We start from the raw sequence: 72,089 nt of genomic DNA on the forward strand, positions 1-72,089 counted from the left end.
CCATAGCCATGTACGGAGAAAACGGATGCCCCCATAGTCCTGTAAAAACAAGATGGCTGCTCACATAGCCATATACAGATGAGATGGCCATCCCAATAGTCATGAACCGAAAAGATGGCTGCCTTCATATACATGTACAGACAAGATGGCTGCCCCCATAGTCATGTACAGACAGGATGGCCAGCCCCATAGTCATGTACAGACAGGATAGCCACCCCCATAGTCATGTACAGACAGGATGACCTTCCCCATAGTCATGTACAGACAGGATGACCTTCCCCATAGTCATGTACAGACAGGATGACCTTCCCCATAGTCATGTACAGACAGGATGGCCGCCCCCATAGTCATGTACAGACAGGATGGCCGCCCCCATAGTCATGTACAGACAGGATGGCCGCCCCCATAGTCATGTACAGACAGGATGGCCGCCCCCATAGTCATGTACAGACAGGATGGCCGCCCCCATAGTCATGTACAGACAGGATGGCCGCCCCCATAGTCATGTACAGACAGGATGGCCGCCCCCATAGTCATGTACAGACAGGATGACCTTCCCCATAGTCATGTACAGACAGGATGGCCGCCCCCATAGTCATGTACAGACAGGATGGCCGCCCCCATAGTCATGTACAGACAGGATGGCCGCCCCCATAGTCATGTACAGACAGGATGGCCGCCCCCATAGTCATGTACAGACAGGATGGCCACCCCCATAGTCATGTACAGACAGGATGGCCGCCCCCATAGTCATGTACAGACAGGATGGCCGCCCCCATAGTCATGTACATACAGGATGGCTGCCCCCATAGTCATGTACAGACAGGATGACAGTCTTTGTAGCCATGCACAGACAGGATGGCCGCCCCCATAGTCATGTACAGACAAGATGGCCATCACCACAGTCATGCACAGACAGGATGGCCTACCTTAATAGTCATGGACAGAAAGGATAACGATCTTGGTAGTCATGTACAGACAAGTTGGATCACCTTTAGGGCAGGAGACATACAGCCTCTTAATGGCAGGAAATGTGGAACCTCTTCATGGCAAGAGATGTGTAGCTTCTTTATGTTAGGAGACATGAAGCCTTTTCAATACAGGAAATGTGCATCCACTCCAGGGCAGGAGATGTAGAGCCTCTTTAGGGCAGCAGACACAGAGCCTCTTCATGGCAGGAAACGTGGAGCCTCTTCATGGCAAGAGATGTGGAGCTTCTTCAGGACAGCAGACATGCAGCTCCTTCAGGGCAGGAGACATAGAGTCTCTTCATTTCAGAAAGCGTGGAGCCTCTTTATGGCAAGAGAAGTGGAGTTTTTTCAAGGCAGGAGACATGCAGCTCTTTCAAGGTAGGGGAAGTGAAGACTCTTCACGGCAGGAGATGTGGAGCCCCTTCACGGCAGGAGACATGGAGCCCCTTCACGGCAGGAGACGTGGAGCCCCTTCACGGCAGGAGACGTGGAGCCCCTTCAGGGCAAGAGACGTGGAGCCTCTTCAGGGCAAGAGACGTGGAGCCTCTTCAGGGCAAGAGACGTGGAGCCTCTTCAGGGCAAGAGACGTGGAGCCTCTTCAGGGCAAGAGACGTGGAGCCTCTTCAGGGCAAGAGACGTGGAGCCTCTTCAGGGCAAGAGACGTGGAGCCTCTTCAGGGCAAGAGACGTGGAGCCTCTTCAGGGCAAGAGACGTGGAGCCTCTTCAGGGCAAGAGACGTGGAGCCTCTTCAGGGCAGGAGACATGGAGCCTCTTCAGGGCAGGAGACATGGAGCCCTTTCAGGGCTAGAGATGTAGAGGCTTTTCAGGGCGGTAAATGTGAAGGAGCATCTTCAGGGCAGGAGACATGCAGTACCTTCAGGGCAGGAAACGTGAAGCCTCATCTTGGCAGGAGATGTGGAGCCTCTTCAGGACTGGAGATGTGCATCCCCTTCAGACCAGGAGACACAGAGTCTCTTTATGGCAGGAAACAAAGAACCTCTTCATGGCAAGAGATGTCGAACTTTATCAAGACCGAAGATGTGTAGGAGACAGGGTAGGAGACATAGAGGCTTTTCAGGGCAATAAATATGGAGGAGTCCCTTCAGGGCAGGAGACGTGAAGCCCCTTCACGGCAGGAGACGTGGAGCCCCTTCACAGAAGGAGACGTGGAGCCCTTTCACGGCAAGAGACGTGGAGCCCCTTCACAGCAAGAGACGTGGAGCCCCTTCACGGCAGGAGACGTGCAGCCCCTTCAGGGCAGGAGACGTGCAGCCCCTTCAGGGCAGGAGACGTGCAACCCCTTCAGGGCAGGAGACGTGCAACCCCTTCAGGGCAGGAGACGTGGAGCCCCTTCACGGCAGGAGACGTGGAGCCCCTTCACGGCAGGAGACGTGGAGCCCCTTCACGGCAGGAGACGTGGAGCCCCTTCACGGCAGGAGACGTGGAGCCCCTTCACGGCAGGAGACGTGGAGCCCCTTCAGGGCAGGAGACGTGGAGCCCCTTCAGGGCAGGAGACGTGAAGCCCCTTCAGGGCAGGAGACGTGGAACCCCTTCAGGGCAGGAGACGTGGAACCCCTTCAGGGCAGGAGACGTGGAACCCCTTCAGGGCAGGAGACGTGGAACCCCTTCAGGGCAGGAGACGTGGAACCCCTTCAGGGCAGGAGACGTGGAACCCCTTCAGGGCAGGGGACGTGGAACCCCTTCAGGGCAGGGGACGTGGAACCCCTTCAGGGCAGGAGATGTGGAGCCTCTTCATGGCAGGAGACGTGGAGCCCCTTCAGGGCAAGAGACGTGGAGCTCCTTCAGGGCAAGAGACGTGGAGCTCCTTCAGGGCAGGAGACGTGGAGCCCCTTCAGGGCAAGAGACATGAAGCCTCTTCAGGGCAAGAGACATAGAGCCTCTTCAAGGCAAGAGACGTGGAGCCTCTTCAGGGCAAGATACGTGGAACCCCTTCAGGGCAGGAGATGTGGAACCCCTTCAGGGAAGGGGACGTGGAACCCCTTCAGGGCAGGAGACGTGGAACCCCTTCAGGGCAGGAGACGTGGAACCCCTTCAGGGCAGGGGATGTGGAACCCCTTCAGGGCAGGAGATGTGGAGCCTCTTCATGGCAGGAGATGTGGAGCCCCTTCAGGGCAGGAGATGTGGAGCCTCTTCAGGGCAAGAGACGTGGAGCTCCTTCAGGGCAAGAGACGTGGAGCTCCTTCAGGGCAGGAGACGTGGAGCCCCTTCAGGGCAAGAGACATGAAGCCTCTTCAGGGCAAGAGACGTAGAGCCTCTTCAAGGCAAGAGACGTGGAGCCTCTTCAAGGCAAGAGACGTGGAGCCTCTTCAGGGCAAGATACGTGGAACCCCTTCAGGGCAGGAGATGTGGAACCCCTTCAGGGCAGGGGACGTGGAACCCCTTCAGGGCAGGGGACGTGGAACCCCTTCAGGGCAGGGGACGTGGAACTTCTTCAGGGCAGGGGACGTGGAACTTCTTCAGGGCAGGGGACGTGGAACCCCTTCAGGGCAGGGGACGTGGAACCCCTTCAGGGCAGGGGACGTGGAACCCCTTCAGGGCAGGGGACGTGGAACTTCTTCAGGGCAGGGGACGTGGAACCCCTTCAGGACAGGGGACGTGGAACCCCTTCTGGGCAGGAGATGTGGAACCCCTTCTGGGCAAAAGACGCGAAGCCCCTTCAGGGCAGGAGATGTTGAGCCTCCTCAGGACAGGAGATGTGCATTCCCTTCAGGGCAGGAGACATAGAGTCTCTTTATGGTAGGAAACATGGAGCCTCTTCCGGGAAAGAGATGTGGAGTTTTTCAGTGCAGGGGATGTGTATCTTCATCAGTGCAGGAGACATAGAGCCTCTACATGGCAGAAAACCTGGAGCCTCTTCAAGGCAGATGACCTGGAGCTCCTTTAGAGCAGGAGATGTGCATACTCTTTTGGACAGGAGATGTGGACCAACTTCAGGGCAGAAGACATAGAGCCCCTTCAGGGAAGGAGACATGAAGCTTCTTCATAGCAGGAGATGCAAAGCCTCTTCAGGACAGGAGATGTGCATCCCCTTCAGGGCAGAAGACATAGAGCCTCTTTATAGCAGGAAACATGGATACTCTTCCAGGCAGGTGATGTGGAGCTTTTTAAGGGGAGGAGTTGTGCATCCCCTTCAGGACAGGAGACTTAGAGCCTCTTCAGGACAGGAAATGTGGAGCCTCTTCAGAGCAGGAATTGTAGAGCCTCCTCGGGCAGGAGTCGTAGAGCCTCTTCGGGCAGGAGTCGTAGAGCCTCTTCGGGCAGGAGTCATAGAGCCTCTTCGGGCAGGAGTCGTAGAGCCTCTTAGGGCAGGAGTCGTAGAGCCTCTTAGGGCAGGAAATGTGGAACCTTTCATGGCAAGAAATGTGGAGCTTCTTTAGTGCAGGAGATTATATCCTCTTCAGGGCAGGAGAGCTGGAGTCTTTTCAGGGCAGGAGATGTGCATACCCTTCAGAACAGGAAATGGGGATTACCTTCAGAGCGGGAGACGTGAAGCCCCTTCATGGCAGGACACATGGTACCTCTTCAGGACAAGAGATGTGCATCCCTTTCAGAGCAGGAGATGTAGAAGCTCTTCAGAGCAGGAGGCGTGAAGCTCCTTCAGGGTAGTAAATGTGCAGACTTTTCCAGTGCAGGAGATATAGACCCTCTTTATGGCTGGAGACGTGCATCCCTTTCAGGGTGGGAGTCATTGAGGCCCCTTCAGGAAAGAAGGTGAGGACCACCTTCAGGGCAAGAGATGGAGCCTCTTCAGGACAGAAGACACCGGAGCCCTTTTATGGCAGGACATATGGACCCCCTTTAGGGCAGGAGACGTAGAGTCCCTTTGCAACAGGACAAGTTAAGACCCTACAAGATAGGAGACAAGGTCTCACAGGTCATGTGACCAATGAACGGGACATCATGGAACAGAGAGGAGGTTGTGGCGCTGACGTGAGTGCTGCAGCTTCTTTAAACAGCTGAGGTCATAGGTGGCGGACCCACAACAATCATTTTTTGATTACCTATCCTGAGCACAGATCATCAGTATTCAATTCCCAGAAAGCGCCTTAAAGGGGTTGTCCCGAGGCAGCAAGTGGGTCTATACACTTCTGTATGGCCATAATAATGCACTTTGTAATATACATTGTGCATTAATTATGAGCCATACAGAAGTTATAAAAAGTTTTTTACTTACCTGCTCCGTTGTTAGCGTCCTCGTCTCCATGGAGCCGACTAATTTTTGGCCTCCGATGGCCAAATTAGCCGCGCTTGCGCAGTCCGGGTCTTCTGTGTTCTTCTATGGAGCCGCTCGTGACAGAGAGCGGCTCCGTGTAGCTCCGCCCCGTCACGTGCCGATTCCAGCCAATCAGGAGGCTGGAATCGGCAGTGGACCGCACAGAAGAGCTGCGGTCCACGAAGCAAGAGGTTCCCGGCGGCCATCTTCACAGGTAAGTATAGAAGTCACCGGAGCGCGGGGATCAAGGTAAGCGCTCCGGTAAGCTGTCTGTACGTCCCTGCATCGGGGTTGTCTCGCGCCGAACGGGGGGGGGGTTGAAAAAAAAAAAAACCCGTTTCGGCGCGGGACAACCCCTTTAATGAATAAAAAACTAAAAAAACTTTTTCTTCTTCTTGACACTTCGTGTTCATTCCCAGAAGGGGGAGCCACTGGCAGGTTCTGCTAAACAGTTTAGCTCCAGCCTGATGATGACCCCCACCAGTTCACACCTATTATTTATGACCCGCTTCCCTCCACTCCAGGCTGTCGCTCCTCCATCATAAACATTTAAAGGTCCAGGTGCTGAAATCTGACACGTAAAGATGGGATTTCCAGACAATCCGGGGGTGTCAGCAGGTTCCTTCTGGTCCTGGATGTGGAATTACTTTTCTTTGACTTGACAGGTGGAAGCCTGGAGTGTGTTATATTGTGGGGTCTGACCTGAAAGCCCCCCCGAACATCATTCACTCAGATCTCCATTTGCTTTCCCACACAGATAACAGATGCTGGGTGACAATCACAAGAAACAGACTTTACAGAACACATTGGGGTTGTTGCCCAAACCAAGAAACCCTGAATAATCTTTAAATCAGTTACAGCCTGCACTGACTCTCTTATACAGCTCTGCATGTGTCAGTCCTCACTGCAGTTCTTGCATTTTATTCGTAAATCAGGATGAGTAGAGCTATGAGCCTCTAGCTGGGGGGTAAAATTAATCCATGACATACACTATGCTTATAGAAGGGGATGAAATTGGATGTAATTCCTATTTTTTTCACCCGATGTTGGCCACCTTTGCCCTCAATGACTGCAATAACCCTCTGTGGCCGCTTCCCACCAAATTCCCATAGATGTGTGGCGGGATTTGCCACCATTCCTTGTGGACAGCTTCAGATAGCGATGCGGGGATGGCGGGTGTGTTGGGCACATGGATACAGCATTCTAGTTCATCCCGCTCAATGGGATTGAGGTTCGGACTTTGGGCCGATGAAGTCTGCAGACGTTCTGCTTCCCACCCTGCGTGCCGTATGACATGGCGCTCGTCATGGTGGTAGAGACACGGAGCTGTACCAGAGTATTACCACAGGGGAGGTGATGCCACATTGTCCGGGATGTCTCTGCTCCCATTGGTGGTGAGGATGGACTTCACTATAACCAATGGCCCTGGTCCTTCCCAGCAGAGACACCCCCAAACACCATAACAGAAGCTCCTCCAAACCTCACTGTTGGATGTGGCAGTTGCCTGAAGAGAGGTTTCTACATGACTGCATCGTCCCAAGTGCCGCCATCCGATAGGAATATGATGTCCTGTGATTCATCCACAACACTTGCTTCTACTCACTTACAGTCCGTCACTCCAAGCCCCATCGCAGGCGCCGCTCTGCATTCACTGTGATGTTGTGCGGTACTTTTTTTAAACTCCTGCTTTCCCCTTGGTATCCGTGGTCCATCCACAATTGAATTGCAGACGGGTTGCGGATTGGACGGCTTCCATTGACTTCAATGGAAGCCGTATGCGCAGAATTTGCAGCAAAATGGAGCATGCTGCGATTTCTTTTCTGGACCGCAAAACAAATCCGCATGCTTTAATGTATTTGCGGACACCCACGTATCCCTATGAGCGGCTTGATTTGTGGATCTTCTGCGTGGGTGACCCGCCTGGATTCTGCAAATCAAATCGGCCTGTGGACATGAGGCCTACTGCTCACACATCACCTGACCGCACAGGACTGATAGGGGGCCAATAGTTTTCTCAACATAGTGTATAAATAAACATTTCTGGAGGAATCGCAACATTGTATGAAATGATGGAAACTAATGATGCCCCCCCCATACCCTCCCGAAGCCATGACGCCTTATTGTATGTGCCTAAAATAATAGAGGGGCTGCAGAGGCTGTGGGGGAGCAGGGTGCGACTTTCTGAAATACCCCCCACCACAATTATGTTTGTGGGGGGAGGGGTGTGAGGACATGATCTCCTGCAGGAGCGGTCTGTGTGCAGACAGATTCAGGGCCCTTTTACACGGCCGATAATTCTTTGGATTCCCGCGATGCAATGAATGATTCGCTCAGACTCAACGATGAATGAGAATTCATTCGCTTCTCACGTGCGGTTTAGTTTCTGCAGCCGACCGACGGACCGGCAGGTATGATTCATCTATGATTGCCAGCCTGCTTACTGTGAATGGAGGCGGCGCTCCCGAATCCCCGTGGCTCCGCCTCTATTTACTTGCGCTGATTGCTCATCACTGGGAAGACTGCCGGGCTTCTGCACCCAGCAGGCCGTGTAGACGGGCCCTTCCATTATAGAGGAGACGTCCCTGCAGGATCTGGACCCAGTGCCAGCGGGGCCCCTTTAATTCCAGAACAGTAGTAGTATAGAACGCAGCGAGGATCCTCCGTGTACCACAGCGCCGGCGGACATTCGTGTGTCATCCCATATTTCTTGAACACAAAAAGCTATCAGCGGGCGGCCCAACTTCTTTCTAGAATTGTGTAGCGGTCATCAGCGAAAAACGGGTATCATCCCTGCGCTCCGATTTTTTTGCGCACCCATTGACTTGCTGACTGGAACAGGACACTGTGCGACGGAACAGAACACATCGTTGTGTTCAGACTACGGAACCTCCATGCATTCCGACACAGCTCTCTGTCGCCGCTCTGCAGGTGAAGGGCCGCAGAGCCACATGAGATTTTAGTACTTTTCAATATGCAAATCCACATGTGGAATTCCTAACGAAGAATCAGCGCAAGAGGTCACAGGTCACAGGTCATAGGTCACTCCTTGTTGTTTCTACACACACAAAAAAATCTTCAGTGCCAAGACTGCGGCGCGGATTCCCATTGAAGTTAATGCAGATTTGATGGAGAATCAGCGCACAACCGCCATTAATATCATAAGTAAAAATCCTCCGTGTGAACATACCCTGAGGGCTCATTCACTCCGGCGGATGTGATACGAACAGCAGAAACCCCGTTGACGTGTATTGGGGCGTTCTTCACACGCATGTTGTATGCACAGTATGCCCTATCTTGGTTGGTATCACGGACGACAGTCGGTCAGGCAAGTCTATGGGAGAGTGAAAACTGCGTAGTGAATACGCACAAAGTATATGGATCACGCAGGAAGGCAGGAGAAATCCACGGGTCCTCCCTGCGCTTTTCTTGCGTGGGCGACAAAACATAAAGAATAAAATAGGAGAAGCGCCAAATATGCCCAAATACATGCAGTGAAGGGGCTGTATACGCCTACGCCCGTGTGAATGAGCCCTAACGGGTCAGTGTGCTCTCTGGGCGGCCAGTTGCAAATACGGAGAGAACCCGGGTGTGAATATCACTCATGTGAATAAGCCCTTAGGGTCTGACCCCGCATCACAGAGTCAGTCTGCAACAAGTCAATGTGCGCATTTTGGACCCCTCCCCCCCCTCATCGCCACGAATGAAAACCGCAGAGAAAATCAGTTGCTTTTCCACGACAGACAGAACGCGCTTTTTCCGCTGTGAGTGGGATTGGTTAAAGCCTCATTCACCTACGTTGTACTGTACGAATTTCAGCTCACATTCCGCAGGGTAAATTCTGCGGTGTGAACGGCCCCCGAGGGTCAGTGTGAGCCCTTCGCCTTCTGCACGTGCGAGGCGCTTACATTCCATTGTCACAAACAAAGAGAAATAAAGGAGCCCCCCAAGGAGCCGCCACTAATGCTGATAACTTGTATCTGTCACCCAGAGGGCTAGTCACAAAAACCGTGAAGCAAGGGCGCCGCTCAGTGGGCAGTCTGGGTACTGCACGTTTCTGATGCTTCTTTCAGATCAGTTGTCCTTCTCCACTTCCATTCAGTTGGCTGAGCTGGTTGGGTTTGATAAGACGCGTGTGTAGAGGTATCTAAGCCAAGTATCCGAGGGGGTTATTTGCTTTTAGGTCTAAGGGAGCAGCTGCATTCTGTATTATAACCCTGACAATCAGGATCGGAGTGCCGCAGCCTCATCGTATCTATGTTTTCTTCCATCGCGCCATTGTCTGTATACTCTCCACACCGTTACATGCCACCACTTCTTGTGGTCGGGCTGTTCTTACCTCATTCTTCTATGAGCAATTGAAAAGGAATAAGTGATATGGCTCCTTCCACTGTTTGCGGACCCCTCGGATAAATAAATAAATCTTGGTATTTGTATAGCGCCAACTTATTCCGCAGCACTTTCAGGCAATTATTACTTAATACCCCCCACCAAGCTGGGCTCTCATTTTACTGACCTCAGAAGGATGAGTCACCCAACTTGATTCAGCTACCTGAATCACGCAGGGATTGAACTTGCAACCTTCAGGTTGTAGGCAAGAGCTTACACTCTGCACCACACAAGGCTCAGATAGGAGAGCTCTTTCCACTATTAATGGGTTTATTTAATTGGGAATTCTCTATATTGGACACAATTGTAACAAACCCTCAGCTGTGTACAGGACGGGTTCCCACCCTCAGGATGTAACCAGAAGTGTTCCTATTCTCTGACAGCAAGCAGAGGCATTGTACAAGATGAAGGGGACGCTGGGGCTCGGGGTCAATAATCACGGTGGTTGTGCAACGTTATACATTTGTGCTCTTCCTTGTGGCGGAGGAGATGACCCCGAGGATACAGCGGCTGATCAGGCTTGTCGCGGTGCCGTGTACTCCTGTGGCGCCTCCTAGTGGTCACAGCTGACATTAGCGGATGTTACTAATGAGGGCTCATTCACCGCGGCGCACGCAATATCAGTCCCGGAAATACGCAGCATTTCACAGACCAAAGCGTACGGAATCTCTGCTCATTGCGGGGATTTTGCGCACAAATTCATTGCGATTTTCACGTGCACGAAAAAAAAAAAACACGCAAGGAGCCTCATTGACTTCATGCGTATTCACTCCGAATTTATGCAAATCCATTGACTTTAATGGGCTATTTGGGTCGTAACGCACAACAACGGGACTTGTGCATAAAAACAGGACTGAATACCTGGATGTAAATCAATGGGGCTCCAGCCTCCGTATCACATGCGTAATATCAGCGTCATGTGGGATACAGCCTCAAGGCGAGGACTACATGGGGATTTTTGGCCACGACAGGGGTTGCGTTACCAAAACTCAACCACGCTCGCCGCCACTACGCTTACCGCTACCGCATGAACAGGTGTTTTTTCCTTATCGTGTAGATAGTGGCCGCCCGATCTTGTACGCACGTCGTTAATACTCTATACAGGGCAGGTCCGGCTTTTCCCGCCCGCACTACTAACAGTAGTGATAGTTTTGTCCCATTATGGTGCCGCGATTACCTGTTCAGCCGGACTCTGACCTCACACGCAGGCTCCCACAGGTCGCATCTTGCAAAAAATTCAACCTCGGCAGATTTTTTTCAGCAGCCTGTCGTCACACCACAAGCCCATCGGTCGGAGAGTGAGTGCAAGCTCACAGGGCTACAGCCATTGTTTGGTTGCACAGCCCCTGTCATGGCCACGATTGTCCGTGTAGCCCTGGCCTAGTGGGAGATTACGTTCACGTTGGCGCCTGCAGCGCAGTTCTGTCCATAAATACCAGCCGACAGTGCAGCGTGCCGAGCCGACCGCTGAAATGTTGGCCGGTATGACGGAAGCCGGTGGAAACCATTCTAGTCGTTGGGGTTCCTCAGGCGCCGTTCGATTCTGTCACTGGACGGATTAGAGCAGACGAACCGAATGCCTGACGGCGGTGTCAATCCAGCCTTAGGCGGAAATCTCGCGGTTTGGCCGCAATAAAAAAACACGATATTTCCTGCGGCGGTTTTGAAGAGGCCCGGCCACTCGCTCTTCCGCTGTGGCCGGCGCTCCCATAGAGAAAAGCGCAGCCGCAGCGAAAAAAAAAATAAAATGAACATGCTGCGGTCCGCTTCGGCTTTTGCCGGCTTAGCCGCAGCGGATTTGCCGTCCCGTGTGGACGAGATTTCCACGGCAAATCCGCCCTGTGTGAACCCAGCCTTATACTGCGGGTTTTCTGCGCTGGTCTCCCCTCTTCCCCGAGTGTTACATGTAGATTCCGGTGTCCATCCGCACCAAAATAACAGATTTTCTGCAGCAGGAAATCTGTTATGTGTGAACATAGTCTGAAGAACGTTCCACCAAGCGCGATGCCTTCCTGACGGATTGGACATTCCCAATTCTCATGACTGGGATTGGTGGAGATTCCAGTTACTGGACTCCTCCCCAATGACTAAAGTCACATTTCTGATTGATTTAAGCATTACGCCTTATAGGGGTATTCTGGGCTTTTTAGTAGTTGCTGTTTGGGGGTCTACCGCTTGGGAGCCCCGTCCATCAGCTGATCCTGGGTGGTCTTGGCTGGGGTTTTAGGGTCATTGTCTTGTTGGTAGGAGATCCTTCTGCCCAGTCTGAGGTCCCTGGTGCTCTGGATCAGGTCATTATCTCTGTACTTCAGTCCATTCAGCTTTACATCCACCCTGACCAATCTCCCCTCCTCCACATGATGCTCCACCACCAGGCTTCCCTGTAGGGATTGTATTGGGCAGGTGATGCGTTGCGCATGGTTTCTATCCACCCGGACCGGTCTCCCCTCCCCCTGGATGATGCTCCACTACCAGGCTTCACTGTTGGGATGTATTGCGCCGGTGGTGAGCGGTGCCTGGTTTCCATCCACCCTGACCGGTCTCCTGCTCCACCACCAGGCTTCACTGTAGGGATGGTATTGGGCCAGCGATGAGCGGCGCCTGGTTTCCTCCAGATGGAACCCTTAGAGGCCTAAAACTTCCATCTTGGTGTGATCAGAACAGATAATCTTGTTTCTCTCAGTCTGAGGGTCTTTATGTCCTTTTTGGTAACTCCAGGCATCTTCCGTGTGTCTTACTGAGGTTTGTTTCTGGCTGCTCCGCCATAAAGCCCAGATTGGTGGAGGCTGCTGTGATGGTTGACCTTCTGGAAGTTTTTCCTATCTGCACACAGGATCTTTGAAGCTCAGCCAGTGACCGTTGGGTTCTTGGTCACCTCTCTTACAAGACCCTTCTCCCCTAGTTTGGGGTCGGCGGCTCTAGGAAGAGTCCTGGTGGTTCTTCCATGTAAGTATTATGGGGGCTGGTGGGCTCTTGGGAACTTTCAGGGCAGTTGAAATGTTTTTGTAACTTCCCCAGATCTGTGCCTCCACTCAATCCTGTATCTGAGCTCTGCAGGCAGTTCTTTCCCCATTGTTTTTGGCTCTGATCTGCATTGTGAGCTGTGAGGCTTTATATAGACGGTGGGTCTGTTATGTCCAAGCAGCTAAATTCCCCACAGGTGACTCCAATCAAGGTGTAAACACATCTCAGAGATGATCAAGACCAATAGGAGACCCCAGAGCTACAAGTGTCACCGGAGGGGGTGAATACTTCTGTCAATGCAAACTGGTAATTTTTCATTTTTTTTTTTAAATTACAAAGATTTCTCCGTTTCTGTTGTCACTTTGTCATTATGGGGTCCTGAGTGCAGAATGAGGGGACACAAGGCCACAATGTAACATCATGTAAAGAAGGGTCTGGAGTGCCTTAATGCGGTGTATAAGGACAGCAGCTTATTCTGCTCCTGTTAGCTGAATATGTATAAAGGTTATCATTAACACCTTCCAGTGCTGATCTGCACATTTGGTGGTAGTGCAGCGCTACCTGGTGGTCACAGTGATTATAGCAGCAAATTCATGCAGGACAGAGTCTTTGCAGGGTTTATGCAGCTTTTGCCTCTTGTTGTTGTTAGCCATTCACGACCCTCGACGACCTTAAAGGTGAGCTCCCCCCATGTTTTTAGGTTATGACACATATATATATATATATATATATCACACACACACGCTCATTGTCAGTAACTTCCCTCCCCTAGGAGTATTTTTTTCCCCTGCAGCACAGATTTTAAAATCCTTGCTGTATGAACTTTGGCGCGGATTGACATAGCGGTCAGGTTGGATTTCGGTGAAGAATCCACGGAAAAATTAAGCCGAAGGAATGGGAGTTTAAAGGGGTCTTCCGGGCACGGACCGTGATGGTGAAGCTAACGTCCATTTTTTGAGTGGACTTCTTCACGAGTGACTTTGAGGATAAAACTCGCAGCACATTTCATCTTCTGGCGTCCCGCAGAACGTCTCGCCCATTGTTTTCAATGGGACCTTTAAAGACATTACATGGCGCTGGCATCCGGTGTGACGTGCACGCGGGTTCGATGTTAATCATTAAAATCAATGAGACGCACTTGCGCTCTTCTGATGCGCGTGAAACTGACCGGAACGTCGCAACTTCATAGAAGTGATTTGGTTTGTGAATGAAAAACACCTCACATCCACGTGTAACACGCATGTTGGCAAGTGCGATATCAAGCAGACTTTCTCGGCCCAATATCGCGCTCGCCTGTGTGAATTCAGCCTGAGTGGGAGGTTAGTGCTAGTAAGATGCAGGACCTGTGCGCTGTGGGCGGAGCTACAGGGAGACGAGCTCGAAGCATGCTGGGAGGTGTTGGGTTACTGCAGATCGGTGGCTGTACGGGACGAAGAAGAGGGTCCGGAGCGGCAGATAAAGGTGCAGGTTGCCACTACCCAGCTGGACCGCCTAGATTTCAGCATTTTCAGCATTTTCATTTTGCGCCCGTTCGACCCCTTTCCAGGTACGTTCCCATGTGGCATGAATGCTGCAGACGTCCCACTGACAGTAACAACATGGAATAAACCTCATTCACATCCTGCAGAAGTCACCATGTGCTGCGGAGGTTAAAGCTGCATCATGCCAACCGTTTGCTGCAGATGAACCTTTACTAAGGCTGCCAACACACGGGCGAGCGCGATAGCGGGACACAAACCTCAGGCGCATATCGCGCTCGGACATTTTACCTGCAGATGCGAGGCGATTTTCATGCTAAACCACCTTTCATCGCATCTTTGTTGAGTTTTACACGGAAGTGTTTCCCATTAATTTCTATGGGAGCCTCACGTCGCACGTCATGTGACGCATTAAAGGTCCACTGAAATCAATGGGCGGTGCAATCAGAGGAACGCCGAAAGCTAAGTGCCACAACAAACATGAACCCATGAAAGTTATTGTAGGTCGTTCAGTGGTTCACGACCCTAGGCTCCCTCCATGTTTTTCGGTTTTGCTTCTTTCAGTTGTGTGATATCCATGCCAGTATCCGCTCTGACAGTATCGGCCATCATGTCCTTTGGTTCCAGGTTTTCTTTTGCCGCTGATCTGTCCAGGCATTCTAGATTTTTTTAGCGACTCTGCTCACATTACATGACCAAAATCCGCGAGTCCGAGTCCGGTCATCTTGTCCCTCGCGAGTCCGAGTCCGGTCATCTTGTCCCTCGCGAGTCCGAGTCCGGTCATCTTGTCCCCCGCGAGTCCGAGTCCGGTCATCTTGTCCCCCGCGAGTTCGAGTCCGGTCGTCTTGTCTCCTGTGAGTCCGAGTCCGGTCGTCTTGTCTCCTGTGAGTTCGAGTCCGGTCATCTTGTCCCCCGCGAGTTCGAGTCCGGTCGTCTTGTCTCCTGTGAGTCCGAGTCCGGTCGCCTTGTCTCCTGTGAGTCCGAGTCCGGTCGTCTTGTCTCCTGTGAGTCCGAGACTGGTTATCTTGTCCCCCGCGAGTCCGAGTCCGGTCATCTTGTCTCCTGTGAGTCAGAGTCTGGTTATCTTGTCCCCCGCGAGTCTGAGTCCGGTCATCTTGTCCCCTGTGAGTCCGAGTCCGGTCATCTTGTCTCCTGTGAGTCCGAGTCTGGTTATCTTGTCCCCCGCGAATCCGAGTCCGGTCATCTTGTCTCCTGTGAGTCCGAGTCTGGTCATCTTGTCTCCTGTGAGTCCGAGTCTGGTCATCTTGTCCCCTGTGAGTCCGAGTCCGGTCATCTTGTCCCCTGTGAGTCCGAGTCCGGTCATCTTGTCCCCTGTGAGTCCGAGTCCGGTCATCTTGTACTCCAGTGATATTTTGTGTCTTATACGGTCCAGGGTATACACAGCAGCTTTCGGCAGCAGCTCCAACACATTAATCCTCCTTCTATCAGCTTCCCTCGCAGTCGCGCTCTCACATCACACATGGCTCTGGTGTAAATGGTGGTTTGCACTATTCTGGGTTTAGTTGCTATAACTGATATCCCTATTCTTCCAGATTTTGTCCATGTTTAGCATCGCACTTCGCCCCAATGCTATCATACGTTTTATCTCTGCCGCAGATTCTCCATACTGGTCAGTTTTTGAGCCAAGTAAGATGAGATCTCGCACGCATTCTATGTCCTCATTGTCGAGTTTGATTTGAATTTGGCCATTTTTTGCTGTGGTCATCATTTTAGTCTTCTTCACATTCAGGTAGAGGCCCATTTTATCACTTTTAATCTTCCATATCAGCTGCTTCAGAGAGGCTTCTGTTTCTGCAGGCAGAGTTGAGTCATCCACATAATGGAGATTGTTGATGTTTCTGCCACCTATTTTCACCCCGATTTCCAATTCGTCTCGGTCCATTTTCCACATGATCGCTTCTGCATATAGGTTAAACAAGAAGGATGACAGGATGCAGCCCTGTTGATCGCCTTTGCCGATCCCAAACCAATCTGTGCCCCCATACTGTGTTCTCACAGCGGCTTCTTGGTTGGTATAAAGTCATTTCATCAGCTTGACTAGATGTGCCGATACACCCAGCGCTTGTAGGGGGCGCCATAGCTTAACCCCTTAGTAACCAAGCGTTTTTTCCTCCCTCTTTTAAAAAAAAATATTCATTTGACGTCGCTGTATGAGGGCTTGTTTTTTTTGCGGGTCAGGTTGTATTTCTCAGTGTTACTATTTAATGTACTGAAAAACTGTTAAGCTCTAAGTAGAGTGAAATGGAGAAAAAAAAAAAAAAAGGAAATTCCAACATCTTTCGGTGCGTCTCATTTCTATGGTGCACACACTACAACAAAAATGACCCGATAACTTTATTCTCTGGGTCAGTACGATTACTGCGATACCAAACTTACATAGTTTTGTTTTGTTTTTTTTTTAGTTGTAGGACTTGTATTTTTTTTTTCAAAGATATTTAATTTTTTTACATTTTTTTCTGCCGCCATCCTCTGCACGCTGTAGCTTTTCATTCTTCCATCGACATAGTTGTGTGGGGGCTCATTTTTTGCAGGACGTCCTGCAGTTTGCGTTGGAACCATTTTGGAATACATACGACTTTTAATCACTTATTACATTTTTTTTTCTTGGAGACAGGATGACCAAATCTTTATTTTATCTTTCTGACGACGTTCACCGTGCGGAGTAAATAAGGCGCTACTTTGATAGATTAGACTATAACAGACGCAGCAATTAACAAATCTGTATTTTTGTTTAATTCTTTTATTAGAAATATGGCAAAAGGTTTGTTTTTTTTTAAATTAGTTAAAAAAAAAACTTTGTTCTTATTTTTCCTCTTTTTAGTCCCCAGAGGGGACAACAACTTGCAATTCTTTGATCGCTCCTGCCGTATGATGTAATGCCATAGCACGGCCGATATATGCTGCCCATCTGATGCATTGGTTTACGATGCATCAGTTCACAAGGGGCGTATTCCCACAGTGTAAAAGCACTTTTACATTGGCCAGGAAAAATAGTTTAGGAACCATCTTCCTGACCAAATTACAGCGGCTCCATAGACTCCTATGGTAGCTGCCGGAGAATGGAGGTGGGAGGGAGTTTTAGCAGTGTGTCTTGTAAACTCCCACCCCTTCCCTTTGCCTGTTTGCAATGAGAGGAGGCGGGGCTAGTTAAGCTCCCACCCCCTTCCATTGCTGGCAGCTGACAAGGGGCGGAGGGAGCATAGCACACTAGCTCCCGGCCCCCTTCCCTTGCCAGGAGCTGGCAAGGGAGCAGAACGAGGGAGGCAGTTTAGCAGAGCTAAACCCATGTGTGCCAGACCCGGGCCATCTGAATGGGCACACTAACGGCAGATTTGTGCGCCCAGTAACACAATTTTCGGCCACACTGTAGCTGTGACAAAGCCGATCGAAAACTTGCTACGCTTGTGTGAATAAGCCCTTAGGGTGTATTTACACGGGCACTTTTATTGCATGAGTTTCGTGCGTTGTTAGGCTGGTTTCACACGGGCGAGAAAATCAAGTGATTGTGGCCTGATGTATAGCGCAGCACTTTCTACAATGTGCGATTTTTTTTTTTATCTCCCATGTTTCCCTTTGGAGCCTCCTTTATCGCAACAAACTTGCGTTGTGATTAACTTTTGCGATAACAAAATTGCGCATTATTACAGGCGGCAGCAATGCGATGCGAGATTATTCTAAAAATAAAGTGTTGCTCTTAGCCAGAAATCGCAGGAACAAAGACATGATTTTCTAGCGGCAAAAATCGCGATTGCCTGTAGAACTAGCCTTAAGAAACACAAAACTCCTACGAAAATAGACGCCATTGTTTACAATGGGCCTGTTTACAGACAGTTCCTGCTGGGGGACTGGAGGATCACAGCAGCTCCTATTTTTTTTGGGTAATAGACACTTTTTTAAAAAATAAATCCAACAGAAAACCCCCCACCAGATGGCGCTCACCTGCAGATGGGATTCTCATGCGAGGCATCTCTTAGTTTTCTTATTAAGTATGTGATAGTCATGTCTGAGCACAGAGGTGATGTTTTTCTCCCAGAGCGCATCTCCGTTGCAGGTTCACAAGTGCGCCAGGTATCCGCGTTCCTTGCGGTGGGAACGCAGGCGCCCGTGTAGATACAGCTTGACTGGACTTTTCATGCAGCGACTAGAGATTTTGAGCGGCCGCAGCCTTCCCGCTCCGTGTGAACAGACCCATCCAGTTACACTGAAACAAGCGCCGGATTATCAGATGTTGAAATGAAAGCCATTTCCCTGGACCTGAAAACCCCTCATATGGCGCGCCGCTTCACTTCAGGCGCCGCAGCCGACAGATCAATAATCACACGACAACAAGATTGCAAAAACACCAATTCCATGTATTTACAAACCAAAATACGGCTCACAAGGTGGAAATAACTTAATGCAAAACAAAATATAAATAGAAAGAACCAAGTAAGACATAAATACAGCGTCAATATGAACACAGCGGGATCCTGATGATTAATACGGAGTGGTCAGGACTGATCGCAGCAGGCCCATGTAAACCGCTCCCCTCCCCCAGGACGAAGGTTTCCACAACCTCAGGTAAACGGGCATTGTCCGCTCATCAGAGTCCAGTCACATGGATCCCCGCACTTTGGGGGACCCAGCGTTATACATAGGATGGGGAACGTGCCGTGGAGCGGGAGCATCAGGATTCAAGTCTAGGGTTCCTTCACACAAGCAGAATACAGAGAACTGAAACCCCACTGATGTGCATCGAGGTATCAGGTGTGTATTTACGCCTGCGTTACGGATAAATAGCCCATTAGAGTCAATGGGATCATGGAAGCACACGCGGCCCTTGTGTGTTCACTGCATGTGATCGTGCGAAGGCTGAAAACATTCTGTGCTTTGTACATATATAGCAGCTCATTGTTAGAAATCTGGAGGATTTTGAGCCGCCCTTTATATGGTTACTGCATAGCAGGTGTTGAGAAACGGACGATACTCCAGTCACATCCAAAGCTGCATTCACAGTCCAACTGCACTACTGTTTACAGCTCTCAAGCCCGATATTGCTGGCACTCTGCGCAGCGTTGCAGGTGATGTAGTGTCCCCTACTTTGGGGGCAGCAGCATAGAAGGGGCTGCAGTTTTGGATGCAATAGGAATACAAAAAGGAAACTTCAAAAATATATTAGGGTCACTGACCGCTATCTGGATATTTTACCTGTAAGTGACCCCCAACTCAGCAGCCGAGTGCTGCCAGGTCTTCGGTTCTCTCCGCTCAGTTCAGCCTTGAGTTTAAAAGGCTTTTCCCATCCTACAAAATTGCTTTACAGCCACTCTGTGCTTCCTGGTTGCTGCTGACCAGGACATGTGACATCTGCAGCCAATCACAGGCTATAGCCGATCCCTGCTGTGGCCAGAGTGGCTGTGAAGAAATTTTAAGTAGTGGGAAAACCCTTTTAAGCCCTACAGGATTTAAAGGGGTTGTCCAGTTGGAAACTATTGAAGGCCTATGCCTTCAGGCTAGGCCATCAATAGACTGGCAGTGTCTGCTGGGTTGGTGTGCTCATATAATGACCTGATTTCTGCAGGAAGCAGACAACCCCTCCGATCTCACTGCAGAGGCCAGTCTTGGTATTGCAGGCAAAGTTCCTATTCACTTCAATTAAGAGCTTGGCCTGCAATACCAAGCCTGCCCACTGCAGTGAGACCAGAGCTGTCCACTTCCTACAGAAATCTGCTCAGTGCACAAAAACAGATGATTGGTGGGGGTCCCTGCTGATAGATCATCAATAGTTAACCAGTCAACCCCTTTAAAAGCAACCTTTTAGTCCTGGAACTTGATAGTGAGTATGACTGCCTGCCACCCTTCGCTTGTGTCAGTGTGCCACAGATCTGCCAGCTCCATCTTCAGTCTTCGAATATGGCCGCAGCACATTCGGACTACCCGATGTCTTGGCAGTGTCTTAGACCACAGATGCACTGCACAAGCTATATGATTGGCCAGTGCTGCTCACACGACATTGCAGTAAGAGAAGAGGTGCCGACATCTTGGAAAACTGAGTGGGGACCAGGAAATGGAGGATACAGGGCAAAACGGAGAGTTGAAGGTAATAATACTCCCCAACCCTTCCATCCTGGGACCCAAGACCCCCTAGACTTGGAGGGCCTCAAACAAAGATGGCTGCCCCGCTTCTCTGACTACCCAATAGACTAGTGATGCATACTAACGCAGCGTCCAAGACATTACACCCACTTTGGGTCACCAGTGCCAGCCAGCGTGTAGTGTCTTAGACTACCCATGTATACTAGTGCACAGTCTGCATCAGGTAGTCGGGGAATCTGATGCAGCCATCTATGTCTCTCCAGGCCTGGAGGGTTGCTTTAAGCAGACTGGTTGCTATGGTTACACTAACATTCACAGCCCTTTACATGGGTGTTGCCATGCAGTGGAGTCCCTAGCAACCAGCCTCGCACAGAGCCAATTTAGTTTTGGGGTAAGAAGAGTTTGAAATCATTCAAACACCATCAGCGCAAGTTCTTAGTCAGAAATGAAATTTAGGTGAAGCGTTTTAAAGGGGTTGTTGATTGAACTATTGATGACTAGAGATGAGCGATGACTAGAGATGAGCGAACGTGCTCGGCCACGCCCCTTTTTCGCCCGAATACCGCGATTTCCGAGTACTTCACTACTCGGGTGAAAAGTACTCGGGTGCGCCGGGGGGCGGGGAGAGGCGTGGCGGCGTGGGGGTAGCAGCGGGGAACAGGGGGGAGCCCTCTCTCTCTCCCTCTCCCCCCCACTCCCCGCTGCAACCCCCTGCGCCACCACGGCGACCCCCGAATTTTTTCGCCCGAGTACGGAAGTACTCGAAAATCACGGTATTCGGGCGAAAAAGGGGCGTGGTCGAGCACGTTCGCTCATCTCTAGCTTTATACACACCGACAGCAAGCGGAGGTCCCCACTAATTACTGGTGACTGATCCAGAGGATACGGCAGCAAGAGTTCAGTCCCGACAACTCTAAGGAGCAAATGGCCTCTAAAGCCTTTGGAGTAGTGCAAGAAAAATCACATAACCTGAGAAGTAGGGTAATCCTTCTGTGTCCAAGGTGGGAAGCACACTTTCCATTGAGGTATGCAAAGTCTGTCATGTCAGAACATCACTGTGTACCCCAATATACACACACAAGCCTTCATATAGGGGACAAAGTATTTGTATCCATGCACAGCACACCTGAGGCTTCTATAGTCCATGGGAAAGGTTTTCCAATCCCGCATCCAGTGCGGATAGAGGTTTTCATTGGTTAATAAAAAAGTCCTTGCAGAAAGTTAAAACTTTTTTACCCACAGTTCTTATTTTTTGAGAAAAATCAAACATATCCCTCTATGCAAAACATGGAACTGAAGGACATCACATGGAATGGAATCAGATTAAGGCAAAAACCTGCGAACAGGAAGGGTCACCAGCGCCCTCAGAGGTAAATGTACAAACAAATCTCATGGAGGTCTTCAACATTTTAATTTGTTAAAAAAAAAATAATTAATCAGTAGTACAGAGATGTGAAAAAAATATATAGTAATCCCAGTCAGTCGCACATGAAAGAAACGCAGCTCCAAAAAACAAAAGCATCGAGGGCTTCAAGTAAGTCGCAGTCTCCAACTATGTAATTTATGTAGGAGAAGCAAATCAACGCCAAAAATATAGATCTCTATACAACGGACATTCCCAGAGATTGGACGACAGAATTCGCTGTCTGATTAAAAAAAACAAAAAACACACAGTTCCTAGAGTCACATCTTGACATTCACAGTTTCCATAGAGTTAAGGGAGACTTTCGGATGATATGTAGCAGCTCGTGAGCTGGAAGGCTCCGGCATCCTCCAGTCCTGAAACAAGGAAAAATAAAACAGAGGTTATACTATGGAGCATATCACATTAATGGCACAATTTTTAAGAAGTGGGTGGTACCTAGAATTAGGGGGCATAAATACGTGCAGCTTGTCAGATTTACTATAATTTATGCCAGAAACTAATTTAGGGCTTATTTACACGAGCGTATATCAGCTGGCATTTTTACAGCTGGACGATATACGCTTCCATCTGAGCAGTCCCCCCTTCCTTACCCGCTCTCTGCACCTCTCCTCCAAGCAGTTTGCAGTGGGAGTGGGGGCGGGATGGGGCGAAGCTAAGCTCACACCCCTTGTCCGCAGCCCTCCCATTGCAAACACCAGAGTTGAGGAGAGGTGCAGAGGGCCGGTGAGGGGGGAAGGGAAGGGTGAGGTTGGGGACAGACACTAGAAAACACTATTTACATGGGTGTATTGCGTGAATTCTGTCAGTCAGCAGAAATCCTCAGCATGACTTCTAATGCTGAAATAGAGCCACCTGTCTTTTCCGAGCACTGGATGTAGGTAAACTCCCTTTGCCTCCTTTTTCAGCTCCCATAAGAGTCTATGGGAGCTTCCAGCGTTTGTCAGAAGAGAGATGGTCTTGTGAGAATCTGTGTACCCCTCTGCCTGGCACTGAGGGGCTTGTATCTTCCCCCGCAGCGGCGTCTTTGTGAATGGAGTGCTGGCCAAGCACGTGCAGTTAGCAATTAATTTATTTCAATGGGGCTGACAAATACCTGAGCGGCACGCACTTGTACATTTCTGCAGGTCCATTGAAAGGAACTAGATTAGCGTGACCAGCACTCCATTTAGTCTCCGGTTCTCGAGATTGGATAGGGATGAGAACGTGAACTGATAAGCAAGCTATCACCTATCCTCTGAATAGGGGATACCTTGTAATTTTGGTACAACGCCACTGTACCAAACATTGAACATTTACAAAGATAAGAGACATTAGCACTTACCCCTACAGCTCTAAGATTAAGGCCTTTTCTCATTTGGTCCAAAACCTCGGTTGGATAGGTGCCGATACAAAGAGTTCTGTTTTACTGCAGGAAAGGACATTGAAATTGTTATTAATGACCTAATTGGATTTATAACCATCAGTTTGTTCAGTCTTAGACCTCTTTCACATAAGCAATGCGTTCTCACGCAGGACGCATCACGGCAAAATAAATTGCGCCAACATTGCCACAATCCCAATTTTTCTCTTTTTCCCCATTCAAAGTCAAGAGTTTACCTGCTCCGGCGCTCGTTGAAGACAGCTGGTTTCCATTTAGCTAAAAGCAAAATAGAAACCATTCTGCCAACTGCCGCTCATGTGAATGGACGAGAAAAGTGACAATTACGCAAGGAATTAGCTTGCGGCAATGCTGTGTTGGCGCAATTTTGTGAAGACGCAAGGCTCGTGTGAAGGAGGCCTCAGGATGCAAGCAAGAATGTTTCTAGTCACCAAGAGCAAGTAGGGATCAATGTAGATTTTCTCAAAGACTGGACAGATCTTTTAATACGGTTATAGCAAGTAGTCTAATGGCTATGCCTCAGAAACCTTCATCTCAAATCACAAAAATTGAGATTTGCACCTTGTTCTATCTGGTGTTGCAGGAAATACCACTAATGTGCTGCTTTAAAAAGACACTAGACAGCAATAGATGGAAGTGCCTATGGCTGCTGTGTGCATTAGCCATAAAGTAGGCTTGAAAGGCCTTCACAGGCTGATAATCGTGCGGATTCGTGTGATCCAGGGAGAATTTGAACGATCATTATTCAGTGTAAATGAATGTCCTGACTGAATGACGAACGAGAATTTGTTTACTTTCCATTCGTCGTTCATGCATGCAGAACACTGAACAGATCTGCCGTGTAAACAGGCACCATCACTTATGGCTGCCTGCTTACTGTGCATGGAAGTGGGCTGGAACAATCTCAGGTCCCGCTCCGTTCACCATGTGTAAAAGGACGGAAATGATCATTGGGACAGCCTGTAGGGCATCTGCACCCAACAGGTCATCCATGTAAAAACACCCTTACTGCAGGGTCATTAATGTGGGTTGTACAATTACCTTCGGGAGATGCAGTGGATCTCTGATTCAGGGAAAGGTTGCTGACAAACGATGTTCCAGACGGCAGCTGCTCATAAGAATTCAACTGGCTCCAACGTGGATTAGCCTCAAATGGATACGGCAGATTACTGGTCAGTATTGATGGACCCGGCCTGTCCACATTGTGCAGGTTACCCTGACTTTGGTGAAGTATCTTCATTACCTCTGCATTGGTGTAGTTGCTGCTAGAGGCAGAGACTGACATACCAGGGTTGGCTCTCTTTGGGAAGGGTTCCCCAGTTTCTAAATGAGTGGGTCTGGCAAACAGTGATGGCATCATATGGTAGGGGTGCGCAGAGACATTCATATTTCCATTGCTGCTCTGGGGGTTGGGCGAAGATGTCCAAGGAGGACATTTCTGTTCAGGATGCTGCATCCTTTCTAACAAGTGGGAGATGCCTTGTAGATCGGGCTGCAGGTACCTTTGGCTGCCTACTTGCTGGCCACTTTGAAGTTTATTTTCTTGCTCAATGCGCTTACAGTCATTTTCTGATTTAGTGGCTTTGTTTGATCGTATAGCTGCCCGTTTAGGTTTTTCGTGGCTGAGGTTCTTTGCATTGGGCGGTGGAGACACTTTTAGGCGAGTAGAATTCAGCTGCAAAGGAGACACATCTACCCCTTGTAAAATTAGGGGACAACCAGTGCGCCTCATTTTTATGGCAAGTCCTGGGTTTTTACTCTTGCTATTTTTGTGTGGGTCAGAGTTTGGTTTGTGGACCAGTTTCTGGTGTATGGTCAGCACCTCGGGGTATAAGGTTTTGTAAGTACAGTGCAGGCAGGAATGCGCAGAGAGTAAGGCACCGTTATGTAAAGTGGCAGATACATCCTCGGCTGATTTTATACACAAGTCCAGAGGAACAGGTTCTAAGTTCTCTTTTGTAGAAGGTGCAGAGACTTTACTTTCCTCTGAGGTCTCCTCTTCCTTTGGACACATTTCTGAGTCCAGCTTTACCTCACAAGTCGATGAGCTCTCCTCCGTGGTAATGGGCACCATTGGCTGCTCTTCTGGCACAGACTTCCCTCGCTTCCTCTTTACAGCAGTAGTTTTCCCACCTTGGGAAGGTTCCTTTGTGTTCTTACTTTTGTTACGCAGAGCAGCCTTTCTCTTGGGGGGTTTGGAGAGTGGTGTGTCCTCTTTGGCATCAATGATGGGTTTCTGGGATGTCTTGCTTTCCTGAGTGTTGGCAAGAGGATCTGGGGATCTCTTAAGAAGTTTTAAACTCTTACTGATGCTTTTCACACGGGCATTAGATTCTCCAGGCTTAAATAGGTGGTGTCTCTCCAGGTGATACCTCAGGGAGGTTTTCTGTGCAGCAGCATAATCACAATAATCACATTTGTACGGCTTTTCACCTGCAGAGGAACACAAGCACAAGAAGGCATACATCAGATTTGTACGAGAAAAATAAATGTGTTCTATTTTTATGCATATTGCTAACAAAAATAGCACATATTGAATTAAGCTTAATTGCCCATCGAAAGCATCCATCCACAGCACAATGCACTACAGATATTAAATCTGCAGCAAGTCCAATGTTTGCTGCAGATTTTGCACTTGGCAAATCTGAGTCACTTGGGAGTGGATTGTACTCTGGAATCCCCACAGCGTGTGAACGTATTCCGATAGGTTTCTGGCTCCTTACCTAGAGCAATGAATGCCTCATAGTTTGCAATATGTACACTTCAAATGGCTTTTGCTACAAGAGAATTTCTACTCCAAACAGCTACTGAAGCATCAAGTCCAAGAACCTCTACTAAACACTTTATCCGATAACCAAGTCACTTTTCAGGACAGTTTTGCAGCTTTCCGATCCAGGTCCTGTTTTTGACTGTCCAAGATGACTGCAACAATTTGCAATCTACCTAATGCACACTGCTCTGATTGACCAGTGCTGATCATGTGAACAGCAAGTACAGTGCATTGGTAGTCTAACACTACTGATGCACTGTGGGGATTAAGTAGGCTAAAGATTGCGTTGGGCCATTTTGGATGGCTACCCCAAAAAATGTCCAAGACAAAACTGCAGAAATAATTTAAAAAATGGTTTATTGAAAATTACATATAAAATAAAACCGAGAACATGAAGGAAATGCAGCGTCAATACATCTGGACAAAGTAAGGGCAAAACCTGTGCGTCAGGATTTCCAGACCCTCGGTTACACGGTAACACTTTACTATATGCACGATATTGAGTGAGATTGGTTTTTTCTATTGTGGGTTGATATGAGCATGATTTTTTTTTGGTAATTCCCATATATGTGACCTGAGCTTATGCATTTCTCCGTGTATTGATGCTGCATTTCCCTCTTGTTCTGTTTGTTAAATGTTTATTATATGTAATTTTCAATAAACAATTTAATGATTTCTGCAATCCTGTCTTGGATATATGGGGGGTGGGTCATATTAATAAATATGCAGGACTTACATTTTTGGTGGGATTATAGCAGTTTTCATATAGGACTTATATCCTGGGAAGGGTGAAAACAAGGCCTGGGACCAGTTGACAGAAGAGAATAACTGCAGGCAATATACCCCTCCCTTTCTGCAGACAGAATTTTGGCCTGAAACCAGAGGGCTCCTTTAAGACGTTATTTACCTGTATGCATCCGGAGATGAATGTTGAGGTAATAGTTTGAACGAAAGCGCTTTCCACAGAAACTGCATTCCCTGGAAGATGGAGGGCCTTTGGTTTTTTTTACAACTCCTTGCCTCTTCAAAACGGCTTGCCTTTTCGAGACTGCTGGTCTGTCAGTTTTCTCTACAAAGAAAAAAAAAGGTCTGTTAGGAAGGATTGCATTACCGACGGTCTCCAAGGCTGAGGCTGGCCCAGGACTTCTGCTTGAAGAAACATAACTGAAGTGGGACCTTTCCCCTCCTTGAGTACTGCTCCAATAGAAGCTTTTGTCTAAGGACTTGTATAGAGGCTGCTGCTATAAGGCTGATTATACTAGACAGCCCAGTACAGCTTCTGCACACGGGTCAGAAACACCCAAAGGGAGACACCACGGATTCCTATTCATCAATCAGTAGTCTAGACCCAAAGCGGGTGGTTTCTAAACTTCTTTACAGTTTAGCAAACTCGATAGTCTTCTGACAAGATTATGCAAACACCACTCACAGGGGCTCCACATCTCAATGCGCAGCCCAGAATCGAGAAATCTCAGGAGCCAGCCGGCTGAAGAATCTACAAATTTGCTATCAAACTGGCTTTGGAGTGGCTTAGGCTGCACTCACAGGAGTTTCCAAATGTATAACGCATTCTATCATTGCAAGAGGTGATTAAGTGCATAAAAAAACATAGAATTTAAAAAATAAAAAAAAAAGCAGACAGAGTTCGAAAGTCGCATTGCTCGAACATCTGTCTGCGAATCCCCTTTGAAATAAATGAAGAATTTCGACAGCATTCAGAACGGCATTTCAAATACTACGCTAAACAGGGAAATAAAAACTAAAACTAAAAGCTTGAGAGGCTTTAGGGCTCTTCACACGGCATAGTTTTCATGCAGAAGCACATGAAAAAACAAACCCATGTCTATGAGAACCAATGGTTTCCTACAGAAACGTTCAGATGAAGAAATTTTAGATGCGCAAAAAAGCCGAACTTAAAAGAAAGGACATGCGTGACTGCAGCCCGAATCTAAGGTCCGCGCTGCATGAAAAGCTAGGACCTCACCCATCTTTGGTGTGCAGGAGTTTCCATAGACTCCTATGGCAACATGCAGCTCACGATCATGTGACTGGGCAATTTCACCGCCAATTAAGCTCAGGACTTCATTACAGGAAAGAGTCCATTCACGCAATTTCAGTGCAGATTAGCCGCAATTTTCTTCATGCGCCTATACCACTCTAAAACCAAGCCGGTGTGAAAGAGTCCTTAGGCTGGGTTCACACAGGGCGGACTTGCCGCAGCAGATCCGCCCGCGGCCGCTAATCACGGGATTAGCCAGCCACGTGGATGAGATTTCTCAGAAATCTCGTCCACACGGGACGGCTAATCCGCTGCGGTAAATCCGGTTGAAGCCATGGCTGCGGCCGTGGTTTCTAAAGATTGAGCATGTCTGTTTACTTTCTTTTTTTGTTTACTTACGTCGCGGCCGCGCTCTCCTCTATGGGAGCGCCGGCCGCAACGAAAAAGCATGCGGCCGGGCCGCTTCAAAGCCGCCGCGGCTTAAACCACGGCGGTTCTCCCGGCGGAAGTCTCGCGGTTTTTGCTGCGGCCAAACCGCGAGATTTCCGACGGGAATACGCCCCGTGTGAACCCACCCTTAAAGTCTAAAGCTACGTGGTGAATGGCAACATAAATACATCACAACAGACAGGAAGGGGGAGAGGAGAAATACTCAGTCTTACTGACTACAGGTGCTGCCACTAGGGGGCACAAACTTCTTAAAAAAAGTTTGAAGAATGTCAGCTTTATAACTGGGCAGATTTACCACCCCTACTACTACTGGAGCAGAATACTGGCATTGTGGCAAAATTCTGACACACGTTACAGCTTTTAAGTGTAAATGAATTTAGACAAGTTTACATCAAGAACAGATACTACACCTCACTCCACTTTTCAGAAAACTGTCTAAAAGTGGGAATGGCTTGAGTGGAAGTTTGTTTTGGGAACTTTCAGACAGGATGGAAAATTCTGCAAGTGTTAACGTAATATTTAGTACCAAAATTCGCACTCCTAATGTGTGGATTTCTACGGGAAAAATAGTAGGATTCTACTGGCAGTGATGCACTTAGTGCAGATTTTGGTGCGGAATATTCTGACCTGTATGAGAGGTCCCTTTAGAGACATTTACGATTTGCTACTTTAGAAAGTCACATAATTTGTTACAATCTCATTCAGTGGCCTGGGGGTGCATAAAGTGATTCCACAAGTCTAAGGATGCAACAAATCTATGGCACATAATGTGGATACATTTGTTGCACCTTTAGGCTGGGTTCGCACGGGGCGGAGTTGCTGCGGTTTGCAGTTGCATATCCGCACTGCGGGAAAACCGCTGAGTTTTCAGTGCAAGTGTGTTTGGCCAAAAAGCTGTTCTCACAGGGCAGAATTTTTCCGTACTGCGGAAATGCAGCTGCGCCGCGGTTTTAGAATATACAGCATATCTGTTCTTTTGGAATTTCCACAACGCTTTTTTGCCCATAGCCTCCATGGACACAGCAAAATACGCACTTAAATACACTGCAAAAGTAAAAGAGCGCTGTGGGGAAAAAAAATGCATGCGGATTTTCCGAACTGAAAAAGCAGCCAAAATCCGCAAGAAAATCCACAAGCCAAAAAGAACCTTTGAAGCGGTTTTGCTGCAGAAGCAAAACTGCGACAAATCCGCCCTGTGTGAACCTAACCTTAAACTAGGGAAGGGATAAAAAGCTTCCAAAAATAGTGGCATCAAAAAAAATTCTCCTGAAGCCAAATTCCCCTCATTGAAAGTCAAAACGGACAGAACACTGCGGATAAGGTGCAATAGAAATACACAAGTCCACAGATTTGAGTCAGACTTCCTTCATGCGGGACACATGCCCAGGTGTATCCCACCCATATCTGATGTGTGTCCCCAGCAATACTGAGGAAGGGGCATGTTGCCTCGAAACATTCTCTTTTTATGCTGGTACTAACAATAAAACGAAGTCTGCTAATAAAGTTAGACTTGTGCATTTCTATTGGTGCCTTATGCTGAGTATTATTTCCTCCCACCCGAGGTTGTAGTCTTAGCTTGGATTGGCTGCACCCGAAGCCCCACAAAGGCTACAGTATGGATACTACTACACCAAACTCCATAGTACCCAATATCCATTCATTTTCTATTGAGGATTGGCCACGTCTTTTTCTCTACTTGCTACTACCTCAGTTCCCCTCATTGGCTGATTTAGGCCATGCCCCTTTTTTTGCTGTTTAAAAAAAAAAGTCTGAAATGCATCATTAATGTGGTGCAATGTATGCAAGAGTTTCTGGCTTAATTTGTGCTAGAAAATTATTGAATTTTATTAGAGATCTGCCCATAGCACGCTGGGGCATATTTATCTAGACCGCCATATGAAAACACTTGTCTGAGTAAATTATGCACAGGGCTCTGGGCGACTAGTATATAAAGAGGTGCAAGCTCTTAAAGCAGTTATCCGGCCTTTGAAAACTGATGACCCATCCTCAGGATAGGCCATAAATATCTGATTGGTGGTGGTCTGCCGCCGATCAGCTGATTGAAGACAACGGTGCGCTCCTGTGAGCACCCCCGCTGCTTCAGTGTCTACATCGGAACACAAGCGTGTTTGTACTTAGAACAGCCACTTTAATACAGCTGTGTGAGTACTACAGGCTTTACACACTAAGGGTGCCTTTCCACTAGCCTTTTTTTAAATCGCTGTGTTTTGTTTTTTTTTTTACACACGATTGTCAATGGGACTTTCTAATGTTAAAAACGCATCACAAGTTTGTGCAATTTCTGTGCGATGCGTTTTTAACATTAGAAAGTCCCATTGACAATCGCGTGGGAAAAAAAAAAAAAACGCAGCGATAACAAAAGGCTAGTGGAAAGGCACCCTAAGGGCTCCAACACACTTGTGTTTTTTGTTAACGCGATTGTCAATGGGTCTTTCTAATGTTAAGAACGCATCGCACCAAAGACGCAAGTTGCATTGCGTTTTTTAACATTAGAAGGTCTCGTTGACAATCGCGTTAACAAAAAACGCAAACGCGAGTGTGTGGGAGCCCTAAGGGAATGGGACAAGCCTGTAGTCCTTACGGTAGAACGGCTGCTAGAAGTAATACAGCGGTCCGAGTACGAACATGATTGTGCTCAGATGTAAACCTCGAAGAGGCTCCAATGCGTGCAGGAAAATCCACCTGAAAAGCCACAACATGTGTTAGACTTCAAACCTTCAGTTGAAGGGACAAACCCTTATGTGGATCTGCGTCAAAATTCAAGCCAAATACTGATTTTCTGTCTGCAGAAAATCTGGATCAAATCCACTAAGTGTGAACATCCTCCGAGGATCTGGTCACACATTACGGACTCTGCGCCAAAACATTTTAACGTGGATCCACAGTATTCCTTCAATTGAAGATGTAAAGTCTGCTGAATATGATGCACATTTTTTATGCCTCGCTGAAATGAGTGAAATCAGCTGACAATGTAAAGTTTGCAACACATGTCCATTCTGCGGAGAATTTTCCCACACCAGGCGGGTGAGAGTTCAGAAATATTGTAAGATTTTCCATCCTGAAAAACCCAACTTACATTGTTGCAGAATTTTGGTGGGCATCCGCAGCAGAAATGCCACAACGATTTTGCTGTGTGAACTCACCCTTACTATACGGTTTTCTACTGGATCAAACAGGTATCACATTTACCCCAGTAGGCCACTAGAGGGCAATCTAACCAACCAAATGTTTAAAGAGGTGGCAAAGCAGAATGGGAACAGTTACAGAAAAGGCTAAATCTGTTCAGTGACTTAGGTGCGCTATATATTTTGGTTACTTCTGAGTGAGGTCAGCATGGAAGAGAGTTACTACAGTAGTAGCATAGGGTACAGTACTGGTTTCTTACCTGTCATTAGATTATGTTGTCCCACATTTTCTGTTTCAGACACATCCTCCATCTTGACAGTGACTTGATCCTCTGCCCTCGCTGGTGTATCTGCCTCCGCCTTGGCTGGTATATCTGCAGAGTTGGTAGGCATCGGTCCTTCAATGCTACTCCTGGCGGATGATTCGGAATCATTCCGGTCCTTCCGGTGTACACGCGAATGCAGCACCAGCCGTTGGTAGGTCTTAAACTGCTTCCCGCAGTCTGTGCAGGACGGCGTCTTATTCTGCTCGCTCAGGACCTTGGTTTCCTCCTCTGGATTTGGTTTCGGCTCATTCAGCTCCTGTGACTGAGCAGCTTCCCCGCAGCTGTCATCTTTGGCCGTGTCCATCGTCTCATCCGACTCAGCAGACTGACTCATCTTTTCTGTATTCCCAGTATCAGTAATCTCGGTTTTATTGGAATCCATTTCCAAGTTGGCCTCAGACGACTCCTTACCAGAATCAGAGATTAAGGCCACTTTGCCTTTTGTTGCAAGCTGCCAAGCTTGGTAGGTATTGAATGGGTCCAGTTCTCCAATCCACAGGTGGGAAGTTTCAGGTTTTTCAGATGGCGGCTTTGAGGGCTTTAGATTTAAGAAGTTCAGGAAGTCGTCCTTGGAGACATTTTCTGGTTCTTCCCTAGTCACAGGCTCCTTGCAAGTATCCAATCCTTTGCAGTGTATCTTACTATGGTCCACCAGGGACTCTTTGTTGGCGAAGATAAAGCCACACACCGTGCAGAGCCTATAGGCCGAGGCAACGTTATTGTCTACCTGTTCTTGGACAATCTCGTTTATGGTGACGGGAGTCTCAATAACCACCTGTTTATTTTTCCCTGCTGCTCGGTTGGAGTGGGTCCGCTGATGATTTTTTAAAAACCACGGCTCTTTAAATCTCCTACCACAAATATTGCAGAGATAAGCGAAAGAATCCTTGTGCTTCTTCATGTGGGTTTCCAAGTCGGTTGACTCAATAAAGGTCTGACCACACACCTCGCAGTCAGACCCTTCCATGTCTTCCGTCTCCTCCTTTACGGGCAGCCCTGCGCTCTTCCTGCGATTCTCTTGAGGGCCAAGATACTCCGCCTCAACACAAAGAACACTGGGCTCACACAGTGTGGGTCTATGTCGGGCCAGGACATGTTTTCCAAGTTGTTCGTGATGTTTATAGGACTCATTGCAAAACATACAGTCAAAAGTCCCATCCCCATCAGGTTGTATCAGAAACTTCTCTTGCAAGGTTTTCTGAGAGATGGCGTTTTGCCGCCTCAAAGCTCGAGATGAGCGAGCGCTTTCCATTGGGGAACAGGCAGAGCTACCAATGCTGTCAAATTCAGAGAAGGACTGGATGGGCATGGCTGCTGACAATTTTAGGATGCAGGAAGCAAATGTTGTCCTTAAAGATCACAGCAGAAACATGTTGGACACATCCCATCAGCTATTAAGGCACAAATCATTTATGGGAGGCGATTAGGCCACCAATGGTTATAGGAGGGTCAAGAGAATAGTCTTTAGTAAATACCAACATTTCCCTCTGATGGAAGACAAAGTCAAAGAATCCAGAACAGCCAGACCTGAAAGGAAAAGAAGTATAAGTTACTACAAAGGCCAATTAAGAAAAACAAAAGCCACACAATTAAAAAAAGTTATGCAATACATACATATCTATAGACACTGTGTACATATTTAATGCAGAACTCTTCTATCCTTGTCTGCACAGATATGCAAATATTAAAAGGCAACAACTTTTAAATCTGAGACAATAGGGGCCAAACAAAGTATCCAGCAGCAGAACAATGCCCCTTTGTCTCCAACAGTTTAAAGGGAGTTTTCTACTAAATAAGTCATGTTTGGTGCCACAAGGTTCCCAAGGACCCCCATGCCACAATTACCATATGTTTAGAGAACATTCCACACCCTTCATAAGGTATTAAACAGACCTAGAGCCAATCTCTCTATTATGGCTCCATATATATTAGCATCTGGTTTAAAAGGGTTTTCTGGGCCATTTAAAAAAATAAATTTGTACAATGATCAAAATAATGAAAAGTTGAATACTCCTTTATCCTGCTGGCTCCCCATCCACAGCGCAGCATGGAATCTGGAAGAAGTGGCGGTTGGTCACGTGCCGCTTGTTGTCACAGGCTTCAGCAGTGATTCTTCCCAGTCGTCAAGTGCACAATGAATGGCACGTTACCGCCATGGTTTCTTCTGGTTTCGGTGGGCAGCGAGGCTGCAGCACTGGAGGGGGAGCGACCAGGATAGGGGAATTCAATTTTTCTTCATTTTAACTTTTAATGTCCTTGGAAACCCCTTTAAAGGAATAATCTATACATAGTGCCAACATATTCCAGAGAAAAATAGTGATCCAATTTAATCCCTTCCATTCCACAATAAATTAATGTGCTAGTAAGTTGGTCCTTGTGCCTGCAGCCTAATATACGTGACGAGTTTGATGCCACCGTGCGTTCCTGAACATGGTGCCATCTGCATGATTGGGCTATCATTGTGAAAGCCTGATCCTGCGGCGTGTCCCAAATATTCAAGAGCTGCTTCTGCATTGGATGACGTCAATAATGTTGTCACAGGGATCCCCTTAGAGGTATGCAGAAAGGTGCAGCCTCGCCGTTTATCCGATTATAGATCACCGGTACAGTTAGCTAACAGGCTGTTAGTGATCTGTATATAGGGACAGCAGGGAACACATCAATGCTGTCCTCCTGGCTAACCTGCACCGCCATAGCAAAAATATTAGTACAATGAAATATGTAAAGATAAATAGGATAAAAGTAGAATAAAAACAGGCGCACAAAACGAATGTTAGGCAAAACCTTCAATAATGAACCCCAGCACCAGTTTTGGTCTGTTATACTCCAACCCAATCCGCTTTTACGCCATTAATAAGAAAAGAAGTCTGTACTTGTATCATTATCCCTCGCATACAAAGACTGGCTAAGTAAAGGGAGAAAGATACATTTAAAGGCAATATTGGGTTTGGTTCTTGGCGCTATAGAGATATCTATTACACAATGTGCAAATGTTTGATATGGTTACACCCAGGAGGACTAGGGGATTCATTTTTGGCATAAATACTAATAATTAAACAAATCCCCCCCCCCCCCCCCCAAAAAAAAAAATTAAAAAAGTCATGGGAAATGCTGAAAAAAAAAACAACCCATTTTTCCTTATAAAAGAGTTTAATTAACATTGGCTCCAAATTTTAAGTTACAAGAAAGCGCCGTATGTCTCAGAAAAAGAAACAAAACAAATTAACCTTTAGAATGAAGCCTTCCAAGAAGGTGAAATTTTGCTGAGCACGAAGCCCTCCCCCTGGTCATGAAAGGGTTAACGATTACAATATAAGCTAATGCACCACTTTAAATGCATCAGGTTCTTCTTTTTGAATTCTCTTAAGGCCCCGCTGCCCTAACGGAGAGGAGACAATTTAGGAATGGTCAAAGAAACCTAGCTAAGAGGAAAATGGCTTCCTGAGAGCAGAAGAGCGACTCCAAGCGGCCACCACCGGCCTCCATTGTTGTGGCAACTCCACTAAAGTTTTCTTCCAGCTTGGGAGATAATTAAAGCAGATGCAAATGAAGAGTTAAGCGTTTGCTGCTTGTTCTAGGAGGTGAAGGAGTTTCCCTTTGTGTGTCACCAGAAAGGAAGATACAGTAACAGCAGAAAGGGAAGAAGAACAGCAACTACTGCAAAACACCTAGTAAGGGAGATTACAGAAGGAAGCCCGAAATCATCAATAACGCCCTCACACCAAGGCTGGGGGCAGTAGCTGATCCAAGACTGTCAGGCCATACTGGAGAACAGTAAATAACTAGTCCTATCAGGTCACCACCATCCTGCTGCATATAGTCAGCAGGTCACCCAGGAACAGAATAGGGCTGGGTGATCATCCAAATTAGGCCCTCTCATTAGTAATCTCTCCAGTTGCCACTCACTTGTTATGGTGAGTTATTCTCCAAGGAAAGGTGAAGCACTACAAACTCCGGGCAGAGCCCCTCCAGCAGCCCCCTCCTCCCAGGCTTGTACCGGGCAGAGCCCCTCCAGCAGCCCCCTCCTCCCAGGCTTGTACCGGGCAGAGCCCCTCCAGCAGCCCCCTCCTCCCAGGCTTGTACCGGGCAGAGCCCCTCCAGCAGCCCCCTCCTCCCAGGCTTGTACCGGGCAGAGCCCCTCCAGCAGCCCCCTCCTCCCAGGCTTGTACCGGGCAGAGCCCCTCCAGCAGCCCCCTCCTCCCAGGCTTGTACCGGGCAGAGTGCAGAACTCTTCACTTGCATAACAAACCTGCCCAAATCAAGTGCTAATTACAGACGCCACTGAGGAGGAGGCTGCTGCTCGGCTTCCTGTTGATCTCTTTCTTCCAGAGGACACTAGAAGCCTTCACTTCCCAATAACACCACCTCCTCCATTGTGTTCTGTAGAGACCAGCACGCACCTCCAAGACACCCCAAACATCAAGACAAACTTATCAACTGATAGCGAGCAGCCCCGTACAGAATACACAGCGCTGTATACGGGCAGAACGGTCCATAGGCGGTATACAAAGTAGGACATAGTGTATCGTGTAGAATAGTCTATACTGTTATATTTAGCCAGTATATTGTGCAGCATAGGCTGTATAGAGTAGTATATAAGCAGCGTACGGTGTAGACTAGTATATATGCGGTCTAGAATAGTATATAGGCAGTATAGAGTAGTATATATGCGGTCTAGAATAGTATATAGGCAGTATAGAGTAGTATATATGCGGTCTAGAATAGTATATAGGCAGTATAGAGTAGTATATATGCAGTGTAGAATAGTATATAGGCAGTATAGAGTAGTATATATGCAGTGTAGAATAGTATATAGGCAGTATAGAGTAGTATATATGCAGTGTAGAATAGTATATAGGCAGTATAGAGTAGTATATATGCAGTGTAGAATAGTATATAGGCAGTATATATGCAGTGTAGAATAGTATATAGAATGGTATATAGGCAGTATGGAGTAGTATATAAGCAGTGTACGGTGTAGAATAGTATATAGGCGGTATATAAGCAGTGTACGGTGTAGAATAGTATATAGGCGGTATATACGCAGTGTCCGGTGTAGAATAGTATATAGGCGGTATATACGCAGTGTCCGGTGTAGAATAGTATATAGGCAGTGTACCGTGTAGAAGAGTCAGTCTGTAGCAGCTGATTACCTGCGCCGAAGCCTCTACCTGCCTCCTCCAGTTCTTCTTCTTCTCATATTTGGGAGGCTGTCTCATACTTCCTGGCTCTCTCTCTTTCTCTCTCTGTCTTTATAGCTGTCCGTCGTCAAGTCTCCGCCTCCTCTCTCATCCTCTCTTCTGTACCCGCTGCCCCCCTCCCATCCATGACCAGGTGCGCAGGGGGCGCTGTATGCGCCCATGTGCTGGAGAAGTGCAGAATAGCCCCCATACAATGCCATGCCGGATGGTGCCCGCTAATATGTACCGGGGGCATTCTTAGATGGAACCTCTCCCAGAGAGATGAACTGTTACATTGTAACCATCTAATATTTGTCCAGGATTTTTGTGGAAACACCTGGGCCAGATTATGTATTACTAGGAGGCCAGTGGGACACAACAGTCTGGATCTGCGGAGGCTGTAATTTACACATTGGGGGGGGGGGTTACTTGTGTGAGTTCCGTCCGATTGTGATATGGATACAAGTCGCACAAGAAAACAACCCGTTATTTTCTATCTGTTTATACCGAGAGTCCGAAATAGAATCATTGCAGCAAGTCCTATTTTGGGCCATATTGCATATTCTCCTCCATGAAAGGAAACGTAAATCATATCGCACTCGCATGTATACGCGATTTAGAATTTCTGCTATTGAAGCATTGCGCAGTTTCACGCACAGCGATGCAATGTGATGCATTATTCTCGTAAAACACATTGCACTCATAAAAAAATCACAAGTTTCCCGGTCCAATATTGTGTGAATACAGCCTGATACAGGCTTGTCACAGATGACATTGTACGCGCACTTTGTCAGTATCTGCCTCCATATTTGTTTCCATTTGTTTTATTTTCTTCTGGGTAAATACGGATCCGTTTTTTTGCCCAGCAGAAATGTATCCTAATGCGAGTACATACAGACGCAGCCACGTTTCACTCTCCTTGAATATACTACAAAAGGCATATTTTTCGGACAAACGTAGCGCATGATGCATTATTACAACGCAGCCGTGAAGAGCCGTCCATGGAACTAGAGTCATAGATTTTCAATAGTTCCATATTGCGGACCGCAAAACAAAAGCCAAATATGGATTATAAATAGCGGGAGCATCGGGGCCACTGTCAGACGAGCATAGTATAAAGCAGCATTTGGTGTGCGTTTCGCAGTATGGAGCTACTGGAACTCTATAGGCGATTTACATGGGGGTTCTTCTATCGGACGTGTCTGCAGAACGCAGCATGACCCATATTTTGCATTCACTGGTATTATTTTCTATTGGGCGAAAATGGAGCCCTTTCTAACCAGTAGAGAACAAAACCAGCAAAAGCATAAAAGGAGGCAAATACAGACTAAATGCTGATAACGTACGACTGCAATATCATCCTTAACACGTCCTTTTTACGGATCTGAATAACGGATCTGTGAAAATATCATCTGCAGCTACAGGGAAACCTCTCCAGAAGACCCCCTTACATCCAGACCTCATTTCCTGTGATGGATTTTCAGTCCCACCATATATTATGCATACTGACCATCTTCTTTGAGAAGCCCCCCCTCCCTCCTTAATGCAATTTGGGTTCGTTATCGAGAGGTTTCAGCATATCTGATATTTTATGCTCTCCATTATCACGCTGCTGTACCCTTGGTTCAGGCATGTAAGAACGCTGAGCTATGGAGGGAAGGTACCGTTAGGGTACAAGCACAGGGTCTATTTTTCCATCCGATTTTCAGACCACCCACTCATTTGAACGGCTGTACGCACAAGGGCTTTTATTTCCTATGAAGATAGTCCGAGTAAAAAAATGAGAGCATGTCCGATTCTTGAATCGAACAGGACATCGGCAGACAACACATGGACGGGATGTCCAAGCGCTGTCCGATAATCTCAGGCGCAACTATTAAATCCCCTGTGTGCATGTACCCCGAGGGACCTGTCGCACGGAACGGAATAGGCCACACAACTCGCCAAAAGCCGCAATAAATTCTGCTCCACTACGGATTTTGATGCGTAATGAAAAATTGGCTTAAAACCCGATGGCTATTCCGCATCAAAATCTGGATTTTGCGAATTTTGGGGTACAATTCTGCAGCTGCAATCCCGTAAATCCGTCCTTTGTGAAAACCAGAGGTGAACTTTTACTAGACCCAATAAAGGGGATCAATGAGGGAATGTGAGAGTAGATTGTGTAATCTGATCATTGGGATAATCTAAAGTGTAGTCATAAATCTAGTAATGTCTGGATTGTACAGAAGGGGCAGGTCGCTCTCCATGTTTTGGGGGGATAGTCCCTTCTTGTGGAGCTGATTGGTTGAATTACCCTAGTATTAGAGTCCTTTCACATGGGCGAGCTTCTCATGATAGTTCGCACGGATATAGACCCCGTTGTCTTCAATCAGTCTATTCATATGTGCGATTTTTCTCTTGCAGTGATGCAGCATGTTCTATGATTTTCCATTATTTCCTATGGGCGAGTTAAACGTTGCATTACACCTGTATGTAAATACGAGTCTGATGCGATTTTAAAAAATTTCCTATTGAAAAAACATGCAATTTTCGCATACGTGAAAAATGTGCATGAAAATCGCAATTTTAGAAGCTCAATATCGGTCGGAGTTACTCGGGCCAATACCGCACCCGCCTATGTAAATACAGCCTCTGGCTGGATGGTGGTCTTATATTATCCACCCACCAACTACTTCATTCCATCATTAGTCCTGTCTGGGACTAGTTCTAGACGTTTGCTTGTGATCAGTCAACAAATGAGTAACTGCACGTTAATTGGCTGTCAGCAGCAGATCTGTGGTGTACACAGGGGCGTGGGGCCAAGAGTGATAATATTGTATGGGGACAAACAATTGAATTAGCAATGTGTAAAGGCCACTTCATCTAGCAGGACTCATCAAACAGCTGCTATCAGCCAAGTAAAGGGCCCTCAGGATCCTCAGCAGTAGGTTCATGGTTGAATACACAATCGTCTGGTTTCGCAGACGCGCCCATACACATTGTAGCCCATGCTGGCTGCTAAAGTTGCTCAGCCCGGCTGCACAAGTTCTACGACACCGAGCGGCAGGCGAACGATCAGACAAAAAATCTTCAGTCTCAACTGAGTGATTTCTAGATGATGACGGTCGGCCCCCACTCAGCTACGATGGCCGTTTGTGATTACACTTCAGCCAATGATCATGTTAATTGTAGCGTCCATTTCCATCAACTTTTGTTTAATATTAATGGGCCCCTCAGGGACCTTTCACACGGGACGGAATCACGCCGCAGGGTGCAGCCAAATCTGCAGTTGTTGAATTGCACGCAAAAATCCATAGGTCTAACTGCGGGACTTGATGCAGAATTGCAGGCAGGTTTTAAGGCATTTTCAATTCTGCATCGAAATCCGCAGGTAGCCTGCAGGCTCTTCCGCCACATGTGAAAGGTTCCTTAAGAGTCATTCACACGGCCACATGCAGTTTTTGGTGGATGAATACGCAGCGTATTCACGGACTGAAGCTCTGCTTATACCTGTGTGTGTGGCCCTGGTTGTGTAATCACTACACATTAATGCAGCACAAATAAAGCCAGCAAGGGCCACTGATGTTATGCGTAAATACGCATGAATCATGCCTACTCACTGTGGATTTGCGCATTCCCATTAAGGGTGGATTCAGACGAGCGCGGTTAAATCTCCTGTGATAAGCTCAGCCGTATAACGGCACAAAACGAAACCATCGATCCCCATGGGATTTCAGTGATTTTATTTTGATCACCTCTTTTTCTGGCCGTGATTTATACTGCCGGGAAAAGAGGGTAGGAAGAACCCAATGGCCGGATGTTCTTAAGGTCAGAAATGTCCAAGAAGGTTGGGAAATATTGGGAAATGAGATTCTCAAAGCACAATCGTTACCAATCCCTAAAAGAAGGAAGAATGGGAAGCATTTAAAGAGACCCGGATGGATGAACACAGAACTTGAAGACATGTTAAAGAGGAGGAAAAATATGTTTATCAAATGGAAAGAAGAATATAATGGAGTCTGCAGAAACTGTAGGGCAAGTGTCAGAAAAGCTAAAGCTGATAATGAATTGAGGCTTGTAAGAGAGGCCAAAAGCAATAGAAAAGGATTTCGGGGTCAAAAGAAAAAGAAAAGTCAAAGATGCTGTTGGATGCTTACAGGGTGAAAATGGTGAATTGGTTAAGAATGGAGATGAGCGAGCATACTCGTTAAGGATAAATACTCGAGCGAGTATCGCCCTTTTCGAGTATCTGCCTGCTTGTCTGCAAAGATGCGGGGGGCGGTCGGCGAGAGCGGGGGGGGGGGGGGGGGAGGGAGAGATTTCTCTCTCGCAACCCCCCCTCCACCACCACCACCACTCTCCCCTGCTCACTCTCGCAACCCCCCCGCTCACCCCCTCCAGCACCCGAATCTTTGCGGACAAGCAGGCAGATACTCGAAAAGGACGATACTCGCCCGAGTATTTGTCCTTAACGAGTATGCTCGCTCATCTCTAGTTAAGAATGATGTTGAGAAGGCCGAACTTTTAAATTCCTATTTTGTATCTATTTTCACTCAGAAAGTTGATTAATATCAGCTGATCTTCCCTGTGCTATTGGGGGAATAAAAGAATGCAGGCTATCTATAAGCAGAAAGATGGTGAGGAAACACTTAGCTAACTTACATGAATTCAAGTCTTACGGTCCAGATGAATTACATCCTTGGATACTAAAGGAAGCAGCAGAGGAAATTGCTGAGCCACTCATCATAATCTCTGAAAATTCTTGGAGAACAGGAGAAGTCCCATAAGATTGGAAAAGGGCAAATGTTGTCCCTATCTTCAAGAAAGGGAAGAAGGTAGATCCAGGAAACTACAGGCCTGTGAGCCTGACTTCTATACCAGGAAGGATCTTTGAACAAATTATTAAACAGCATGTATGCAAGTACTTGGATGAGAATGGAGTAATTACCAGAGCCAGCATGGGTCTGTAACAAACAGGTCATGACAGACTAATCTAATTTCCTTCTATGACAGAATCACTACTGAGTTGATCAGGGAAATGCGGTGGATATAGTATATCATGACTTCAGTAAAGCATTTGACAAAGTATCTCATACTATACTTATTGAAAAAATGACCAAATATGAGATTGACAAGGCAACTGTAAGGCTTCTTTCACATGAGCTCATATTGGCCGACCGTTTTCACGGCCAGCTGATATGCGCTGTGATCTGATGCATTAGATTCCAATGCATTAGATCACATGGGCGTATTTCTGAGAGGTAAAAATGCCCGGCCAAGCCAATATAGCAGCGGCGTTTTTACATCAGGTCCAAAAGATAGCCCTGGAACTATCTTTTGGGCCGGAATATGTCGGCCGCTGCATGGGCTCCTATGGGAGCCCATGGCAGCAGCTGTAGGTGGGAGGGAGTTTAGCAGCTTGGCTGCTAAACTCCTTCCCTCTGTTCTGCTCCCCCCCGTGCAGGCTCACCTCTTGTTCCTCCCCGCTCGTTCTGTGCAATGGGAGGGGGTGAAGCTAAGCACCGCACTGCCTCCTCCCATTGATGGCTATGTACAAGGGGTGGGATGTGGGTGGAGCTAAGCACTCACCCTGTCCATAGCCATCAATGGGAGGAGGTGGGGCAGACCACAGCTTAGCTCTGCCCCCTCCCTTTGCACAGAACGAGTGGGGAGAAACGAGAGGTCAGCCTGCAATGGGGAGGGAGGGGAAATGGGCGATGGCCTGGTGGGCTCAGCACATTTGTGCCGGCCTTACCAGGCCATATGAACGGGCGAAAAAACCTTTGATTTGTGTGCCCCTTCACCAGACTTTTCACTCCCAACGTAGCGTGTATCGGCTGGCTGTGAAAATGGCCAGCCGATATGCACTGATGTGAAAGAAGCCTTAGGTGGATTCACAACGGGCTGAGTGATTGTACTCAAAGAGTGGTCATAAATGGCTGCACATCCAAGTGGAAGAATGTATCAAGTGGGGCCCACAAGGCTCTGTCCTAGACCCAGTGTTGGTCAACATTGTTATAAATGATCTGGAGGAGGGAATTGTGGGAAACTGATCAAATTTGCCGACAACACAAAGCTAGGTGCAATAGCTAACACTAGGGTAGAGAGAGAGAGAGGATTCAAAAAGATCTAGAAAAGCTTGCACAGTGGGCAGCGACTAACAGAATGGTATTTACCAAGGAGAAATGCAAAGTCCTACATCTGGGCAAGAAAAATGAAGAAATCGCATACAGAATGGGAGGAATTGGGCTAAGCAGCAGCACATGTGAAAAAGACTTGGGTATACTAATAGATCATAGACTGAACATGAGTCAACAATGTGATGCAGCAGCCAAAAAGGCAAACAGAATTCTGGGATGTATTAAGAGAAGCATAGAGTCTAGATCACGTGAGGTCATTATCCCCCTCTACTCTTCCTTAGTCAGACCTCATCTAGAATACTGGGTCCAATTCTGGGCACCCCACTTTAAAAAAGACATCGACAAACTGGAGCAAGTTCAGAGAAGAGTTACCAAGATGGTGAGCGGTCTGCAAATCATGGCCTATGAGGAACGGTTAAAGGATCTGGGAATGTTTAGCAGAAGAGAAGGCTGAGGTGAGACTTAATAGCCGTCTACAAATATCTGATGGGCTGTCACAGTGCAGAGGGATCAGCCCTATTCTCATCTGCACAAGGAAAGACTAGAAGCAATGGGATGAAACTGAAAGGGAGGAAACACAGATTAGATATTAGACAGTAAGGGGGATCAATGAGTGGAACAGGTTGCCACGGGAGGTGGGGAGTTCTCCTTCAATACAAGTGTTCAAACAAAGGCTGGACAGATGTCTGTCTGTGATGATTTAGTGATCCTGCTCTGAGCAGGGGGCTGGACCCGATCTATGATTCTCTATTCCCGTGGCTTTTTTCAAACTCCTGTGCTCTGGTGCGCAGTTTGAAAAGCCAGCGGAGGGTGAGAAATTCCCCTCGTTTAGGCGCAACTACGTTCTGTGTAAATATGCATGTAATACGGTATGATAATACGCCTGTGTGAATGAGCCCTTACAATAGTGGCATCTACCGCTGGACATATACATTATAACGGCTGCCAATTTCAAGCAGATCTAAGATTTCCGCCTTCCCAATCCTTTGCTGCCCTGGTCAGGGGTGTAGCTATAGGGGGTGCAGAGGTAGCATTCACACCAAGGTCCTGGTGCCAACATCACTTCTGCTACATAGAAGACACCAGTATGATAATGGCACCTGTTAGGTGCCGCAGTCTGGCAGATTTTGCATTAGGCGTTTCACGTTCTGTCCTGGATAGCAGGGGTATATCCCTTCTTATGGTGATGTACATGTGCAGTTGACTGATCTGGTTTATGGGGGGCTTGGAGGGAGTTCACCAGGAGGTATCATATGTGGAGCCGTATGACGGTGACATTACACCCATCCACCATTGTGTTATATATTATATGTGACAAAAGTATTGGGCTTGTGTTGTGTGTATTACACGCTATCCTACTAAAAGTAATTGGGCCCCTGAGCAAGAATCAATATTAGGATTTATTTCCATAGCTTAATACTTAGTGGGGCTCCTTTTGGCCCTAATGACATCAGATACTCTCCGTGACATACTTTCTAGTAATGTCTGATACATTTCAGCTGGTATTTCCCTCCATTCATCCTGCAAACGACTGGCTAGTTCTGCTCCTATTTCCTGACCCGACGTTCCAGTTCCTCCCAGAGAGGTTCAGTAGGTTCAGGTCAGGATTCTGTGCTGCAAGTCTAATCACGGAACATCCATATCCTCAAACCGACACAAAACAGTGTTGGATTAGTGACATGGCGCGTTGTTTTGGTGACAGTATGGCCGACCATTTCGAGAGTATTACCACAATGTCTGCAGCACATTATTGTCTAGAATGTCAGGGTTACCTCCGTGTTCTTGTCAAAGACCGAGACCATGCCACATAAAACATCCCCGGACCGTAACAGATCCTCAGCCGTACTTAACTGTAGCGCAACACACTGTGGCAGGCGGCGTTCCCCGGGCTCCTCCACACCCGGGTACAGCCATCTGATGTGAAGATGGAGTAGTGAGATTCGTCACTCCATAGAACGTTCCTCCATTGCTCAACTGTCCAATGTGGACGCTCCTTGCACCATTGTAAACGGGCCGATGCATCTTCCTTGTAAGAAATTGCCAGACGTTTGCAGGATGAATAAAGGGAACCCCAGCTGAGGTGTATCAGAAGTTAGTAGAAAGTACGCCACACAGAATCCAATGTCGTTAGCATACTCACTTAGATCTGATAGGCTATTTCACACACAGCGTTTTTAGGATAAACGTTTTTTGTGGCTTTTTTTTTTGCAAAAAACATAAATCCTCGGTGGCCGGATGTTACCTTCAGGTCAACAGGGAAATACTACAGTCTGCACTTATCTGTGATGTTACTCGTCACTCGTCGGGCACTGTTTGAGTCAGCAAGGTTGTTTGCTGGATTATTATTAGATGCGTTGAAAAACATATATATATATACAGGTTATGTACAGGCCTATGCATGTGTGCAGTTACGTGTTACATGGGAGCTACGTCTATCCCCATCTATATGTCGCACGCCATTATTACGTGTCTCTATAGATGTATGTTCGGCCTTTGTTACATGTGTGATATGTTCGCTATGGATGTGTGATATGTACATGTGCGCATATAGGTGTAAACTATGCGTGTTTTACTAAGGGCCCGCTGAGACACGCATACGTTCCGATCACGTGCGATCCATAATATATAATTACGCTACTCATAAAGTATTTTTTGCCCGGACTGACAGTCTGTACGTCCAATTCTCCCCCATTTCCACGCTCAGGAGTGGCTCCTTCCATGTGGGGGCCCTGCATGCTGTCGGATGTGTTTTGCGCTATGGCTCCTCCCATGTGGCGGCCGTCGTCTGTGTGCTATCGGATGTGTTTTGCGCTATGGCTCCTCCCATGTGGAGGCCCTCGTCTGCCTGCTGTCAGATGCCTTTTTCCCCGTGGCTACTCCCATGTGGCGGCCCTCGTCTGCGTGCTGTCGGGTGTGTTTTGCGCTGTGGCTTCTCCCATGTGGCGGCCCTCGTCTGCGTGCTGTCGGATGTCTTCTGTGCCGTGGCTCCTCCCATGTGGCGGCCCTTGTCTGCGTGCTGTCGGATGTGTTTTGCGCTGTGGCTCCTCCCATGTGGCGGCCCTCCTCTGCATGCTGTCGGACGTGTTTTGCGCCGTGGCTCCTCCCATGTGGCGGCCCTCGTCTGTGTGCTGTCGGATGTGTTTTGCGCCGTGGCTCCTCCCATGTGGCGGCCCTCGTCTGCGTGCTGTCGGATGTGTTTTGCGCCGTGGCTCCTCCCATGTGGCGGCCCTCGTCTGCGTGCTGTCAGATGTTTTGTGCTGTGGCTCCTCCCATGTGGCGGCCCTCGTCTGTGTGCTGTCGGATGTGTTTTGCGCTGTGGCTCCTCCCATGTGGCGGCCTTCGTCTGTGTGCTGTCGCATGTCTTCTGTGCCGTGGCTCCTCCCATGTGGCGGCCCTTGTCTGCGTGCTGTCGGATGTGTTTTGCGCTGTGGCTCCTCCCATGTGGCGGCCTTCGTCTGTGTGCTGTCGCATGTCTTCTGTGCCGTGGCTCCTCCCATGTGGCGGCCCTTGTCTGTGTGCTGTCGGACGTGTTTTGCGCCGTGGCTCCTCCCATGTGGCGGCCCTTGTCTGCGTGCTGTCGGATGTGTTTTGCGCTGTGGCTCCTCCCATGTGGCGGCCCTCGTCTGCGTGCTGTCAGATGTTTTGCGCTGTGGCTCCTCCCATGTGGCGGCCCTCGTCTGCGTGCTGTCGGATGTTTTGCGCAGTGAATAAGCCCCTCTGAGCACGCAGTCTCAGGCGTGCGTATTATACACGTCCGTAATACAGGCGCGGTCCACATGACATCACAACCGTGTGGCGGCCATATTTACCGTCGTCGGGTTTATTTTCTACTGGGTAAATACTGATCTGCCGCTGGACAATAATACCAAAAGGAGGCAAAAACGGGAAAATACGTCCAGCTGCGTTTAATGAGACGTCCGTGAAGGGTCCGGCGCCGTGAGCAGATACACAGCGGCGGGTGTCAGCGCTATTCGGTCCGTGTTTTGTGGACCGTAGTACGGCGCTGCCATCTATGTCTCTCTTCACATGGGTGTATGTTTCACGGCTGTTTTTAAAAACCGCAGCAGGACGTATTCTTCCTTCTTCCATATTGTTTGGGCAGATATGGCGACATGGCGGCACGGGGAAGTAAAACTAATGCAGTAACTGTTCCCAAATCCTGCCGCCATTCATAGTGATGTCATCGGCAGTCCTGTCATGGCGGACGTCCAATACGCTCGTCTGGACCTGCGCTTACCTGAGCTCCGCAGAACACAACCAAATCCGGAGTCACTATTGGCTGGTCTGTAGGCGGACGGGCGTCTCCCATGGGTATTGCGCTACTTGTAGTTCGCTCGTCACGTCCGTCGCAGCATAATGGAGGGAACCGTCTGACGGGACGAATTACACATCAATGGAGACGTTCAACAACAATTAGTACTGGTTGTTTTTAGAAGTGATTATTATAAATGTGTCACGCTAATCACCCTCCACTGCTGGCGGACTACAACTACCAGCCTCACCTCACACACATAAAGGCAGATAAAATAACTCTGTTACTGCACAGAGATACCGTCCATGTCTCCCCACGACCCGCCAGGCTCTTCTTCTTCCCTCACATCACATTTTGTACCTCAGCTTTTGGGATTTTCACCTCACTATCTATTGCCTCGTCTTATTTCTTGGCGCGCATGCGCAGTGGCCGCCTGACGGGGCGCCTTCAGCCTTATCTCTGGAGGACGCGCTCCCGGCAGGACACGTGACCGCTGAGCGCGCTCCCGCCGCGGACAGTTGGTTCTCGACCGTTGACTATTGTGCTGCTTCAGTAAGCGGGCGGGAAGCGCGGAGGTCACGTGGTGTGACCCCAGCCAGTGCACAGATAATGGCTGACATCACCTCAGTCAGATTCTAGTAGTATTTATATACTGGGGGTCTTATAATAAGCAGGTGACAGCCTAATAAAAGGGCTCTGTTATTACACTGCGGGGGAGGGGTTCTGACAGGAAAATGAATATCAAAATGGCCTTTTTGTGAGGAACGATTGTTCTGATTGCCGCCGTTCGTTAATACATTATCGCGGTTTGGCGGTATATTACAGGCGATCCGCTGGACGCAGTTGCTGGAGCCCGCTTCCTAGAATGGCGTAATGTGTGTGAGCGTGTAATATGTCGCTGAGGTAATCAGGATTGGGCCCGGCCCTCCGCTGGAGGTTTGCGGTCACGGAACAGACGATGTCGGCCCTCGCTTGTCCGTGAGCCTATAGCTTTACACGCGATATCGCTAAACGTGAGCGGTTACGGATCGCAGAAAACGCCATCACCTATGAGTGATGTACAAACAATGGCTTCCTGTGACTCGTATCGCGCGTGGATTTCGTGCGCCATATTTTTGCGATGGCCGACCCCGTTAGTCAGCGACGCGCCGACATAAAAAGAAATAAGCGAAAAAGCCCCTAAATCTGTCGGACCTGGAGAAAACAGACCTGTAAGCGGAGGGCGGCCTTCATACACCGGGCGCCATTGTTGTAAACGCAACTGATAAATCTACCGTGTCAGGTGACTACTGTCTCACATAGAAGAGCCGCCATGTTTTGCTTCACTTTCGGGGTCATATAACCGCGTTATCCTGCGCTCACACGACCGTAAGCGTATAACACTGCGGTGGTCACATACGGTTTTAGCGCTGTGGAGCCGGCCTGTCGCCGTGTATGGCAGCGATTTTATACTGACAGTGTATCTCACGCACGTATCTGACGCACGCGGTCAGGCGCAGTCTCTGTTTAAACTTCTCGCTGTCACTTCTCAATGTCACATAAACACGCCGCGCAGACGCAATGTAGTTACGTACGAGCGGCATTGATCATGTGACCGTAGACCCCAATGGGCTCTCTTATGCGTAACGCACAGCACAATACAACATGCGCTATCGTATTACGCAGTGTTTACACGCAAATGTGAATGAAACTGCATACATTTGATTGCCTGCGAATTACTGCGTATCACACGTGCGTAATAAGCTGTAACCCGCATCAGACGCATGAGTTGGTGCAGCATTAATACTAACAGCCGCCTCCCTCTCTCTACAGGACATCTGATCGCGTCGCACCGGAGAAGTCAAGGACGTCACCGCGCTTCCATATTTGTCGCTGGTCCTCCGTGTCGGTTCTGGCCCGTGTGATACAGGTGTATACCGCGCAGATACACACGGTTCGTCACATTCGCTCATATAAAATAAACCTTTAGGCCGGTTCACACGGGACGGATTTGCTGCGGAATTTCCACCCGCGTCTCCTAATCCCAGGATTGGCCAGCAAAGTGTACGAGATTTTGCAAAAATATCGTCTACACGCTGCGGCCAAACCGTGCGGAAACCGCAATGCGATGCAGAATGTCAATTTTTGGTCGCACCAAAAACCTGCGAAAATGCCGCTAGAAATCCGCCGCGCGTGAACCCAGCGCAGGTCTTGTTCTCACCAGAGGGAATTTGCTGTTGTGAGGAAAATTCTGCGTGTCTGATGTGCGATTGTTGATGCAGAATTGAAAGTCTGTTAATTCTTTAAGTAAACCCACGTTCAGGCCGGATCCACACAGGGCGGATATGCCGCGGAAATTCTGTCCAGAATTTCGCCATGGCATATCCACCTGCGGCCGGTAATCCCGTGATTGGCCAGCCATGGACGGCGAATCCGTCGCAGCAGAAGCCGGCGTTGCGGCGCGGATTTGCCGGCCGCAGCATGTTCATTTCTTTTTCCGTTGCGGCCGCGCTGCTCTCTACAGGAGTGCCGCGGGTTTTAAAGCAGTGCTTTACCAGCGGATATCTTGCGGTTTTTCGCTGTGGCCAGACCGCAAGATTTCCGCCGGGATTTTGGCGTGTGAGAACCCAGCCTTAGACACGCAGATTGTGGAACTGATTTTCACCGTGGCAGATTCCGCTGTGCGCCACAAAACATTACCGTCCCATGTAAGAGCACCCCACCAGGGTGCGTTCCCACGCCGCTGATCCGCAGCAGATTTCACCGCTTTAATTTGAATTTAATTGACATTGTGAGATGTGGAGCGGATCAGCGAGGTGTGAAGGCGCCCGGGGGTTATTCACACCACTGTATCTACGCAGGTGTTTCAGCACGTAAAAAATGCACCTAAAACGCGAGCGTGCGAAGTCCTGGATGTCAGCGGCTTCATTAGATAAAATATAGGACGTGTGCGATCGTGTTCAGCCGTATGTTTTATACGCCGCGTGAAGAGATCGGTCTTACTCTACCTTTCGATGTGATATCCAACAAGCTCCCATAGACTTCTATGGCAACTGGAAAAAAGGGAGGGGGAGGGAGTGACCTTGTGTAGAACGGAGGGAGAAGAAGACCGCTGCTGTAATTAGGCATATTAACCCTTTCCAATCCACTGTCTGACCTCTGAAGACATTATGATTTAAGGCTGTACAGCTCCGATGTGGGAAGACATCTGTCCGGGTTCTCTTACTGTATATTGCCAGCCTCTCTGCTGTTGGAGCCTATCCAGTGTGTCACCTCATGCAGTACTGGCTTTAGCCAGCAGATAACGGCAGAAAAAGAGTAAGCCCCCTAGGAAAACCAGGATGCAAATTGGATTGGAAAGGGTTAATGCCATTCCGATGATTTCTGCAGATCGTTGCCTTCCATTACTTCTGCGTGTTTTTTACCATTCACGCCGCAGCGCCCGTGTGAATAGCTTTAAATACACTAATTAAGATTGGGATTCGATCGAGTCAAAAAGTCATTCATGCGAATATACGCTGCGTACGAGCGAACGTAAAAACACATACAGTCATGTGAAGCCTGAGGCTCCAGTCACACGGGGCAGTTCAGCAGCAATAAAAAACGCTCCTGAAAGTGCCTTGGTGAAGCGGCGTGTGTTTTTACCATGTTTGTAGTAAAATGTGGCAATAAACGCACGCAGTTTTGCAGATGCACTTTTTGATGTGGTTTTTGGTGCAACCGAACTGCACCGTGTGAATGGAGCCTGAAGGCCGACAGTCGGACCCTTGTAATGAGCGCTGATCAACAAAGAATGTCGATTGGCCTCATTCATTGCCATTCGCAGGCAGCAGATGATCTGCAGTCCGCGGAGGAACAATCAGTCATATAATTATTCGCTCCCGTACAGTTCTCATTGGTCGGCTGCACATTTCCCTTTTGACATTGAGATGTGCAGCTAACCTGTTCGCTAAAACAACACGATCAGCTGACGAATGGGCGATTGCGCATCTATCGGCTGAGTGGTTGCAGTTTGAGGGTTCTTTCACACGTGGATCTGCGGATGCAAAAACACGCAGCTATTAGAACCAATGGTTTGCTATGGGAACGGCCTGCGGATCGGAGAAATAAGTGTTCTTGCCTGATCCGCGGCCCTTAAAGCAGCCAAACATGCTAGAAAGAAACACCTCTGTCACCAAGAATCCCATGGAAACCTGACGGTACACGTCTGATATGGGGTGTGGATATGTTGTCACCTTAAAGGGTCCTCCAGCATCGCTCCGTCATCCACTGTGAGCAGAGTTTAACTAGCGCTGCTGCCCCTTCATTCTGGCGGGACCCCACAACATATCCTATTGGAAACTCTTTAGTTACATAGATCGCTGATAAGTTTATTAGTGAGACCCCTATATTATGCCTACAGGCCCTAATTAAGACCCCTTTACAAATACAGGTAATGTAAATACGTGAAATAACAGTTTATGGTACACGAAAACTGTAAGTAGAAATGCCCCTATTTGCTGGTCATATAACTTGTTTAGCGCTTGTTCTAATACTTTGTTGGTTCCTACGATCGTAGCATTAATCACACAACTAGAAGGAAGTAGTGATGTAACGAGGCCCAGAGATGATGGTTCCAGTTATCATGTATGTCTAGCCCTAGCAGCCAGTATCCTAACAGTGGGGCATTGACCTCCGTGAGGTGTCAGCCTTACACCCCAGCTGTCTAGGATCAGGTGAACAATACCCCCTGAATTCACTTATCTAGTGATTGTATCTGCATTGATTAGATAAGCCTTATAAGGATGGTGATTTGGATTCTTCCTCATTGTTTTCTGCCCTGACGCTGCAATCCTTAGCCCCATGTATGAGCTGGTATGGTGTCTGTACTGCGGCTGGGGGTCTCCATCCTGGACCTGCAGACTTCCTGCAGTCACTCCCAGGGTCCAGCAAAAGTGTAAAGGTGGCATTTACAGCGGGTGTTGTTCTGTCCTCTCATGTGAAGTGATTAGCATGCCAATGTTACTTGTGAGGGAGAGGAAGAATAAGGCTCTCTGGTCGCATCGCCTGACATTCTTCTGGTATTCTTAGGGCACTTTCAGATGCGGTAGAAGATTCCGCTACTCTAAAACTCGGACCAAAATCCACCATGTAGTTTTTGCCACAGAAGTATGGCAGATTTGCTAAGGGGTGAAATCCACAGCAGTTTCACAGCAAAATCTGCATTATAGACACGTGGATTTTGGTGCGGATTTGGCTGTGGCGTAATTTTCCACCATCCGGGAAAGAACTTTTAGTTCATCCTGCTTCTTTATGTGCGCTGTGTGTGAACTTTCCGCACGCATGACTCTTTTCAGCCAGCCCTGTGCTCACGCTCTCCCATTCATCCCTATAGCAGGAGGCAAGCACACAGCTGGCTGAAAAGAGTCGTGCTGTGCGTGCGGCAAGTTGTCAGGGACGCAGCGCAGGAACGGGGACTCAATGAGTGTCAGACAGCTCCTTCATGCTTGAGCCCCATAATATGGTTTATATGGCTCATATATAATGATAGGTTCCCCTTAATTGGATTTTCAGCACTTTGGTGGTAGATGGATATGAAATATATGCCAGTTGGCTGTAACATTAAAATGACCTGCCTAAAATTGGGTAGGTTTTGCTGGTGCGTCGAGGCGTGGACTCCGCAAGACCTCTGAAGTGTCAGGCACACAGACATAATCAGAGCCTTTAAAGGGTTGTCCCACAAAAACGAGGTACCCCCATTCACAGGATAACTTGTTGATCATGGCGGTGTGACTATTAGAACCCCATCGCTCCAGAGAACTGGGATCTGGAGTGTTCTGCAAAGAATGCAATGCTGGTTGCACATGCACATTTACATGGAAGCGCTGGAGATAGCCGAGTCCTTGGACTCAAGCCCTGTAAGGCCATTCTCGCACGACCGGATTTCAATTGTGGAATCCACGATTGTCACCCGCGCGGATAATACACAGTATTCTGCACCCATTGAAAAAATATAAGATTGGCATGTCATCTTTGTGCTGTTCCTGATGGGTTCCTGCAGTGTGGTCGGGCTTATTATCCTGCAGGGACTTTGTACTCCATTCACTCTTCTGTGTGAGCGGACGTTCACAAAATGTGCAGCAAAACTGACGATGCTAAGAAAAATGTTAACGTTTGATATAATCGGCGTTGGCATCGTGCGGCGTGACGCACACTGATGCACATTTTGTGAATGTAGGCTTTTGCATTAAAGTCCCGGTAAGGTGAACCCGCAAACATTTTTTGCACTTTGTGTTTTGCTCTCTGGTTTGGGCTCGGACAGACCGGACTCTATTCTCTTTGCTCATCTACGAGACTTGGATGCCCACCAACCTGTTTCCAGTTCACTGGTTGCCCTTCCTTGGACCACTTCTAGTAGGTGGTAACCACTCAGTACTGAGAACACTCTGCGGCCAGGCTGTAGATGCTCCAACCATCTCGGTAACTTCTCCTATTGCATTCACCGATCAGTAGTTGTATTGCCCCAATAAGCCTCAATAATGCTTGTGTAATAGCGCTAATTGCCGGGCTGCACCAGCACGTTTGGCCTGGCAGGTGTCGGGGAACATCAGCGCTAACGACGGCCACTAGCGCTTATGTAATAGTCGCTGAGAGGGAGATGAGATGCGGCTGATTTCCAGAAGACCTGACTGGAGGAGTCCTGAAGATGCTGAATAGACAGGCAGGTTTCCTCCTGACTCAGCGGACGTCTTGGCACTGCCGATGTAATTGGAGCTTCCTGGGTCAGTCAGCAGCATTAGGAAGCACACAGATCCATCTCTAACCTTGTAGTTTTGGGGCTCGGAGTTTCTCTAGAAACCTTTCTATTATCACTGAGTTCCCATGACATCTGTGCACTTCCTCTGTCCCCGAGGACGCTGCGGCTCCAGAACAGCTCTGACTACACGGCTCCTTCTCCCTCTTCTTCCTTGCAGATATCACAAGGCAGAAATATAACGAGAAGATCAGATTAGTAGCGCTCCAAGGGCAGAGTGAGGTGAGGTAAAAGAGTGAAAAAACAGTGCAGACTCACCCCAGACGTAGCAGGACCCTTAAGGCTGGGTTCACACGGGGCGGATTTGCCGCGGAAATTCCGTGCAGAATTCCGCCGCGGTAAATCCGCATGCGGCCGCTAATCCCGGGATTAGCCAGCAATGTGGACGAGATTTCTCAGAAATCTCGTCCACACGAGACGGCAAATCCACTGCGGCTAAGCCGGCAGATTTGCCGACCGCAGCATGTTAATTTTTTTTTTTCCGCTGTGGCCGCGCTCTCATCTATGGGAGCGCCGGCCGCATCGGAAGAGCGAGTGGCCGGGCTGCTGCAAAACCGCCGCGGGTTTTGAAGCAGCAGTTCTCCCGGCTGCAATCTTGAGGGAATCCGCCCAGTGAGAACCCAGCCTTAGGGATCCTGGTACGTCAATAAATCCTGGTAGGCAAATAAATACATCAAATCATGGTGAGGATCCAATTCACACTGGTCTTGATAGCATCCCTGAGGGAGAGCGTCACGGGGTGGCTCTAGGTATAATATACCAGGGAACAAAAGAACAATACTAGGCAGGAAGGAAAAAACCCAGTGGTATGGATAATAAAGAGAACAAAAAGTTACTTCGTAGGGGTGCCTGATCCAGCACCCCTCACTCCCAGATCGCATATAACGTAAAACAGATGATGGAGGTGTTTTTCAGAGTTCCAAAGTAGCGATTTATTTCAGAGTATGTGATGCGTTTCGGCCTTAAGGCAGAAATATATATATATTTGTCCTTGAGCGGACAAGGCAATAATTCTAATCTAATTCTGGCCCCCATTGTCGCTGTCACAGAAATCCACAGAGTTGCGTTGAGATCCGTGGTGGAAAAATTCCTCCGTGTTGTTTAGTCTTTGGCTGAACGCACACGGATGCTGTTTTGAAGTTCTTGGACACAACTGGCATTGAGCAGCACGCCGCACATGTACTATTTGTGTCCGATAATTGGGCGAGAATGGGACATGCTGCGAGTTTTGCTCCCTGACTATTCGTCCGAGTAAAGAAAAAAAAAAAGCCTGTGAATACACAGACTGAAATGATTGGAAATGGCGTCCGTGTGAATATACTGTAAGGCCGGATTTACACAAGAGAGCGAGACATTGGTCCGAGAAACTTGTACCTCTATGACACTTGTGAACCTGCAATTACCATGTAATTTGCGAGGAAGAACACATTGCGGTGCGCGCCATTCTTCACGCACATGAGAAGCCTATGCTATTTCAATAGGGGGAATTAAAAATCGTATTGCACTTCCCATGCAGGTATCATGTGTATGCCAGAGCGATGCCATTTATTTATTTATTTTCTCCTTGCTTCCATAGGAAATAATAGGCAACATCACCCAAAAAAAGGGCCTGCTGCAAATTTTCTATCTCGCAGCATCACTGCTAATGAATAATAACCCATGTGAATGCAGCCATTGTAAGTAATGGGTTATATTTTTGTGACTCTTGCAATGCACAAAAAGTGCGCAATTTTATTAACCCTGTAAATACGCTCTTAGCACGGATTCAGAGGAGCGTGGGTTTATCTCCTTATAATGCAGTGATAATCATTTCGGGACGGTCCGAAACCACTCATCTCCATGGGATTTCAGTGGTTTCGTTTTCACTACCTCTTTTACCGGCCGTGATTTGTACTGCGAGAAAAGATAGGACTTGCCCTGTAGTTAGACTCTGTGCGGTTAATCGGGCGGCCCTTGACTCCCCGCCTCTTCTTTTCAAACTCCTGCACTCTGTCACAGAGCTTGAACTGCCGGCAAGAGAGAAGGGATTCGCCTCATTCAGGCACAACTACGCTCCGTGCCGCCCTAGTTGGTCTGACGCCCGTCTGAATCCACCCTTACTCTTTAGTAAACCCGCTAACCCTCTGCATCCAGTGCAAGTGATAATTATTGTATATCCTGTTCCTGAATCTGCACAGAGTTTTGCCCCCCCCACCTGACGGCAGTGAATCCTCATTTGCTCATCATGGCATTTAAAAGTTTCAGCCTAAAAGGATCCGATGTGAATCTATTTCTCTTTGAGCCACAGATTAGATTTTGCCTTATTCTAGTAGAGACGGTAACATGAATATGCTGTTTGCACAATCCGTGGCCTGTTCTGGTAAGCTGTGTGCTGCACAAAGCATTTCACTTTACTGGCACAGAAATGTGGAAATGTCTTCAAAGCAACGTAGAAAATAGAACTTGATGGTTGCGCTCTGTGACACGCGGGACGTCACAAGGAGACGCCGTCTGACCGTGTGACACAGAGGAATATGAAACATAACATGTTCAGCTGTTGTGTGTGATGATAAGATGATTTATGCAGTGGGAGAAATACATATGACAGCAGCTTTTATCGCTTTACAGAACCTCTGCTTGCTGGTGGTGAATGGATGCATTCAGAGGATCAAGACCCTACGAGTCAGCTACAACGCCACAGACATGGTGGAATGCACAAAACTGTCATTACTAAGAACCGTAAGTAAAATCACAGCCACAGCGGGTGATACACCAACCTCTGCACACAGATACAACACTGGAACGGGGCTTAAAGGGCTATTCCCAGAATTCAGCCTTGTCTGCTATCCATATAATTAGTGATAAGTCTGATTGATGAGACACTCGCTGATCCTGAGAATGGGGGTTCTATGTGTGCCCCCCAACCCCTGTCCTCACTGCAGGCTTGCTGCACCCCTCGAAGTGTCATGGAGGTTGAATGGCGCGGCGGTCGCATATGCTCAGTGCCACTTCATTCATTTTAGTGGGGCTGATGGAAATAGCAGCGTACAAGCTATCTGTTATCCCCAGAAGTCCTACTATGCGACCGCTTCTCCTTTAATCTCCACGTCAATGCGAGGGGTGCAGTGAGCCAGCAGTGAGGAGGAGAGGGGCACACAGGATCCCTGTTCTTAGGACTTGTGGGCGTCTCAGCAGTGATACATCAGCAATTAGACTTTTACCAACTATCCTATGGATGGGTGAAAATAGTTGATTTTGGTACAACCCCTTTAATATGGTCTCTCCTCAGGCTCACGGTGCCCTCTATGGCACTGTCTCTTTCTCCGTGGCTTTCACTGTCCAACTCTGCATGCCGGCCCTCGCTGCCTCACAGATTTCTAGCTGTCACACCTCAGGCAACCCGTCTCTGCAGAGAGCAACCTCACATACTGACAGACTTATGACAACTCCTGTTATCCAGAAGAGCAGAGTCTTTTATCATCCCTTAAGGCTAACTTCACACAGGTGCAATATCGACCTGTAAATCACGGCCTCATTTCGCACTCACCAATGCGCAATTTCGTGGCAGATGCGAGGCCTTTTTGTGTTAAAACCACCTCCCTTCACTTTGGTTTAGAAGCAATCAGCCGCGGTGGAGATTCGCAGAGTTTCTCCCACTGTTTTCAACGAGGAAGCTCGCATCGCACTGCATGCACCTAGCACGTGGTGTGATGCTGCCGCCAGCCCCATTTAAAACAATGGGAGATGCGATGCGAGAGCACGCCCAAGATAGGACTAAGGGGTTCATATCTGTGCGTCTCGCTATGCACAAATCTCATACGATTTTTCTCGCCCGTATGAAGCCGGCCTAACTCCAGCCCTATGAGTCCCCATGCCAGTGCATGTCCACATACCTACCTAATCCAACCACACGTCTCTCACAACCAGGCAAGGCATCGAGGCCCATGCTTTACCGCCACCATCCTAGCTTGTGCAAATTATAGCTATTGGAAGAAGAACCACCAGAGCTTTACAAGAAAACTAAGCGCCAAACACACATTAACCCATTGGTGCTATTTATACAATAAATAACCTTTTGGCCCTGGACAAGCCAAGATGGCCGCACCGCTCCTCTGTCTACCCGATGCACCCTGTGTATTGGAGGTGCATTAGTAATTAGACACTACATGTCGCTCTTATTGGCCTGCAGGGGGTCTCCACTGCTTTTTGGTGCATAGAATGGCCAGAGTAGCATGCGCTTCTTCTTAATTTTGTCGCATTTTACTCATGACGGGAGCATTAAACTCTAGTCGGTCCGGTCAATGTGCTTCAAAGTTTATTAGAAAGTTGCAGAACTTTTCATTTCACAGTGATTACATTTTACAGACCGGTTATTATTATCCCAGTGCAGTAAGCCAGTAAAAGTACGGATATTCCTCCCATCCTGATGCCATTTTACACTTTGCAGCCGTCTAGCAGATACTTCTAGGTTGTCTCCATTCTCATAGAGCTCGTCATTCTCCTCGGGCCTTTCTCTGTGTTTGCATAGTTTCAGTGTGTGTAGAACAATCCAGTGAGCAGAGGCGGTGGAGCTGAGACAATCCTGCACTCTCCCTTTTATATGTAAATCTTCATTAGCAAGGGGAGCTAGTGGGAGTATGGAGAGCAGCCAGGTATCTGCGGCCCCCACCCCACAGCTTACATACACCACCCTCTTCTTATTCATTCACGGAGTCCAGCACAGAGAATGAAGAAGGGAAAAACACCATCATCCTGTCTTACGAGATGTTTCATAATGAGTGTAATATCCTGCCGCACAGGGAAGCTTCCATCCAGAGACCGTGTAACCCAGCGTGTCATTACTCACAGTGCGGCGCTCATTATTACTAATCCAGGGTTAGGATCTGATGGTAGAAGTCGTATTAACTCATTAATATTGACAGTATTGTAGGCCTAAGGGGCATTTACATCATGTCTTTAGCTCTCCACCACTAGTTTCCATCATGGCTCCCAATTTATGACTCCTCGAAAATGGGATTCAGATGGAATCTCTAGTAAGGCTTGCTACAAACCATATGAAAATACCAAAAGAACAAGAAATGTGCGAAAAATGCCAAGATAGTGAAGAAAATACAAACTTTATTGACATATGCTCTTAAATATTAAAAACACGTAAAAGGAGCCCGTCGCATACTCTTAGCCCTATAAACTGAGCTTATAGACTGAAGGTAAGTGACCTGTGGGGTCTGGGGATGTAACTTCTATACTTACCTTTCCCATCGTTTCCCCGGTGTGAGCGCTGGAAGACACCACTGAATGCATTGAGTGGTACACTAAGTAGTCCAATCAGTAGGTCTCCTTTGCAGTAACATTTCATTAAAGGAGTTGTCCACTTATAAATCTTTGATGACTTATCTTCAAGTTAGGTTATTTCAGAGGAGGTCAACTGTTATCAGCTTGGAATACCAGCCCCTGAAGGCAGCAGGCAGCCCCGGTCCCACTGCAGCGGCCAGGCGTAGTATTGCAGGAACCCATTGAAATGAATGAGAATTTGGCCTGCATTCCCAAGCCTGGCCACTGCAGTGGGAACAGAGCTGTCTGCTTCCTGTAGAAATCGGCTTGGACCAAATTGTGACCAGAAATGAATGGAAAGCTGCTGAAACGAAGGCTGTTGGTTTTTCGTTTGAGCAACAGAGGTCAGTAATTGCATCTGAATCCTGATTTTGTGGGTTTAGCTGAACCCCAGATGGGAAACTAGTGATATAAAGTGAAAACGTGATTTGGACATTCCCTTTACGGCCCAATCACACGGCTGAACTTATGGGTCTTGCGCTGTCGATGTATTCCACACACAGCACCCCATTACAGCCTATGAAGCTACTCACACGCCCATCATCTGTGTCCACAAGACACACTTTGTCCTATTGTCATCTACGCGGGGTCCATACAGGTGCCTGCGTGCTTCACAGGCAGACCATGGGCGGGCGCTGTTGGTGCGGCCACGGTCATCAGACAGTTGATTTCTTTTTTAACCATTTTCTGATTAAATGCTGATAAATATTTTTCACACAAAACTGAAAAAAGTGCCAGGATTTGGGGGTGATTTGGGCGTTTTTCTTGTACTGACTTGCTGGCGATCGCTGGAGTCCCATCGCTGGCACGCTCAGACTATCGTCATGGATTTCTTATTTGCTAATTGTTGTAATGTAGCGATATGACATTTATAACGCGGCCGGGCTGCAGCCTCATTCATATGCCGGTTGTCACACCGTGTAATACGGATGCAAATGTGGAGAATCCCTTCTGACTGAAGGCCAAGAATGTGGCAGCTGGGAAATAAGAGTCAAGCGCCCCTCAGATGTTCCTGCTGTAAACTGCAGCGTGTGAACGGGTCATCCTTGTGGGATTGTACTGCAGTGCACAGAACCCTCAGAGCTCACAATCCACAGGCTGTGGGAAAGTGACAGCCGTTAGATATTATTACGTCTAGGGCAGCGGCTGGGATGGGTCTGATCTCCGCTTAGTTGTACATCATTCTGAAGGGTGACAGAAGTCAGCAACAAGAGTACTCAGTACATAAGTAGGACTGACAGAGTGTGTGCAGCCGACCGCGGGCCTAACTGTAGACGCCGGACGCTACGCAGCCGACCGCGGGCCTAACTGTAGACGCCGGACGCTACGCAGCCGACCGCGGGCCTAACTGTAGACGCCGGACGCTACGCAGCCGACCGCGGGCCTAACTGTAGACCCTGGACACTACTCAGCCAACCGCGGGCTCAACTGTAGACACTGTATGCTACGCAGCCGACCACAGGCCTAACTGTAGACACCAGACAGTACGCAGCCAACCACGGGCCTAACTGTAGACGCCGGACGCTACACAGCCGACCGCAGGCCTAACTGTAGACACCAGACAGTACGCAGCCAACCACGGGCCTAACTGTAGACGCCGGACGCTACACAGCCGACCGCAGGCCTAACTGTAGACACCAGACAGTACGCAGCCGACCGCGGGCCTAACTGTAGACACCGGACGCTACACAGCCGGCCGCGGGCCTAACTGTAGACCCCGGACGCTACGCAGCCGGCCGCGGGCCTAACTGTAGACCCCGGACGCTACGCAGCCGGCCGCGGGCCTAACTGTAGACCCCGGACGCTACGCAGCCGGCCGCGGGCCTAACTGTAGACCCCGGACGCTACGCAGCCGATGAGGTGCCATTGTATAACATCTACTAGAATCTAACCATTAGCAATAACTAGTTTAAATTCAGTTGATTAATTATAGTGACTCAGGGACCGGAGGGGAGGTATTATATTACTTGTCGCTCTCTTCTTGTGGCATCTGCTACAGATTCTCTAGGTTCCGGACCCTCTTTAGTCCTCCAAGATGGCCGCACCGGGCACTATGGACGTACTTTGAGACACTTTCTAATGGGCAAGTGATGGACCGGTGAGTCCAGAGCAGCAGGTAGTGTCCTGAACTAGCGATGAACCACCAATGTACATTGTGCGTGGGGCGGTCAGAGAATCGGAGAGGGGCCTGTGAACCTGCCAAATCACAGCAGATGCTGCAAGGGGAGAACAGCAGGTAATATTCTGCGGCGTTGCCCCCAACCTGGGTGCTGAGGGTCACTTTCAAGCCTTTCTTCTGCGGGGCCGCCACATGACTAGTCAATCAGCGGTTACTACTGAATACTCGTTTGCAGGGGAGAAGAGCTACTAGACTTTGTCCATGGAAGTCAGTGTGACCTGCACTTGTTGGTTGCGCCTGGTCCCTTAGTATGTGCCGCTTTGCTCTCCTCCATCGGGTGACGCATGTGGGAGACAAGCAATGCATCTAGAGAAGAAGAGATTCGTAGAATACCTTGTGAAGGTGCATGCCATTCCGTTAGTTCAGAAACTCCTCCATATGCCTCCAGAACAAGTTGGAGGTACAGTAAGGCCTTGTGCATGTCCATGGGGTCCCTATTGTGGCTCTGGGACCCCCAGGGATCATGAGCACAACGCACCCCAGATGCCCCATGTGACTGGACTAACAATGTCCATTATGGCCGTTCTGTGAGGGAGAGCATTGACCGATCACGAGAGGCCAGCGAGTGCTAGGAGTCTTCTCAGCGCCCCCTGTCCTAGGAGTCCATGACCTTAGTTCCCTACAACCCCACTAATAATAGGAATGGGTACAGATTAGTTTCTTGAACTTTGCCTTCACGTTTTAGGCCACTTTGGCCATTTCACACATTGCCTGAAACAAGCGAGGCCTTCTATAGAGTATCTAGGAATTTAACAGCGGCGTCCTTTCCTCTATTGGACCTGGTGATCACGGGGACGGCTGCTGGGTCTTGGGGGACTAGATCGGCTTTACTAGTGTGACTATAGCTCTTCAGAGGGATGTTTCCCCCTATAGCTGAGGCTCCTATGAGGAAAACTGGGAAATAAGGAAAACCAATGATATTGTGAATGTGAGCTCTTATATGATGTCATGGGGGGGGGGGGGGTGCAGGTTAAAAACATTCATACAAGCTAAGTAAAAAAACTCTTGAATAAAATACAAATATATATATTTTTTTTAAAGTCTGTACCGACCCAAAGCGAAACAACCCAAACCCATCCCTATCATTTAATTTAGTGTAAATGTACTCCGTTTAAAAAGAAAGAACTGCAAGTAAAACTTTTGGTACACATTTCCCTAATGAGACAAAAGGAAAAAATATTCAGGGGGGAAAAAGGCAATAAAAAAACAGCTCATGGGTCATAAAAAAAACAACAAATGCAGCAAAAAATAATTTTACATAAAACCTACTACGTAATATTATAATAATCCTAAGGGTGACGATCCCAGAGCTCTGTATACATGCATCCCGGCAGCACGGGGTCAGAGATGCCAAAACAGAAAAATGGGCCAAATGCCAGATTTATACAAGTGTAAATCGTCATTGAACACCAGAGAGCTACAAGAGATGAAGAGATAAGGGGCGCCGAGCCCTGCAGATAAGGACTATTACAGAGGGCAGCTCTCCGTTAGTCCTCTGGTTGAGGCATACTGCCATGTATTCTGTATTATGGGGCTCATTACTGTATTACTGGTCTCTGATCCGGAGGGGTTTGGGCATTTTATCTCTTTTAAATGTTTTTAATTCTTTGGTATTCATAAATTGTATTGTCAGCGCAGAAGAGAAACGCAGTGCCGTCCGCCCGCCACATGGATGACGGCCCTGAGTGTCCACTCCTCTGGGACTGTAAGACTCCGGTCATTAAGGGGTATACTGGTGAGCTGAGCGGCGCTCAATGCCAAGCAGCTGCAAAAGCAAATACAAATGTAGGCATCCTAAGAGAACACAAATATGTGTGATCGTATTCTTCGCACTGCGGGTCCCTGTAAGGGGCGTTCACAGGAGGGAGCAGGAGACGCACAATAACAGACCGGTGTTCTCAGTAGCTGTATGTATCTACATGTCTGATTTTTCTGAATATTCGCTTGTTTGAACAATTTTTTGAATGTTGATCATTCTGTGTAAAGGGCCTAACAGGACGATTGGGCTTGTTGATAAGAGCGGCTCCGGGGGGGGGGGGGGGGGGGGGGGGGGGCTGATGGGGCGTTCCTGCAGGCTGACACAGCCATGGAATCCGGTTTATCACCACTTTACATACATTATCTGCGGATGAGTTCTTCTTGTTTCCATACATTCCTGCTCAGTGACATTATGGAGTCGGACACGTGAGACATTAAATACACCTCTGCACGTTTACTAGTCATCCCGCATACAGATGGCAGTGAGGTCACCCTGGAATGCCGTCCCGGCAGCATCCTTCTGACAGGTTGTGTGACAGGCAGAGCAGCTGCCGCCCTGAAGAAGAGAACCGCCAGGCACACAGACCGAGGGGCATCATCTTTAAAGGGGCGTTCCGACTACTGATACTGCATAGGATAGAGTTTAAGTGTCTGATCCCTGGGGGTCCGCCTGCTGCCATCCTAAGATATATGCCGCATCTCCTACATAAGACCTAAACCCCGCTGACTTGCCTTGGCGTCTTCAGATCTGCGTTTCTCAGTCATATTTATGCGCATGAACAGAATCGCTGCGTGTCCTGGTGTTGTCCGTATCGCAAACCGACATAGTCAAAGTCAGTGGGATTGCGTAACTACGTAGTGCATGCACACGACGCATCGTTTACACATGAAGTAAGGAGCAATTAATGGGATCGCCTTGTGCGGGTTTTTTTCTGCTTGCGATCAAAACATAATACGACGGCAAAAAAAACGCACAGTTTGGGTCTGTGAGTATTTCATGGACAGAAACTGCGTCCGCCCCCGTGTGAGCGACCCCTTAGAAGGCAGCGGTGGTGCACAGGCTGAAGTCCTATTCCCTTCTATGGGACTACAGAGGATCGCTACACTTGGCAATCTTCCTTCATCCTGTAGAAGTGTGTGGACTAGCGGTCAGGTGTGCCCCTTCCTCTCGCCAGTCACATGGGGCATTCACAGGGCACACATCTCTGGACTGCAGTACTGAAACCCCCAGCAATTAGACATTTACCCTCTATCCTGTGAAGAGGGGATAAATATTAGTGGGGAAACCCCTTTAGAGCAACCCTTCGGCCCAAAATTCTGTCCTGAAACTGGAGAGGCAGGGGGTATTAACTGCAGGTGGTTCTCTCTGCCGCCCCTCCGATCTGCCAGGTCCAGGCCCTTGTTTGGCCAACCAAGATGGCTGCAGCAATTTTCTACCTAATGCACGCTGCATTGCTCTCTGATTGGCCAGTGCTGATCACATGAGCACTGAACACTGAGTGATTAGGTAGTCTGAACACAGTCAGCCATCTTGGATGGCTGAAAACCGGACCCTGAATTGGTGGATTAGAGGGACAGCAGAGAAAAACAAGTGATCTACCCCCTGCGGTCCTGCGAGAGACGTTTGTCCTGAAACCGGAGGGTGGCTTTAACCCTGCTGAAAACCAACCCTTTTTACTTCTCGTGTCCTCGCTACCTCCTCTTGGATTGTAAGCCGGGCCCAGCTCCTCTTCTTCACATTATTCATTAATGTGTTACTATCCGCTGAGCATCCCTGCATTAGTGGCAGCTGACATCTTGTGATCAGTAACGCGGTGCCACGTGAAGGCCACGTCACACCCTGCCCTCCGATAATGCGCTGACCTCTCCTCTACGCAGCAGAAGGCAACAATTGGCAGTCAGGGGTAAACGTGGTGACAACTGAGCGCGGGCAGATTGTTGGTACCCGGAGCGGTGGTGCCAGTATTTCTGAAACCGTCGCACTTGTTGGCTGTTGCCAAACTGCGGTATCAAGAATGTACCAAGACTGGTTGTACCAAGGACAGACATCCAGCAGGAGATCCCACAGTGTCGGGCCACATGTGGTTAATCCGAGAGGCGAGCGTCTGGTATTTCAGCAGTGACGGGCCGCAGTGGACCAACCGACTCAGCAGGACAACAGCGAGGAGGATAGACTAATTTCTACAATCGCCATACGGCGTACCTTGCGCCAACTGGGGCTCAGTAGCCGAAGGCCAACAAGACAGCCCTGATGCTTCCACATCATCACCAGCAACGCCTCGCATGGGCCGAGTAAAGTTGTCAGTGGACCTTGTACACGTGGCAGAAGGGCCATCTGGAGTGAGGAGTCCCGTATCCTGCTGAACCATACGGTCCACATCTAAGCCGTATCCCAGGGGTGCAGAGGTTTTGGGGTGGAATTGGCCAACTCATTTGAAGAGGTGGGATCTGCCCTGAAAATCCGCAGCGTTAGGCCATATTTACACGAGCGAGTACGGTTACTCATCCCATAAAAAAGAATGGGTGATATCGCCCACAAATGGGCGTGCTGGGATGTGTCTACGCTGCCAGAGGAAAATCGCACTTACAAATACACCCATTGCAAATCCCGTGCCATCTGCGTGCCAGCTTCCTATGCCTCGCAACGCACAAAACTCACGCTGCAGATGTAAAGTCGGCCCCCGCATATAATATCCACGCAGCTGAGGGTTTATGTTCATACGAGGCGGACGTTACTGCACAGTCAGCGGCAGACAGATAGACGGACTCGGCGCCGCACACCCGCTGCTAGAGATTATGCCGCAAATTCTACAGCGGATTGTTTCCACACTGGGTGGACAGGATTTTGCAAATCTCCCCCCCTCACTGCCTTCCTGCCCGTTGGCGATGTCCCGTTGACAGCCACAATCTCTTCTGCAGATGAACGCTCATCGGCGGCGATCCGGTGACATCACATCTCTTTGGCTGTCGCATGGTTCTATTCACTGCGGATCGTGTAATCTGGTGATCGGCATTTGACCTGTTGTGTTCTGCGCTGAGGAGGGAGGTTCAGTAATAGGAGTTGAATCAGTTTCACAACACTATGACTGTCATACAGTGATGTGTAGGGAGCGTTGATGGATGAGCCGCTGTGTTTTCGGAGTGCAGCTCTTCTCTCACAGTTCTCTCTTCTCCCCAGAGTCCTGCGTCCTCCTCCTCCCCGCCCGCCGGTGTCTTCTCTCTCCTCAGATCCCGTGTTTCATCCTTCTGCATTCTTGCTCACACACTAATGGCAGCGCCACACCCTTCCAACCTACCGCTGCCCATGCCATCACAAGTGGCACATCCAAAGATACAGTAACATGGCATGTACTGCTGCGTCACATTAACCTCTCAGCATTCGTCTTCTGCTGCTTTATGAATTGTGGAAATGTACAGAGAGATAGTAGCCTGTTATAAGCCAGGTGTAATAATCATGTCCGCTATTAACCCATCCACCAGGCAATCCTGTGTAGATGGTGGGCTAAATATGTGTACACTCAACTAGGGGTATACAGTGCGACTCCATGGCCAACTGTAATAATGTATATACACTGAACGGCCCCTTTATCAGAGCCCCCGTCCCTCTCACGATTGGCGCTTCCCTGTACGGTAATTCTCCCCGTGACCCCGGAGTGCAACATAAAATCACGTGACAAGTTTTCCGTGGATCAGTTTCAGTCTGAATCCACATTAGATGGGAAAATCCAGCGATCGGAGCGACTTCCAACGAGGCCGGTCATTGGTGCTAGACTAGGTGAGGGTCTCACTGCCAACCGCGCGTGGGGGGGTGTTCGCATGTAACGGTGTGGAGAGTATACAGAGAATGGCGCGATCGAGGAAAACATCCAGCTGTAGGGGATCCTGTGGGCGGAAACAACTCATCACTGAAAAGGGTCGGAGGAGGATGTCAGGAATCGTTCTGACCAACAGACTGCACAGTCAGCTGAATACAACGCTGGAGCTCCAACTAACGTGTCCGAACGGGTCAGAATTTGGCGCAAGCAGCATGAATTGCTGACCCCTTCCTGTCAGCCGGTCAGAACATGTCAGCACCGCCATCTAATCTGCAGCAACTACAAGCAGCTTCCTGTCCGCAGGGGCCGATATTCCTGGAGAACCATTTCATCACCGAGTGGGATCTACACCGCGACGAACTGCTGCGGATCTGAAGGCCAAATGAGCCCAATGCTGCTAGATGGGGGCTAATAACGGGGCCAGGATATACCTTGTCATTTATTTTGCTGATTGGGAATATAATAATTGGCGCTCCTGACCGGCATGTAAACAGGTTTTATCCTCCACGCTGATGCAAAGCAGAGAGTTTTATGATGGAAACCTTTTATCCAGTAATTGTCACATAGTCACAGCCTGACCTTCACATCAAAGGCCAGCTGTCACTTTCCTGGTAGACGGCTCTGTTACCTCCAGCGGCGGGGAGGAGGGGCTGGTTTGGCTGGAGCGTCTTCCACCTCTTAGTGCGTTCCCCAAGTCATGACGTCTTCTGGACGCCGCTGCTGAAGATGCCTTTGCAGGGTAAGTGGGATCTTAATGATAAAGAAATTGTCAGGTTGTTTATAAATAAAGCTTCATGATTACAACAAGCGTTGTGTTTCACTTCCCACAGGTTTCAAGAACTCTGCTTGCTCCCAGTCCGTGGAAATGTTAATGGTGCTTCCACAAGGTTGGAATCAGCCCGCAGGACGAGCTGCACCAAAGGTTCGTGGCTTCATGCAGATTTTGATGCAGAATTGAGAATGCGTGAATTCTTCCTGCAATTCTGTATCAAAATCCACAAAAGAGGTTTGCAGGTTTTGTTGCAGAATTCGTAGCAGCGGTTGAAGGTGCAGATTTGGGTGATAATGTGGGATAACTGCAGCCCATGTGAGCGCCCCCTGAGGCCGGATGCATGCAGGCACCTCTCCTGTCGTGTTGTACGTTGCAAACATCACTCGCTTCAACGGTTTATTAATGCAATCTCTGCATACACAGTGCTGTTTTGGTGCAACGCGTTTCGTCGTAACATACGACTTTGTCAAGCACAAACAGCATAAAATTAATTGTATGCAGAGATTGCATTAATAAACCGTTGAAGCGAGTGATGTTTGCAGCTTGATCCGGGGGTTCGGGTCCTGAGAGCGCGGGCAACTTTTTCTCATCTTACGGATTTTTCTAGTGGGTCCTGCAATCCAGCAGGACACAGAAGCCCAGCAGCCATACGGACGAACCAGGGGATTTATATGCTAACGAGGAAGTGGAGGTGTTGGTGAGGCCTCTATCCAGGGGCACTCACCAAACACCGGGTGAGTCAATCTCAATACTTTTTTTCTTAATTATAGCACTCTCAGGAGAGTGTTATATTTATTTCTGTTTAACTCCTAGCCTACATCTATAGCGCTTCCCTGACGTGCATTTGTGGTGTTGTACGTTGCGAGACGCACAGCAGTAGAGCCCGTTGTGATGATTGGGGCTCCTTACATTTGTGTTTCTCCCCTCGCAGTGATAGAACAATCGCAGCACGTCCGATTTTTTTTTTTTGCCAGATGGCAGAAAACTCCCCCATTATTTGCTATGGGGAATTAAAAATGGCGTCACAGTTGCATCGGCGTGAGCTTCATGCGAGGGCATTGCGATTTTTTTCCCCCCCTAAATTCACATTTAAAAAACATACAATTTTCACGTGTGAAACTGTTTAGCAACACGAAGCAATTTTCTTGCAAATTGCGTCGCACGCGCAGTGAAAATCGCAGTTTTAGAAGTGAGATATCTGTCTGCTACATTCACATGGGCGAGACGCACAAATAAGAACGGCATTCTTTTGAATGGACCTATTCACGAGCGATTTTTAGTTATTTTCCTTAATCGGTCATTTGGCCCTTTTGGGGGAGCGGCATGGCTAGCGTGTACCGCGTGATGTCATCAAATCAGTTGGACACACGTGCGATCCTCTGCGCATCAACCACGTGCTGAGGATCCCGATCGCACAGCATTGAGTGGTTGAATGAAAAACGCGGCGCATCCGCATGTAAATCACTTGTTGGGAAGCGCAATCTGGGGCAGAGTTTCTCGTTCTCATACCGCGCTCGCCTGTGTGAATGTCGCCTTGAGGGATGTTCCTGCGTCTGACATCCAGAGCGGGATTCTACAGCTGAGCTCCATGTTTCTGCGGATCCGCACGCAGGTTTAGCACGCTGCAGTTCCCGAAGTTGCTCTGCATTGCATCAACAAGCGACGGGTCCTTTTTTCCCCCCACATTAGCTTTAGACTCCAGCATGGATTCCCCTTGAAGGTGATGGGGTGCCGATTTGGCACAGATTCTGTGTTTGATGCATGCAAGCTGGTGGCGGACGCGGCCGGCGTATCCATTGGTGCCCAGGAGAGAGTCCTTCGCTTCTGTTGGGCTGGCTCATATCAGCACATTTTCTCGGCTTCGCAGAATAGCGCAGTCGACGGCATTCTTCTATACAGAGGCACGGATAGCGGGGTTTACTTTAACTGCTTAGTGACCAGCACTGCGCCTTTTTATGGCCGTCACCAATGAGCTTTAAACTGGCATATACCTATTTGTAAGGAGGTGGCTTATCTGACTACTGATAGCCAGGCCCCTGCTCTAAGGGCGGCTTCACACAGGCGTATCTGTGCAGTACGCTGAGAATAGATCCCATCGATCTCAAGGCGTTCCTTCACAGCTCTGTGTGGATTTCTCACATGTGGGAAAAATTAAAACATGCTCTATTTTGTGCACATTTGCAAATTCAAAGGCTATGGATGGGGTGCAAATGTGCTCGCAATATGCAAGGGGATGAACAAAACCGTAGGGAATAGAACACATGTGGACCTCATTTGGTTAAATAACCTTTTAGGTGGTGGTGGTGGGGGGGGGGAAAGGCACGCACATGAACAGGCCCTGCATGTGTAAAAGACAGTGCAATGTGCAAATCAACCTTGTTCATTTTGCTAACATGTTGCAAGCGTGCGCATATACGTATACGTTCATTGTGAAGGAGCCCTAGCAGGAACGGGGAAACCTCAGATCCTGGCAGCTTAACCCCTTACATGCCGCAATCTATGGCAAGTGCAGCATGCAAGCAGATGACAGGCAGCTCTTTCTGTCACCCATCAGCAATGTGCAGTGTGATCACAAAGTAGCAATTGTTTCCCGTCGCAGTCGGACTTCTGACAAAGGCCTGAAAGCCTGCCCTATAACTTAGCCTATTAGGCCCCGCCTCCATGCCTGCCCTATAACTTAGCCTATTAGGCCCCGCCTCCATGCCTGCCCTATAACTTAGCCTATTAGGCCCAGTCTCCATGCCTGCCCTATAACTTAGCCTATTAGGCCCCGCCTCCATGCCTGCCCTATAACTTAGCCTATTAGGCCCCGCCTCCATGCCTGCCCTATAACTTAGCCTATTAGGCCCCGCCTCCATGCCTGCCCTATAACTTAGCCTATTAGGCCCAGCCTCCATGCCTGCCCTATAACTTAGCCTATTAGGCCCCGCCTCCATGCCTGCCCTATAACTTAGCCTATTAGGCCCCGCCCCCATGCCTGCCCTATAACTGTCTATTAGGCTCCGCCTCCCACCGAGTCTAATAGGTTCTGTCAAGGGCATAGTAGAATGCACTACATGAGTAATACAGTGTACTATTCTAGTGATCAAACTATTGCATCCTCAGGGACTAAAAATAGCATCAAAATAAGTTCAATAAAGCTTAATTTAAAGAAAATAAATACATATATTTCCCCCAAAAAATGTTTTAAATGGATAAAATACAAAAAAAAAGTAAAAGAACCAACACATCATCGGTATTACCGCGTTCATAACAATCAGGCAAAGAAAATATTTTATTTATCTTGCGTGGGGAACGCGGTAAAAATAATTTTAAACATTACCGCCAGAATTGCTATTTTTCTTTTGTCTGTTTCCCAAAAAATGTAATAAACAACCCAGAAATCACATGACCACAAGCTGGTGCCAATAAAAACTACAACTCCTCCAGCAAAACACGAGCCTCACAGCGCTCCGCTGCCGGGAGAATAACAATGATCTGGGTCTTAGGATGCGACGAGGCAGATTCAGTGGTTTTTATTTAAAAACATGTTTTTATTTTGCTAAAGTAGTAATAATTAAAAAAAATATCAATATGGAGATAAGAAAGTTACCAAATAGTCAACGCAGTGAACACTAAGCCCCAAAACAATGGCCGAATTTGTGGCCATTTTTCACATATCCCTCTTCCCCTACCCCCCAAGAAGTAATGTAAAGCAGGTGTACAGCACATTATATGGACCCCGCAGATACAGGGATATCCTTGTACCTCTGATGCGCTCTGCAAGAACGATGGGAATTAACCCTTAGTGTATATAAGTTACAGAACTTTACATTTATACAACTTATTAAGCTTTATTTTAAACAAAGAACCTGCTTTAGCTCCTACAAGGCGTGCGGGTGTGTGTATATATATATATATATCTATCATCACCCCTCACCTGCCCGGGACCGCAGAGGATGGATACCACATGTAGTGAATAGGAAGAGCTCAGCCATGTATGTGGTGGGGGTCCGTCCCCCCTCCCATGTTGCCCATGCATACAGAGAGATGCATTTACATGCCCATTGTCACAGGGAGGCCGAGCCCAAAGCAGGAGACCTCCCAGACAATGTTACCTGCCCAGGTGTCAGTCTACCTGTAAGAGCCGGGGCCGCACCTCTGTCACCCCCCACAACTACAACCACTGCCCTGATATCTGCAGGCACACGTGTGTGTGTGTGTGTGTTGTAGTCATGCAGACAAGATCTTTGCCTGTGTTCTCTGTTATCAGCCATTTTGTGGATAAATGCTGACTGCAGTGGATGAGATTATTGACAGGAAATCATC

The 72,089-nt window shown here is 48.3% G+C and overlaps 1 protein-coding gene across 2 annotated transcripts; it reads right to left on the reverse strand.

The window, feature by feature from the left end:
• Nucleotides 1-21,515: 21,515 nt before the first annotated feature.
• ZNF217 (zinc finger protein 217) lies at nt 21,516-36,841 on the reverse strand. 2 transcript variants are annotated; one of them, XM_066586166.1, is made up of 6 exons: nt 36,775-36,841; nt 31,556-33,148; nt 26,608-26,769; nt 23,972-25,363; nt 22,874-22,957; nt 21,516-21,905 (listed from the first exon to the last, which is right to left on the reverse strand). In XM_066586166.1, the coding sequence occupies exons 2-5, from the start codon at nt 32,928-32,930 to the stop codon at nt 22,890-22,892; spliced, it is 2,997 nt and encodes a 998-aa protein (XP_066442263.1). In that variant the 5' UTR covers nt 32,931-33,148; nt 36,775-36,841; the 3' UTR covers nt 21,516-21,905; nt 22,874-22,889. The 2 variants fall into 2 exon arrangements, with proteins under 2 accessions (XP_066442263.1, XP_066442264.1); XM_066586167.1 differs by having other exon boundaries at nt 36,741-36,796.
• Nucleotides 36,842-72,089: the final 35,248 nt, after the last annotated feature.

The sequence above is a fragment of the Eleutherodactylus coqui genome, chromosome 13, assembly GCF_035609145.1.
Source record: "Eleutherodactylus coqui strain aEleCoq1 chromosome 13, aEleCoq1.hap1, whole genome shotgun sequence".
Classification (NCBI taxonomy): Eukaryota; Metazoa; Chordata; class Amphibia; order Anura; family Eleutherodactylidae; genus Eleutherodactylus; species Eleutherodactylus coqui.

Coding starts and splice junctions, on each gene's coding strand:
- ZNF217 (XM_066586166.1), bottom strand. CDS start 32,930: ATGCCCATCCAGTCCTTCTCTGAATTTGACAGCATTGGTAGCTCTGCC. Junction 25,364..26,607: donor TCATCTCCGGATGCATACAG/GTAAATAACGTC, acceptor GTTCCTCTGCAG/GTGAAAAGCCGTACAAATGT. Junction 22,958..23,971: donor ATCCACTGCATCTCCCGAAG/GTAATTGTACAA, acceptor CCTTTCCTGCAG/TAAAACAGAACTCTTTGTAT.